We start from the raw sequence: 71911 nt of genomic DNA, 5'->3' as shown, positions 1-71911 counted from the left end.
AAGTGTGGAAAAACATAACACGGCGGCTTAAGATAAGAAAGACTTGACTCGGGTTTACTGCATCAATGTCATCCTACCCTAGCACTAAAAAAGACATAAGGTCCTATTTACTATATGTGACAACACTAACTTCACAAGAACAGCTCATCGGATTCCATCCGACTTCCAAACTCACCAGATATTCCATATCCAGCTACCAACTGATCGGTTACCACTACTCGACTACCAAAACCAACGATCCAAGATCCCCTACTAATCATAAAGAAGTCCAAGCGCGCTCTTGATCGTGAGCACGGTTGATATACCAATTTTACACTCTGCAGAGGTTGCACACTTTACCCACAAGTCAAAATTTCATCACCCGTATTACCAGGTGACAATCTCCATGTTGTTGTACCAGCCAAGCACTTGCAAACTTCCTATGGTGTGCCACTAGGAGATCACTGCAAGGCTGTTACAAAGCTCCCACCGACTTGTAAAGATCCAATAAGGTTTCATCACTGCAGAGGCCCCTTCTTGTCCACTCAACCATCCACTAGTGTCTATAGAACTGGAGAGGTGGCTAATTAATTAGACCGGCCGTACCATATAAGCCTCATAATTGTGTTGTTGTGTCGGGTTACTTTTCCATGAACCTTTCCTTAGGATCCTACATAGGTACAAACCACAACCTAACTTTGCATTCTCGTACCATCATCAAGTCAACCATCCTGTTAGGATCCCTAATTCTATGTTACTACAAAAATTACCATTCCCGATTCATGTGCATAGACATTAGTCATGTTTAAATTATAACCCCAACATGACAGCGACTAGCGTATCTACCCATTATTCTCAGGACTCATATAATGGTGACAAGGAAAATCATGAAAGAATCTAGTAGACCCTAGACATGGGTTTCATATTGACATGCATGCAATTAGAAGTAAAATACACACTTTTCTATAGTGGGATCAATGTGATCAAGGACACTTGCCTTCCTTAAAGTGCTGCTCAAAAGTCACCGAAGTCTTGATCTTGAATATCCTCGAACGGTTGTAGGACATGATCATCTACACGTGAAGAGAACAACACACTAAGAACAAGTGCAAAACAAAGATAACACAATAAACAAACGTTAAGATTGGCTAGGATATGAATTTAGAAAGATTTGGATGCAAGAGTTGTCTAAATCGGAGCTATAAGGTGGAAGCTATAGCTAAACAAATTTTTAAACAACTAAAAACCATGAAAGCTAATTTTCTAGAATTAAACTTAATTTTTAAAAGGCCTAAAACATTTATTTAAATTTTTTCCAGAATTATATTATAGCATAAAAATAATTAAACCAATTTAATAGAATTTATTTGCATTTTTCTTGAAATAAAGATATTTTTATATGCAACAAAACACATTAAAGACATTTATTTAACTAAAGAAAACACATTTTAAACATTATTAGAATTAATCTAGATTTTTAAAAACTATTTTCTAATTAAAAATGTTTATTTTTAACATTAAAACTATTTTCAGAATTAAAAATCTATTAAATCATTTATTTAAATCATAAACTAATTTCTAGAATTTTTCTATTAAAAAATCTATTTTCGGAATTATTCTATTTTTGAGATTTATTTTTCTAAAGGAAAATCAAATTGATGTGTAACGTTGATGTCATCTAGCTGCCGGGCATCTGACTCAGCTCTGATCTGCTGATCGAACTGCCACGTTAGACAAAATGATGACATGGTGGCTTGCGCGGCGCTGCCGTGGAGTACATAATCCGGTTGGGATTATGTGCACATGTGATGGCTTCCTATTGACTCGCGAAGGAATACAACTGGATCTAATCTGGACCGTCGGTTGAAAATCGGGTGGAGGAGAGGAGGTCTACATGGCCTCCGGTGATTTTGGGGCGGCGGCGACGAGCTCGGCCACGGCAGCGCACGGTCGGAGGACGGCGGTGACAGTGTTGCGATGCTCGGGAGACGACAACGAGCAACGGAGCATGACCAGGTGATGGTGGCGAATCCGTTTGACAGCTCGAATGGTGGCAGGGCAGACCGGAGAAGCTTGTCGACGGAGGGGCTTCAACGGCAGGCTTTGACGGCCTTTGGAGCTCCGTCCGATGACCGGAATTCAACAACGAACGATCGGGGACGACGAGATGCTGACAGCGAATGCCAGCGAAGGTTCAGACGGCATTAGGGCGGCACGAATTGACTCAGCAATGCCGGTAGCTTGCAGCGAATGTTCGGCGATGGCACACAAGCTCTCTGGTGGGGAAATCCGATGAAATTTGAGGACTTGGGCGCGGTGAGGCAGAGGAAGGCCTGCCGAGGGTTTGATTTGGGTTTTATAGACGATCGAGAGGCGGGCTGTTGAGGAGACGAGGAAATCGTGGTTACGGTTTTGGTAGAGTGGGAGCGGGAGTCATGGAGGCAGTTGGCATGGAGAGAACAGCCGTCACAATCGTTCTAAATATATATAAAACTATCTGTATTGGGACCAAACTTCTCCATATAAATACACCTAGTGTACTCGTCGCTTTCACCAAAATTGGCGTGTCATTTTTCCATCACCAGATCTTGATCATTCCCTGAACACCTGGCCTGTCCTATCTTCATACAACTACCCAAGATTTGGCGTCGTACTGGAGCTCCCTGGCTCTTTCATTGGATTCAGGTCACCGGCCGTTGCCGTTGCATCGCCTGCGCTAGCTTGCAATTGTCAAGCAAGAACTCGAAAGAATTAACAAACCGTGGAGCTTAATTTATGCGATGATCCAGTCACCCCGATGCATAAGGCCAACGTTAGTTGGTTCTATTTTTGTTCTTGCAAAGCTCGTCGGTTAACTTGATCGTGATTACGTTTACACAGCGGGTTTTGCTTGCTTGCGTACGTCCTTTGCCTCTGCATACATAGCATGCGCCCTGACGCTCCCGGGAGCTGCATTGCCCTCATGGATACATGCGTGAGACTTACATATAGGGATATGAGTATTTAATAGCTAGTTTTGAATTACTATTTAGTTTTTTTTTCTTATCTTAGTTAGGTGAGAGTAAATTTTTAGTTTATTATTTTAGTTTTTGTCAACTCAATGATTAAAAAAAACTTGCATTTTTAGACCATCTCTAACAGATATTCTAAAAATTCATCCCCTATAACACTATTATAATATCTCCTAACACTATTACAACATTTCCTATTTTTTTCATCTCAATCAGCTATCTTATTTCCTATTTTACATTACTCTCCTCCTTTCTTTGAACCTACAGTCATACTCCATACACAGTAATATGGACGCTCTTTCCATCCGCAGATTTGCTGTCTCTCTCCTCCCCGATTCTCTGCCGCATTCTTGTAGAGGTAGAAACGGAGTTCGCTGGAGTGCGTTGCGGGGCGAGCGGATCAGCAAAAACGTGGCTACAGGGATGCGGCCGGCATTTACCGCTACCGCTGGAGATGGCCTTACCCACGTGACCATGAACATGCAAGAACGATCAAAAGCTTCCGCTCTTACTATTCATAAGTTATCACTAATATTTAGTTCCAACTCGATCCTTTGCTCTCTTTTTCTCTCTCCGTAAATTACCTTTCAGCTGCGGACTAGACGGTCATCGTCTTGCACCGAAAGTTCGCATGTTTCTAGAGAACAGGACAAGACGATACCAACACTGCAAGTTCAACTTCAGTTAGTCAAGTTGGTAGCCAGCTACTTAAGAAGTTTGTCAAAGAGCGTGCCTTTTACCTCGGTGGAATTTTCATGACACTTCATGCATCTGGAGAATTTTGGTCCTCCAAAAGAGAATCTAGGACATCACATATCGAGATGTGTTTTGTGTTTTCTTGTCAGTCCATACCGGTCATCTTCGGAAAATTCGATGCGTTGTTAGATTTAGAAAAGTAAGATCAAAGGTTTGATCCAATCGCGAAGAATGATGTATAGCTGAAAAATCTTCGAAAACTTATGGGGAGATCATGACGCAGCCAAGCCATCCATTTCTCGATTAGTCAAGGGCTTTCGTTCTCCTGATGGAATTCTGGATGCGTATCCGCGACTCCACGTCAACGAAGTTTAGTTTACTCGATTGCTCGAGCTCTGGCGCGTGATGAACCGTGGGTGCTTGTTGCTACGTGTCTTAGCACTAGTGCGCACAGGGTGCAGCCAATGAGACGCGATGGAGCCAAGACATTTTCAGCCAGCTGCACCGGCACGTCCGCGTCAAGGCTGTCGTTCTATCGAGCCATTACTGTGGTGCTTGAAGCTCGAGAGATCCATAAATGTCGAGGCGCGCACCCTTGCCGACCGCCTCAACATCGACAAGCCAACCGCTACTGCTCCCCGACGCCACCATCAGAGGCGCGCACAGGAGGCATGCCGCTCACTGTACATGTTCCCGTGGTCCCGAAGGAGTGGGGGATCTTGGCCACCAATATCCCCTGCGGCTCTGTGCGGCCTCAAGGTTTCCACGCTGTCACATCTGATTTTAAAATAACAAATCAGACGAATTCCACATATATACTAAGATCAGATTTCATATATACAATGACTTACTTTATAAGTGATAACGTAATAGTATCATTACATAATGATAAAATTCATTACAAAAGATCTTATAGGTCTTAAAGAAAACACTAAGATAATTTACACGGTAGCAAGTCTTACATCTATTCACATGCGTTGTCCGAGGGAGCACTAGCATAGAACATGCTCTTCCGGTCGAAAACTTACTTCGCCTAGAACTCAGCTCCATCAGCTGGGATGTCCTTGAAGTCCTCATCTTTTGAGCAACATTAAGAGATCCGGAGAAGGCAAGCATGAGTACATGGAGTACTCAGCAAGTGTGAGAAAATATGACATGAAAGCTTAAGGAAAGAAAGGTTTAACTCAGATTTACTGCATCTATGTCATCGTAATTTAGGACTCAAAAATAACTTAGCAATCCTATTTACTATGTGTGACGACACCAACATTAAAGGGACAGCTCATCGGATTTCATCCGACTACCAGACTCATCAGATATCCTATATTCGGCTACCAACTCATCAGGGTACCACCATCCGACTACCCAAAACCAACCATCCAAAATCCCCACTAATCATGAAAAAGTCCAAACCCGCTCTTAACTGTGAGCATAGCTGATCAATCAGTTTTATACTCTGCAGAGTCTGCACACTTTACCCATCAGTCGTGATCAACTCTTTTGCCGGTACCCGTCGGTACCTTACACACTTTCGATGTGTGCCCCAAAAGATCACTACAAGCCCTTTACAAGGTGCCTCCAAATCCATAAACACCCACTAAAATTTCACCGCTAACAAGGATTCCATCCACTGCAGAGGCTCCCTCTTGTGCCATTCAACCGTCCACTGGTGCGTACATGATAAGTATGACATCCAATTAATCGGTTAGGCCGCACCATATAAGCCTCGTGGTTGCGCTGTTATGCCAGTTTACATGTCCATGAATCAGTCCTTAGGATCTAAAGCAGGTACTTGCACATCACCCAATGCGCACACAACAGCCATACCAACCAAACCAACCTACCTAGATCCCTATATTTCAAGGTGCTACAAAAGATTACCCAAACCGGTTCTTGTTGCATAGACCATTAATCAAATTAACATTTATCCCACCCGACTTAGTAGCACAACTAAGCATTTCTACCATTGACACCCAACTACAACACCGGTGATAAGGATAATCATGGAAAGTACTAATAAACCCTAAACACGAGATTCATATTGACAAAAGTATGCAATTAGAAAGTAAAAGACACACTTTCTTACAATTGAATCAATGTGATCAACGACACTTCCCTTCAACAGCGAGTTGCTCAAACTCTTCAAAGATCTGGTCCTGCAAGCTCACGTACTGCTCGTCTTCTATTGCAATCGTACACACCGGAATCATGCAAGCACAAACATCTAAGAATAGTACACTAAACAGAAGCAAGGTGATATGAAAAGCATACTAACGGATAGTACTCGCTGCTACGATCGCGTGAGTGCAAGAATCGCCTTAAACAAAGCTATAACAAAAAAGTTATGAAGGTTTAAAGCTATAGGGGCTAGTCTGAAAAAGAACAAGGACTAATTTGTATAAATATAAAGTTACATGGCTTATTTGTAAAATTTAGGGACCTATGTGCAATTAAATAAAACTACATGGTGCTAAAAGTAAAATTACAAGGGCTGAAAAGGGTCTTTTTGTGAAAATAGAAAAGTTTAGGGGCCTAAATGTAAAATTACCTAATTTCAGAGAATAAATGATTTATTTTTTAATTGACAATCCTTGCATCAGCAAGCTGACTGGGCTCGAGTCGGTAACGTGGCCGACACATGGAAGGCACGTGACGCTGACGTGGACCATGAGTGCTAACATGGCTTATGTGACACGTGACGCGATCTTACTGGTTTGCGAAGGGGTATGGGCTGGTTTAATCGTGGCTGCTCATCTACGATCGGACAACCGAGGGAGAAGGGGGGGGGGTTGGCAGCCGGTGGCAACAGGAAAACGGTAGCGTCGCCGCGGATTTCGTCGCAGCGTCACTGGTGACACGTGGGAAAGCGCTACGAGGCACTAGGACCTATGGTGAACGGCGGAAAACAAAGAGAGGCGCACAGGAATCCTTACCAAGGGCTCGCGACGGCCGGAGAAAGCTCGGGGATGGCTGGCGACGGAGAGCTGCAGCGGCGGAGATCAGAGCTCGACGGGATGACGGTCCTGACGGCGGAGAAACAAAATTGAAGGTCGGTGAAACTTCCTCGAGGTCCTGCGATGCCGAAGACGCGACGGCTGGAGAATGCTGGGAGGTGGCTGGCGACAGAGAGCTGCGGTGGCGGAGATTGGAGCTCGACAAGATGATGGTCCCGACGGCGGAGAAATGAAATTAAAGGTTGATGAAACTTCCTCGGGGTCATGCGATGTCGAAGAGGCGGTTAGTGGCCTTCGGGGCCCAACGGGAAAGGGCTAACGACGGAGAGGTGCCGACGGTGCTCACCGGAGCTCGGCGGGAAGGGTCATGCGGCGACGGAACGGTGTCGAGGGGCGGAGGAGAAGAGTCCTCGTGTTCCTGCGAAGCCGATGACGACCTCAGAAGTGACGGAAAGGGCTCGGCTGTGGCGGTCGATGCTCGGTGGAGCTCTGCGGCCGGCAATGGTGGCTTGGGGTGAATGGGTGGTGGGACTAAGGGAGAACAGGAGAATGGTGGGGTTGGGGCGGCATTTATAGGCGCGAGGGAGAGCGGGGCGGTTGTAGGATCGTGGGTGCGGGCGTGGAGACGAGGGCGGTGAAACCAGGTTGTGGTTGTGCGCGGCACAGGCGAAGCGGAGGAACAGGGATGATAAGCGAGCCCGAGCTACCAGAGAGAGAAAGAGCTGAGGAGTGAGCTGGGCTTCAGCGCACAAAGAGATGGGCCGGGCCGGCAAGAAAACGGGTGTCACACACGCCGCCACCAACATTATAGGCTGCCTAGCCAGGGCCTGCAGGGTACAGGGTTGCCACAAAGACCTCCACAGATGGTAGTTGTGGCCAGCAAATGTCTGGAGGGCCTACACCAATGCTAGCCTCTGCGGGTAAAGGACCAGCCAAGGAGCGCGCCCCAATGCTCTGGATGCTGGGGTTCCTGTGATGCTGAAGCCGATGGGGAAAAGCTTGGTTTGAGGTCGCAGACGTAGGACCTTCACTATGCACCTCCCATGTGCTGCCACCAACACTTGTGCCATCTCCGAAGAATACCACGATAGGTCATCGTGCTTCCCCGCTGCTAATTGATGCAATCCCAGTCTTGCCTCCTATGCAGGGCGAGACGTGTGCTTGCATGACGCCAACGGCCGCTCTGGCTGTGCAGGGTGCCATGATCGCCCGCCAAGAAGCCAACGCTGTGATGCCAGCACTGGTTGCTATTCAGCAAGCCTTCTCCTGGTTGAAACTAGACCTCAGTGTTCAGACCGCTCCTCCGGCCAAGGCACCGTTGGATCCAGAGACTCACCTCTTAACCAAGACGATCTCGCCGGCTCTAAAACAATGCCCTAGCCAAGCTGTGAAGCCACCGCTTAATCGTTGCAAAGGCCGAAACAGCAATGCCACCTCTGTGCGCCGGAGTGCACGCCTTGCAAGGAGGAAGTCCATGCCGACCATCATGCGCGCCTAGCTCAACCTTTGCAAGAAGCTGGGTCTCGCAGCTTCGGAGCTCACACCAACAAAGGAGGTACTGCGGGAGTTTGTCTCCCTCTTCCCGGGGCCACTGCCGTCAAAAATCATTGCGGTGCCCACGGTGATCTTCGAGCTCGACGACGAGGACGTTGAACGCAACAACTCAGCGTTGGTGCAAATTTTGGGAGAAGGAATCACTGGCATTCAGGGGGCAGAGTTTCCTGATCCGAAATGAAGACTACCATACAGTTCATTGTAGTAGGGTCGACCAGTCGAGTCATAGTACCAATCATGTCGTGTGAACATCTTTCTCTTCGTCCTTCGCAACCTGCGTGCTGCACTTGCTCATGTGCCTCCTGTAACTGTGTGAACTTCTATGTGCCCCGCTGTTATGTGTTGGCGGTCATTTCCACCAGATGCCCCACGACTTCTCTAGCTTCTCTAATGCCCAGCAGCCTCTTCGGAAGCCGTGCAGATCTTTATCTGACATGATAGGGCCTAACATCATCATCGTTTGCTGGAATGTAAGGGGCTTAAACTCTGTCGTGCGTTGTTCCGTGATCCATGAAACCCTCTCGTCCACTGTGTGCTACCTGGCTTGCATCCAGGAGTCAAAGCTGGAAAACATTGATGCAGCGACTGCGAGCTACCTGGGTGCGTACCGTCTCACAGGTTATGTCGCCAAGCATGCTATATGCACGAGAGGCGGCATTATCCTCCTCTGGAACGAAAATCTCCTTACACTACATGATTTTGAGTGCCATGCATTTTCTATCTCTGCCATCGTGACTATGAGCGAGTGTGGCACCTCCTTCCGCCTTACAACTTTGTACGGACCAACATAACATAGGCACAAGGCCACCTTCCTTCAGGAGATCACCTCTCAGAGGCCGAATCCTGACACCAAATGGCTATTGTTAGGTGATTTCAATCTAATCTACCATGCATGAGATAAGAACAACACTAAACTCAATCGACGTCTAATGCGCCAGTTCAGGGACACTCTTTATGAGTGTGAACTTAAGGAAATCCACCTACAAAATAGGAAATTCACGTGAAGCAACAAGCAAAAAAATTCAACCCTGGCTAGGCTTGACCGTGTCTTCTGCAATAAAAAAATGCTTGGGACACAGACTTCGAACACCATGTCCTGCATGCACTATCCACATCGCTCTCTGACCACTATCCTCTTCTCCTTGCAAACCAATGCGGCCCAAGGCGACCTCGGACCTTCAGATTTGAGAATTTCTGGGTTAAAATATCTAGCTTCTTTGAAGTGGTCCAGCAAGCATGGGCCGAGCCAACTTCTCATCAAGACCCATGTCACATCCTCTACCACCAACTCACGACCACAAAACATCGTCTTAGAATTTGGTGTCAAAGTATCTTCTCTGACGCAAAGTTGAAGCTACAGATGGAGTAGGAAGTGATTCGACTGTTAGATATTGCGCAAGAGAGCCATACCCTCACATCACAAGAATTTCAGCTTCGCCATAAAATTAAAAGAAGGATTTGGGGCCTAGCCATCACAGAAAGATGCCGAAAACAACAACAATCAAGGGTTACTAACATCCATGTGGGAGACGCAACCATGAGATACTTCCACTTAAAGGCGATCTCCAGGCGCCGGAAAAATCACATCACACGCCTCCAAACGGATCTATGCTGGGCGGTCACTCATGCAGAAAAGGAGCAAGAGATCTATAACAACTTCTCATCGGTCTTGGCCAGTCCACTGGGACGCCAGCATGACCTGAACTGGGACACGTTATAGCTATCGTCCCATGACCTACACCACCTATAAGACCCCTTAACTACCAATGAGATCCACCAGGCCATCAAGGAACTCCCATCGGAGAAGGCGTCGGGACCGAACAGTTTCACTGGGGCCTTCTTCAAGGCTTGCTGGGACATCATCAAGGATGACCAAAACGTGGTCATCAAGGCCTTCCATAGTCTACACTGCTCACCGATTGCCTTACTCAATACGTCCAACATCACTCTAATCCCAAAAAAAGAAAGCGTGGAGAGGGTTACGGACTTCAGGCCTATCAGCCTGATTCACACGGTGGCTAAAATCATGTCCAAGATTCTGGCTCTTCGACTGGCCCCACATATGGACTTCATCACCTCCCAAAGTCAAAGCGCGTTCATCAAGCTCCAAAGCATACATGACAACTACATGTACGTCAAACAAAAATCCCAATGTTACTCTTCAAGCTAGACATCGCCAAAGCCTTCGACTCGATCTGCTGGGACTACCTCCTCGACCTCATGCAGAAGAAAGGTTTCCCCCCAGGTGGTGTGACTGGGTTATGTTGCTTCTCTCAACCTCGACATCACGCGTTCTCACAAACGGCATCCCCTCTCTGCTGATACACCATGGTCGTGGTCTCAGGTAGAGCGACCCGCTTTGGTCCCTTCTTTTCATTTTAACAATTGACCCGCTAAATACTATCCTGGGCAAAGGGACGACAGCGGGCCTCCTAACTCCATTAGGAGGAAGATCTGCCAGACTGCGAACTTCACATTATGTTGATGATGTAGCGATCTTCATTTCGCCAAGTCAAGAGGATGTTGATTCCCTATCACGAATCTTACACTACTTCGGTGAGGCCACTAAACTACAGAAGAACCTCCAAAAAACAATAGTCACGCTGATAAGATGCGAGTGCGTCGATCTTGATCGGGCACTTGGAGGTCTACCTAGTGTGCGATCTCATTTCCCGATCAAATACCTTGGCATTCCGCTCTTAACCCGGCGCCTGCGCAAAGTTCACTTTTAGCCACTGATTGGCAAAGCAACTAGGAAAATGTCAACGTGAAGCGAAAAGAACCTAATGTCTGCAGGCCGCCTGACTTTGGTCAAGTTAGTCTATCCTCTCAGCCAATTTACTTCCTCACCGCCATACATGTGCCAAAGGGGACACTCCAGTTAATCGATAGAAAAGGAAACAATTCTTGTGGGCTGGTAACAAGGCCATCAGGGGGGGGGGGGAATGTAAGGTCAACTGGAAGCGGTGCACACGACCAATGACTTTAGGAGGCTTGGGAATCCTAGACCTGAAGGGGTTCGCGAGGGCCCTTTGGCTGCGATGGCTTTGGCAGGAATGGAAGGTGAACCATAAACCCTGGGTGGGCATGGAGATCCCGTGCGACCAAACTGATCGTCACCTCTTTGCGGCGGCAACTACCATCACACTCGAGAACCGATCCAAGACTTCTTTTTGGCAGGCGGCTTGGCTCCGAGGTCAAATGCCAAAGGACATCACACCGTATGTCTACAAAATCTCCAAGGCCAAGAACAAATCAGTGAAAGACGCCCTACTAGAGGAGTCCTGGTTACGTGATGTCCCATCACATCGTCTAAACCTTCAAGCCCTCCAGCAGTTAGTGCACTTATGGGTGCAGGTGAACGCCACTCAGTTGTGGCCAAACTGCCAAGATGACATTGCTTGGAAGCAAACGGGCAAAAGTGAGTATACGACAAGCTCTACCTATAAGGCACAGTTCATTGGATCCACAGAGACAAACCTCCACGTGCTAATCTGGTCAGTTTGGGCTCCCCCAAAATGTAAGCTCTTCGCTTGGCTCGCCCTTTAGAATCGCCTTTGGACCTCTGATAGACTAGCTAGACGATAGTGGGAGAACCATGTCTACTGCCCCCTGTGTTGGCACACTCTTGAGACGGCGCTACACATTTTCACAAAATGCAGATTCAGCAGACGAGTTTGGGACTCCGTTGCGCAATAGATCTCTTTGCCAAGTCTTGCCCCAGACTCTTGGATTCCCACTAAGACTGTGCATGTTTGGTGGACTGCTATCGCTGAGGGCACTGGCTCTCCCAAGAATGCCGTGAAATCCATTCTGATGCTAGTCACCTGGATCCTGTGGAATGAGCAAAACGTGCGCATATTTAGGCACAAGACTTCAACCTCGGCCACAATGTTAGCCAAAATTAAAGACGAGTTCAAACTATGGGCATTTGGTGGTGCGAAGCATCTTGCACAGATTGAGCCGATGTAACTCTCTATCTGTATGAATCATGGTCGGCCTCGACCTCTCCTTCATTCAATAAAATAGGCAGATCTCTTGCATGCTTGTTTCAAAAAATAAATGTCGAGATAGTGTCGTACTTGGGGCCAATGAAGCTACAAGTTAACCAGTTGATTGGTTGAGGAAGCAGAGGCACAAAGTTCCACTAGCTCGCTACCACAGTTTCAGCATGCCGAAGGATCCTCGATCCAACACAGCTAGAGCTTGCTTTGCACTGAGGTGTACGCGGTGATCGACATGGTCGCTCTCTTCCCTCTCCATGTATCTTGGAAGAAGAAGAAGCTGAAGAAAGACATGGAGAAACAAAGAGCCAATTCACCGGTCTCTATTAGCCGACCGTTCCCATCGCAGTCGTCATTGTCGAGAGCCATGCTCACAACCTCATGCATACGTACGGTTGGCCGCTCCCCTCCGAAACATAGATAGGAGCGCGGACGAAGTGACGGTTGAGACGGAGCTATGGAAACGTGGACAAGGTAACCTATGGAAAGAAAGGAATCGGAAAAACTTACGGTTATTTTAGGTTTAATCTTTGGCAAAGAAAAAACTAAGAGAGAATCTAAATATCATCTAGATGATCTATGCTGCTATTCTTGTTGGTGTATTTTTGGCTATTTTATATGATATCATATGTTATCTACTTACCTCTTATAATTCACTTATTCTAATTTTTTATAGTTGTTCATAGCTATATGCCTTTAGTTGTATGATATATCTATATAAAACTTCTTTTTTACTTCCATAAATGACAGAGCTCTTGCCCCTTTTCAAACAAAAAAGAAAAGAAGCGAATGGGCAGTTGGCGTTCGCTTGCCCTGCGAGTTGCCGAGCTCTTAGCTATCATCCCATGGTACGCATGTCTACCCTGCTCACCTGTAATGTATTTGATCACCACATGCTTCTCGTGGAGAAAAACCATTCGGGCTAGCAACTAGCAGAGCATGGGTGCATGGCCGCGTGCCCACGCGCGCGGGTTCGGCCGTCCAACGTGCCTCGTCGCACCATCCGGATCGACAACGCCGGTGACCAGTGACACGAGAGCATGTGATCACCCCCATTAAAATCATGTCTCGACTCTGCTACCTAGTACGACCTACTGGTGACTGTAGCTATAGCCGGAGAGCACACCAGTTATAGTATGATGAGACTTACTGTTCGATCATGAGTAAACCGGGCGGTACAACTATGTAAACCCAACCGCGCGTCGACGACGTCCATGCATATCGGCGTCACCGTCCAACGGCAGTGGTGGCGACGTGGCCAGCGCACATTCCCGGAATTAACTTGACGTTCGGCGCTGGCTCATGGCTCCGTGATCCAACGGATCCAATGGGGCAACTAGGCAGCTAGTCACCAGACGCGTAGCAAAACGGGTAAATGCAACTTCGAATCTCTTATTGTATATATGATCTATCTTGATCTAGAGATGGCTAAATGGGCTACTCGGATCGCTATGGTATGGGCCCAGTTTGGTACAGCCCGATAGGCCCGATTATTATAATGGGTCATACCGTGCCAACCTGTATGCCGCATCCTCGGCCCACGGCACAGCCCATCTTCCACCGTATCGTGCCAGGCTGGCTCACAGCACGATCGGCACGACAGGCCTGGCCGACACAACGTGCCCGGCCGGCACGACAGGCCCAGCCGACACGGTGGAGGCACGCTCGGCCCGGCAGCACTCCGAAAATAGAAAAAAAAAATCTAAAATAATAGGAATTTTTTTAAAAAAAAATCAAAAAAATTATAGAAAATAAATAAAAAAGAGATTTATTGATTGGCTGCCTCGTTAAAAACCTTTCTACTAGAAGAAAAAAAGAGTACAACCTATGACTATACTCCGAAAATTACATGATTTCATTAGAAATTCCAGAATTTTACTTGTAATATTTAATATGCTTCCTCAAGTGTCCCATTCCATTTGGAGATCTGGCACCTAATTCATTGCTGCATATATTACACTTAGCAAATCTTACCTGTTCCCCGTTAATTTCTCTAAAGACCTTTTCAAAATGTTGCCACACCCATGACCATGCACGCGAGTTCTCGACGTCTTGATCCATGAATTGAAATATGGAATTTATTTCTTGATGTGGGCAAGTGGCTACTGACTAGCAACTAGGAAAAGAGAGATGGGTGGCAGATGGGATCACAGGGAGTTTAAGATGGTATTTATAGGCCAAGACGAGAGGTGGGTGGGGCCGTGGGGTCATTTTAAAAAAGTAAAGAAAAATCATTAATAAAATAAAAAAATTAGAAATAATAGGGACACATAATTAATTCTAAGAATGAGATTTATTGATACGTTGTCTCATTAAAAACCTTTCTAGCAAAGGAAAAAAGAGTACAACCTAGCTCAGAAAATTAGAAGTTACATGTTCTCATCAACATCTACATATAAATTTTGGAATGATTCTTCAAGCTCAGTGTTCTCTGCAGTGTGTTGTATTCGTGCTTCAGCTTGTTCCCAATCTTTTACTATGGGCAGTATTTCAACCATCTTACTTGACAGATTTGTTCTTCTCTTTTCGATTATCCTTCTAATAAGACTGAAGGCGGCCTCAGAAAAAATTGTAGATACATGAATCGTTAACAAATCTCGCGCTAATAGTGGAAGTACTGGATAATTCGTCTTGTGCTCATGCCACCATTGTAGTATGTTGAAGTTTTCTTGTTCATGGCCGATAACATCACTGTCGATGAAAGTAGTTAGCTCCCCTCCGGATGTTGGAATTCCGACGCTCGTAGACGATCGTGACGAAGAGTTTGAACTTCTTGATGAAGAATCTGCAACAAATATTTTCCCCCATATTGTCGTCTTCTTACTTGTTGTGGGTGCTAGTGGAGGTCGTTGCAGGCGAACTCTGCCATACTTTGTTTCATATTTACTATAAACTTCGAATAACTTAGAACGAATATTAGTATAATAATTAGAATAATCGTGGCCAAGAGCATCACCTAGAATTGAGAGAACTCTACATAAAGCTACAATTTTAGCTCTAGAATCTGAAATAAAGGCAAATGCGTACAACAAAGGAATTTCTTTTCAATACTTTAAGAATTTAAATTTCATAGGAACTACACAATCTCTTAGAAGATTGTCATTTTTATAGTTGTTTAAATGAGCAGCAATCACAACAATATTATGCACTACTAAACAAGATGTTGGATAATAAACTCATGATAAACTCACAGTTGAATCATAAAAAAATCAAGAAACTCCAGTATCCTTTCGGCAACATACCAATGCACTTCCGTGAGTAAAGTTTGACCCCATGCTGATGATAATGTGTATAAATAAACACACCAAATATGCTCTTATATGTTACAATATTTTTTAGCATCAAGAAAGTAGAGTTCCATCTTACCGGTATGTCCACAGCAAACTTACGCTGACGCACACCCATTGCAACACAGTACTATTTATATGCTACAATTCGTTGGTTAGAGGAGTTCACAAAAGATATTGCAGTACAAAAATCGTTTAGGTATTACGACAACCTTTTCAAACCGGATTTTACTATAAGATTGATAATATGATAAGCACAACGTTGATATAACAAGAAAGATTCAGCATAGGTACTAAACAACGGAGTAAGAATATCTATTGCTCTAGAATTTGCACCGGTATTATCTAAAGTGATAGAAAATATTTTATTCGTGAGACAAAAGTCTTCAACTACTTGAGATATTTTTTCAGCAATATTTTCACCGCTATGCACGTTGTCAATCAACCGAAAACATATTATTCTCTTTTCTAATTTCCAATCATTATTAACAAAATGAGCAACCACACTAAGATAATCCTCTCTAGCACTACCTGCCCATATGTCTGAGGTCAAAGCAACTGAAAATGTATATATTTGCAACATTTCTTTAAGCTTGCTACGACACACATTGTAATATTTTACCATATCTCTACTAGTTGTCTGTCTAGAAACATGCGTGAACCTAGGATTACGAGCTTGCTTAATGTAATCTTCAAATGCAGTAGACTCACCGATATTGAGTGGTAGATCCGCTCTTGCAATGAAGCGACATAGCTTTTTTTGAGCATTGGCGGAGTCGTACTCCCAATGACGAACAGAGTCGTCGGGGTTATACTGCAACACCGTCTGCTTCATGGCTGCTCCACTCTTTCGCTTGCAACTTGTGGCATGCCTCTTCAAGTGCTCCATTCCACCCGAGGGCTTTGCAGATAATTCATATTTGCAAATATAACACCTAGCATACCTGACACTTACCCCATCTTCCTTTTTGTAGAACCTTTCAAAGTCTTGCCAAACTTCAGAAGTACCGGCTCTTGATCGGCGCTCGCTAATGTGTGCGCACTTGTAGAGCCTGACGATGGAGGTGCTGCTGCATCACCTGCATATGAACTAACCGGAGGTTTACCGTCAGGTCTATCATCATCTGCAGCACTGGTATCAAAGGGGCATGATCGATGGATAAGTCCTTAGAGGAAAAAATCACCAAGAAATAAAAAATCATGATCGATGGATGTATCATGATCACCGGTATCCATGATCAATATTGAATGGCACTAAACAATGCAAATATTCAGAGTTAGAAATAATCAAATAATAAAACTAATAATAAAATAAGATTGAACAACGATGAAAAAAAATCACCAAGATTTCTTCAACTTCAAGACAACAGGTCAGCAGGATGACGGTTTTGGAATTGCTCGGATTTTTTGCAACAATTCAAACTAATTTTGCCAAGTTATCGCTAATTCTCAAGAACTTTGAGACAAGAATGATAGGAGAAAACAAGAGAGAAAATGTTGTTGCTGGTGTGGAATGGAAGGGCATGGCGGTCCTCTATTTATAGGTGAAAAATGGTGATTTTTTTAAAAAAATTCGAATTTTTTGGAGTTCAAACAGTCACAAAACGGCTACAAATTTCAAAAATATCGGGTTAACGGGTTAAATGGGCTGGAAACAACCCATTTAACATGTTAACTCATGTGCCCTCGCGTACCGGCCGTGCCGCAACAGCTACTGTCGGCCTAGGCGTGCCCGCTGGGCTGTGCCGTCGCGCGCCCGCTAGGCCGTCACATGCCCAGGTCATACCGTGCCGGCCTAGACTGAGCCATACCCGTGCCGACCCAAAACATCCAGGCTGGGCCGTGCCGACCTGTCATGCCACGCGCTCGGCCCAGACACGACACGGATCTCATGCCATGCCGGCCCGACCCGGCCCATTTAGACTTGAGCCAGACTGTACTTGAATCGTACCAACAATATCGTGCCTCAGATGACTCATGTTGTACGATTTATTTGAACATCTTTATCTTGATGGTTCATTTCTTCTATTTAGTACTTCTACATTTTAATTTTCTTATTTATATTATAATTTTCTTTACCTGCTGTCGGCAGGTATCTCACACAAATAAAGCAACTTGATAAGATGTACTTCCTCAAGAGCTAATGGAATTTTGGTGTTCGAGCGGACCGTGCCTTTCGTGCTATAGGATTCCGTACATGACTCTCCAGTGAGTAGGTTGCAGGTGGAGCGGTGCATCTCTTGTCACAGCACAGTTGACGGACCGGGTCCGCTGCACTTGGTCAGTGGTACGAACAGAACAGTGCAGATTGCCGACAGATATAATCATACGAACTTCAATCGCCCTCTATTTCTGTTGTATCTCACCCAGTGGCGGACCTAGAGATTTCAGAGCCTGACTGGATACAGGCGGTGCCCGTGCAGGCTAGATTTTATCTAAAATTTGATCAGTCGAAGTCACGAATTTCTTTATAGCCTATATAGAGATATAGAGGTGGATCGAGACGGAGCCCGGGTGGGTGCCCAGGGTCACCGGGCCCTGGGTCCGCCACTGATCTCACCTCTGCTTTTGTAGCTTTTTGCCTGTACCTGATCCTAGCTGGGCTATCTCCCATTCTCCCTTCAATGGACTGTCCAAAATCTAGGCTATATGCGAGATCAAAATGCTCCACGGTGTCAGCGTAATTCTCTTCCCCCAGACAAAAAGTGAATCCAAGAGATTAGACTGTCCATGCATCTATCTTTTTTTCAGAGAGAGAAGTCTATGCATCTATCTACTTTAGTGTGCCTGTGTTCTATAAAAAATAGTGAGCCTAATATTTCGGACAGTATTCTTTCAGCCCTAATGGTTGTTGGGCTTGGCCCGGCCTACTCTATCGGGCCACTAACATTTTGATGACAAGCTTCTTCTCCTCTCAAAATGGCATGTACATGGATACGTGGACCGATAAGCCACTGGGCTGGAAGGAGAGTGGCAGTCTCCTGGTGGGAAGCACTACAAGATGAAATGCTAGCAAAACAGAAGGATCGAAGATTTCATAACAGAAAGACCAGAGCTTCCTCTTCCCCGACTCCTCTCTCCTTGGATCCTCTTCTACGTCCTTCCCAGACCCTTTGCTTCTTCTAGAACCTTCCAGCTTCTTCTAGAGTTGTATCTCGGATCGAGTAATCTCCTGTTGTGAACATTATTGTACCGGGTGTTAAGCTTGTGGATTGAACAGAGATGAAGGTTTGTAATAATTGGTTATCAGAGCTGTTAGGTCTAAACCTTAGCTAATCAGTATTATGGCCTAGCTCTAGATCAAACACCTCTTAATTGTGGAAGTATGAAGTCAAATCTGAGTTGGGTGATGCCATCTTGTCTTAATGGTGAGGTTGAAGAGCATGAACGTGTCGGTGTGGATGATCGTTGGCCTGACGGTGAGGTCAATGTAGTGGACGCCGACATGATGAAGTAGTTGGTCAACGTGGTCGCTATAGGTGCTGTGGGGGTGGCGGCCTTTACCTCAGTTCAACGCGTATGAGGGTCGGATCGATTAGAGATGAGGAGGAGTTTTGACCTAACGTGAATTGTCCAATAGGCGTTGGCTCCCCCTCACGTATTTATGTGGTACTGCCTAAGATGGGACCACAACCAAGAGTTGTTTGCGCTCCTAATCAGAGCGCATGGGGAGATCGGACTCCCTCTCTTTCTTGGTCTCTTTTTCTTATGGTATGTTAGAGTGCCGAGATCAATTTCAACATTCTCTTCCTTGATAGTAAGGCTAATATCATAAGCCCACTCTCAATAAAACAGTACACCAAGGCAAAGCGTTACAACGGATAATAAAATACCACTGAAACCTAAAAACCTATAATGTACCATTCCATCTCGAAATGAAAAATTGTTATTCCTAATAGGAGTTGGTTTGCATTATGGTCCTCTTATCCAGAATCATAGACTTTCTAGTAACCCCATACTAGCAACATGATCACAAAATATATGGGGGTGGTAAGTCTTTAATGAGCGGATCCACAAATATTGACTTAGTACTTATATGTTTGACACTTACTGTTTTGATTCTAGATTCTATTTTTCACAACATGATACTTAATGTCGATGTGTTTGGCAACAACACTTTGACTTGTTGTTACTTGTATAGAAAACTGTGGGTTAATTATCACGGTATAATGTCAGTGGATTTGAAATACTGTCAACCACTCTTAATTCCGGGATAAAATTCTTTAGTCATACAGCCTGTCTGGTAGTTTCATAACATGCTACAAACTCAGCTTGCATCGTTGATGATGCTGTAAGTGTCTATTTGGAGCTTTTTCACGAGAAAGCTCCTCTAGCGAGGATGAAGATAAAACCTGACGTGGATTTCTTAGTATCCACACACCATGCAAAGTCTACATCCGAATAACCAACAATTTCGAGCTTATCGGATTTTCTAAATATGAGCATATAGTTCTTAGTGCCTTGCAAATAACGAATGACTTTCTTAATGGCTTTCTAGTGGTCCGATCATGGATTTGACTAATATCTGTCAAGCATCCCAGTCACGAATGCTAAGTCAGGGTGTGTACATACTTGAGCATATACAATGCGTTCGCTAAAGTATAAGGAACCGACTCCATCTATTTAGCTTCATATTAGTTCCTTGGACATTGAAATATCCCAAACTCATCGCTCTTAACAATAGGTGTGGCAGAGCACTTATGCATATTGTATTTCTTTAGTACTCTGTCAATGTATGTCTTTTGAGATAAATCTAATACTTCTTTGGACCGGTCTCGGTGAATCTCAATGCCAAGAACGTAAGTAGCTTCACCGAGATCCATCATTAGAAATTAGATGATAGAAATTTCTTGGTCTCAAATAGAATATCCTTATCGCTGCTACCAATAATATATCATCCACATAAAAAAAACTAAGATGGTGAATTTTTCCCCTTTAAACTTTACGTAAATACAGTTATCAACTTCATTTTCTTTAAAACCAAATTTTCTAATGACTTTATCAAACCTGAGATACCACTGCTAGAAGCTTAATTTAGACCATAAATCAATTTCTTAAGGTGACATCCCAAATGTTCCTTGCCTTCCATGACAAAACCTTCCAGTTGAGCCATGTAAACATTTTCTTCCAAGTCACCACTAAGGAATGTCATCTTTACGTCCATTTGTTGCAGCTCTAAATCATAATGCGCTACAACGTCATAATTATTCTGAAGGAATCTTTACTTGATACAGGAGAGAAAGTTTCATTATAGTCAATCTATTCTCTTTACGAGAAGCCTTTAGCTACGAGCCTTGTTTTGAACCTTTCAATATTCACCTTAGAGTCATGCTTTATTTTGTAGACCCATTTACAGCCTACTGTTTTGGCTCTGTCAGAGATTTCTACTAGGTCTCATACATTATTATCGCTCATAGACTTTAATTCGCTCTTCATGGCATTAAGCCACTCAGGCAAATTGTCACTCATCATGGCCTCTTTATATGAGTTAGAATCTTCCGTCTTCCCTATGTCATTAACATCCTCATTCATGTAGACAATGTAATCATTCGAGATGGCAGGTCTCTTATCGCACTGTGATCTTTTGATCAGTTCGTTAGATATTGCAGGACTAGGACTATGTACTGCAGGGGACTGCTAAGGCTCATCATTAGGTGCAACGTTAGGATTTTCAGAGACCTCAATATGGGGTGCACTGACGTTAGTTTCTACTAAAGGTGCAATCATCTATGCACAGGGATGTAGGGCATTTGGATCAGTGGTGTAGAAACATAAACCTATTTTTCCTCGACATCAACTTCTCTGGGCTCCAGATCTCCATTCTCAAGAAATACAGCGTGTCTTGTTTCAACAAACTTAGTGATCCTATCTAGACAGTAAAAATAATACCCCTTCGATCTCTCGGGATACCCGATAAAGTGACAACTAACTGTCTTAGGATCTAATTTTTCAATATGTAGATTAAAAACTTTAGCTTCAGTTGTAGCCCCACACACGTAAATACTTCAAAGAGGACTTTCTTCCAGCCCATAATTCATAAGGTGGTTTTGGAACTAATTTACTGCGAACCTGATTAAGGATGTGCACGGCTGTCTTAAGTGCCTTTATCCACAGTCCAACTGGTAAACTACAATAGCTGATCATACTTTGCACCATGTCTATAAGCATACGGTTGCGTCTCTCAGCTACCCCGTTTTGCTGAGGTTCACCGGGTGTAGAATATTGGGCTACTATGCCATTTTTTTAAAATAATCTAGCAAAGTGACCAGAGATTTGCCCGTATGGAGCATGTCTCCCATAATACTCTCCCACGTGATCTGATCTCACTACTTTAATCTTTAGGTTGTGCTAATTTTCTATCTCAACCTTAAATATCTTGAATTTATCGAGAGACTCAGATTGATCTTTAATGGGATAGATATAGCCATAACAGGAGAAATCATCAGTGAAGGTAATCAATGAATCAAAATCATCCACCAATGTCACAAGAAAAGGATCGCAAATGTCTGTGTGAATTAATTTTAATAACCCTGTGCTCCGAGTAGCCTCCTTTTCTTTATTTGTTTAACGTATTTTTCTTTAATGCAATCTATGCAGTAGTCAGAGTCAGAGAAGTCTAAGGGTTTGAGAATCTCTTTCTTAATGAGACGTTTCATTCTCCCTCTCAAAATGTGGGCTAAACAACAATGTCACAGTTTCAAAGAAGTCTCATTAATTGTACTTCTTTTTCTCTTATAGCTTACATCACATACATTCATAGACACAGATGATTCATTAAGAGGAAGTATATAAAGTTTGTCTTATCAGATGGCAAGACCAATAACATATGAATCAAACTTAAGAATGCACTTATTGTCTCTAAAATTACAATCAAAACCATCATCATCTAACATAGAAACTGATATTAGATTCCTCCTCATGGTAGGAACATAAACTATATTATTAAGTCTAAAAGTGAAGCTACTATCAAAGACTAAGGGAAGTGATCCAACATGCTCAACTTCAGGTTCCATCCCGTTGGCCACTCTAAGACTTCGCTCCCCTTTCCTAACATTCTTGCAGCAAGGAATCCATATAAGGAGTTGGTAATATGCACAGTGGCACCTGTGTCAATCCACAGAAATTAAGGGAGAAATCAGCATAAAGTGATTCATCAAAAAATGTTATTAAATCATTACCCTTCTTTGCGATCCACTTCAGAAAACCTACACAGTCTTTCTGGTTGTGGTCCTTCTTGTGACAGAAGTGACATCCGCCATTCTTAGATTCTTGAGAGGCAGGAGCAGAAGGAGCAGATGCCTTGGGCGCCCTCTGTGCTGTCTTGTCGTGCTTAGCGACGAAATGCAATTTTTTCTTAGAGTTGAAATCTCCTTGGAATTTTCTTTTGTTTCAGGGGCTGCTAACTTTTATTAACAAAATCTTTCTTTTCAGCCCCCAGCCTCTCTTCCTCTTGGACACACATCGCGATCAAGTCGTTTATGATTGATTTCTCCTTCTAAGTATTGTAGTTAATATTAAAGGGAGAAAATTCAGGGGGGGGGGGGGGAGGTAATGATGAAATAGACAAGGAAATCGTCAGATATTTTCATTTCCATACTCTTAAGTTTGGCAGCCATGTCTGTCATCATCATGATGTGTTCTCTTATGTCGTCGAAGCTTCTGAATCAATGTACTGGCATAAACCTTGAAGGTGCCTTTGAATTGCTACTTCACGGATGTCAAGTACGTCTTAGCTTTTTTCTGAGGATGGGATTGCTCCCCTTATAACTTCTAAGATAGAGTTCCTCATAATCATTAGTGATATGTGGTTGGACCGCTCTCACTTCTCACAAAGTGCATCATATATTTTCTTTAGTTTATCATAATTCTCCACGCCAATAGCAGGAACAGTGAGAGCATCAACCTTGAGTGCATAGTCAAAGTCCAAAACTACAAGGACAATAGTCACCTTAGCTTTCCAAGCGAGAAAGTTATTCACCGTAAGTTGCTCTATGCTGTCAATTGTGGCGGCAACAGAGGAAACGTTAAGAGCTTGAGAAAAAAAATTAGACTAGATTAGAAATCTATCATAAAAATGATAATTTGCACGAAAATAACCCTACGTTGGTCTGATTAAAATAATGCAAAAATTAAAACTCTAATCCATATCACCGTTGGGCAGAAAACAGAAAAGAATTTGAATGAACACATAAAATGACGCATAATTATAGTCAACTTTGGTCAGAAAGTAATTATGAACCGACATAAAATGACTATAAAATTCTTCAAAAAAATCTTCCCGTTGGTTCCAATTCATCTAGAGAATTAATCGTAATTTTGTGTATTAATCATCATTAATTTTGGGCAATAATCTAGGGCACAAATGAATAAAAGCATTAGATAATCACTCGAAATTCTAAATAAATGGGAAAAAAAACCCTAAACCTAACCCACGTGACACGCGCGCGCGACATTTGAGAAAAAAACCTAAATGGCTCCAACCAACCTATTCAGCCAAACGGCCCACGTGACACGCACGCGCTAACCTAGCCCAGTAGCGCGGCGTCGGCCCAGCCACGAGCCTATGCGATCTCAGCCGTTCATCGCGATTCGACGGCTCTTCGATGATTTCGCCCGAACAAAAATGTCGCGCTGGCCAGAAAACCCTAAACCTAACCCTCTCACTCTCTCTGCTCCTTGCTCTAGCCCAAAAGAGAGAGACTACAGCGGCGACGGTAGAGCTGTCGGCAACTGAGGGCGAAAACATGAGGGGGTGGAGAGAGAGAGAGAGAGAGAGAGAGAGAGAGAGAGAGAGAGAAGAGGGCGACGCTATAGGCCCACACGTTGGAGCGCATGTGCGACCGAGGTCGCGTGCGCTTCCGTCGGTTGGAGCTATGGTGTCGCCCGTGTTGGTGGCACGCGCGGCAAGAGGAAGTACCCTCTTTGGAAATAAGGAAAAGGGCTTGGATTTGGGGAATTGTGGAATTTTCTTAGTTTTTTCATTAGGGTTCTTTCGGATTCCTCAAAATCCCCTCCTTCTATGTACTACCCGAGGCTTATACATGCCTAAAGTCCTTAATCCGAGCCAAAAAGCACACAAGAACACACATTGATGCTTGAAAAACACATGAACCAAACCTAAAACTCCTAATTCATGAGCATTTGTGTCCAATCCGATGCTAATTAGGGCTAATCCACATAAATTAAGCCTTACACAGAAGCAATTAGGGCCTAATCATGCTTAATTGAAAACAACAGTACTAAACCTTGATTAATTTGGGGCTTTTTGACGTGAGCCAAGCCTAATTCACGTCAATTAAACATAAAATTTATCATACATGACTAATTGATCATCAATATACTTAAACCGATCAAAAATAGGACTAAATGATCACTAATAGGCATCATCCGAACATGAACTTGGTCTAATTAGATCTAAAAGAGCTTGATTAGAGACTAGAGAGGCTCTAATACCAAATGTTAGGTCTAAACCTAGTTAATCAATATTGGCCTAGCTCTAGATCAAGCACCTCTTAATTACGGAAGTATGAAGTCAAACCTGAGTTCGGTGACGCCATCTTGTCTTGATGGTGAGGTTGAAGAGCATGAACTCGTCAGTGTGGATGATCACCGGCCTTACAGTGAGGCCGATGTAGTGGATGCTAGCGTGATGAAGTAGCTAGTCGATGTGGTCGTTGTAGGTGCTGCAGGGGCAGCGGCCTTTACCTCAATTCAACGCCTCGTGAGGGTTGGATCAATTAGAGATGTGGGGGAGTTTTGACCTAACGTGAATTATCCAGTAGTCCCCCTCACGTATTTATGTGACACTGCACGAGATAGGACCGCATACTAGAATTGGTTACGCCCCCATCAGAGCGTGTGGAGAGGTCAGACCTTCCTCTTTTTCGATCTCTTTCTGTTATAGTACGTTAGAGTGCTAAGATCAATTACAACAAGAGCCTCTCACCACCGCAACCACCGATGCTGCCACCACCACTACCGTTGGCGCCGTCACCGAGTTCACATGCTGGGAGGAGCAGTGGGCTGCCGTGTCCAATGAGGAGAAGGCGGAGTTCAGGATGATCAAACGATGCATCGAGTTGTTGGAGCGGATGGCCACCATGAGGCCGAACGAGCCGGCTCGGAGGACACACGCATGCCTACTGCACCTACGCCCACCACTGCAGCGACCACCACCACAAGGATAGAGGGCGGTCTCGTCTCCAACATGCCCACCACCTGTTCGATGACGGGCCTCGACGTCGACACCGATGCTGACCACGCTATGACCACGTACCTGCTCGTGTCGGGCATATCCAAGTGTTCCATCACGTGTGGAGTCCTCGCAGGCCTCCTCACCAACGTTGGCTGCTGACGTCGACCTCAGCACTGACGCACCCGTCGGGTGTTCAACGGTTTGTCTCAGCCACAACACCAACATGTCGATGCCCGCGAACACCCTCCCCGATGTTCCAACTTCAACGACCTCCGACACACCCGACATGATCACCAACAACCCAGGTCACGCCAATGCTTCTTCATCCATCCTCGGCAATGTCGCCATTGGTGTCACCAACACCATGGTCCTCAACTACAAATATGAGATGCCCCCAAGGCGTTTGACACTTGGTCCAAACCAAAGCTTCATCAAAGACAACAATGTCATTGACCTCAACTCCAACTCTTCTGATATTGTCGACCTCGCCACTGCTGCGGTGCTTCAATTCGAGCCTTGGTTTGGCATGACCATAATCATGCCGACTGATGGAACTCCTTTTGCCATGGAGCATGTCGCTGTCAAGCTGGCTACAATTCTGGAGTGGCCTTTCAGTCTGGACGCTACCTCCAAGGATGATGGCAAACCTGGGATCATAGTCCACAACTGTCTATTTGACGTGTGCATGGCCTGCAGCAATTTGCTTTATATTGGCAACAACAGGCATGGGCGAGGCTACAGGCAACCAAAGCCTCCATGGTTGTAATGAACCGAGGTGGCTGGATCATGGTTTGGGCAATCACAATTGATTGATGGGTTTCTACTTAAGACATTCCCATGATTCATTCTTTGATCTGGGTCATATCTTGTTTTGTACACAAAATACATTGAAAAACTGGGGCCTTATCATTCAAGTGCAGAGAATATCTTGTGCTATGCAGTTTGAAATCCCCTGGCCACCACCGGAATACAGGAGTGGATACTGGAGAGGTTTGAAAAATACATATGTTACAAGTATTAAGAGCATTCTATCAGACCATGGATCTTTCTCCTTTGTCTATCTACCAACTGATTCTGCTCACAAGCATTGGTCAGTGTGGAGTTGGTCTCACTTTCATCAATTTAAAGATTTTTGGTCATTGTGGTTGGTTATTGGAGTTTTTTGTGTGGGAAATCATCAATTCTATGGGACACAATTTTGAGCAAATGCAAGTGTCGTGATGATGTTATTGCAAGAGGTACAAATATTGTTGTAATGCAATTGATAGTGTTCAAACATCCTTGGGCAAAGACAAGACAGAAGTGGAGAAATCGACACAAGATATTAGCAATGATTAAAGGGGAAGAATTGATCAGGACCACATCACAAGCATTGGAGTAGAGAGGTGGTTGATGCCTTGGCCATCATTCTGGTAAGATCTAAATGGCCAGCACTTGATCCTCTTATTGCAACTATCTACTCAAGTTCCATGGCATCCAAGGAGTTTTTATCACATGAAGCCTTGTGGGAGTACATATGAATTGCAGCATAAGCACCGATTATGGACATTAGTCAGTCTTGTGAAGAGTTTTCTAGGTATGTTGGGTGCAACCAATGAAAAATTCTGCATTATTGGTGTGATTTCCACCCGCTGGCACTGATCTAATGTTGACTAGGGGTGAGTTTGAGTTTTTAAGCAGTGTCTACAATGCTATATCATGCACTTCTGTTCAGAAAAATGGTTATGGCACATTTGAGAAACATGTTGATAATGGCTTTGAGCTGAAAGAAATTCTAATTGCTCAATTTCACATGGTGACCATTCTGCTGGCTATATCACCACTGATTTCATTCTGCTTAAGGTGTCAGAGTGGGACACAAGCAATCTTTAATGGGATTCCCTACTTAATTTGTCTTACTGCATGCCCAAGTGACAAGATACTGTTCAAGCTGATGTCGCTGCTACCACATCCATCAGATCAAAGTGAGATTGCTATTGAGGTTACAGTGCCTTTAGTCCATATGTGCTATGCTGACCGAGATGTTCGTGACCAAATCTAATTGAATCATTGGGGCTGTATGCCGTGGAAGCATGCTCAACTGATGGCTTGCAGGGAAGAGTTACAGCATATGATGTGGGATTCTGGCGGAGTCAAACTCTGTGATGGCTCTGCTGGTCGGCTTGGGGGCAAGCCGATTTTCAAGAGGTGAGGAATGTCATGTACATGGATATGTGGACCGATGAGCCACTAGGCTTGGAGGAGAGTGGCAGTCATTGGGCGGGCTCTGGGCCAATGCATCTCCTGGTGGGAAGCACTACAAGAGGAAAGGTTAGCAACAGAGAAGGATCGAAGATTTCAGAACAGAAAGACCAGAGCTTCTTCTTCCCCAGCTCCTCTCTCCCTGGATCCTCTTCTACCTCCTTCCCGGACCCTTTGCTTCTTCTAGAACCTTCTAGCTTCTTCTAGAGTTATATCCCAGATCGAGTACTCTCCTTTTGTGAACATTATTGTACCGGGTGTTAAGCTTGTGGAGTAAATAGAGATGGAGGTTTGTAACACGAAAGTACAAAAAAGAACTTCTGTTCTGTCCATTCAAAACTTGCTCCTCCGTTACTCATTTCCTGCCTCAAAATTCTTCTGTTTTTTTAACCATGCCTGCCTCCAAATTCTTAAACCTTCTCAATGAACATGTATGCTTGATAATCTTAGTTCGCATTTTGGGAACAGTAGCGATAATTTTAAAATTCTACAGCAAACTGTTTGTCTTGTTTGCATGACGCCGCATTTCCAAACCATTTCATCTCCCCTCTGCCCAACTGGTACTGACGCGCTTCCCAAACCAAAGCAACTTTCCTTTGAGAAAATTGCACTTTAGACATGGGCTTCGCATTGGCCCCGATGTTTTGACACTGTCAACATTGGCCTCCACAAAATGATAGTGCTCAAAAGATAGAGAACTTTGATCCCCTAATATTCTACTTATTTTAATCCATTCTATTTTCTTTTCCCTGTTTTAAGTGTACAAAATGACAAATATGCCCTTGGCTCAACAACAACAGGACGCCCTCTGCGGTATTGTGTGCTGACATATCTCTGCTCCTCAACAATACATCGAGGAATGCTTGTCTGACTTAGGGCGTGTTTGGATGGGCGCAGCCGTGCGTGCATGCAGCCGCACGTGCAGCTACAGTCGTATACGACGAGGGAGCAGCACGTTTGGATGGGTGCAGCGACGGAGCGCGCTGCAGCCGCGGGTGCAGCGAATACGCGCGCGTGCTGCATGCCGGGAGCAGGCCGAATCGGCCGTAGGTGCCATCCTGGCCGGCGGGATGCAGCCTGGCCGACGCGGGGCCCACTTGTTAGCGACAACGAATCCCCACATGCAGTCTGAGATTCAACATACCAAACACAAACTCAAAATCTACCTGCATCCGCTCATCCAACCAACCAAACATACTTCTTTTCCAGAATACGGATCCCCTCAGCCTGCTTCCACTCATCCAGGATATACGATGCAGCTCTACAAAACCTCATGCGGACAACTAAACACACCCTTACTGACTAATTTCTTGTTACTAGTCTCACTGGTGAAGGCTGACTATTTTTTTATATGTCGGCCAGTAGGGCCCAGTGCCAACATCTGACTGTTGTAATGAGCTAACAGTTAAGCTAACTACATTCTTTCTTTTGTTATTTTATGTTACCTGTCCATTCTTTGAGAAAATCTACGATTTGTTATCGAATAAATTCTGTTTACTTCTATACCATCGAATAAATGTTTCAGTTCCTTATATGCCATCCGCTTCCGATACTGTCCTCCGTTATACTGTTCATGAACAGTACCCCGAGAATAAAAAAGTCCCCAAAAAAATTTCAATTTTTGTGCACGCTCTATAATTCATAATCAACCCATTTTAACTGTATTCACCTAAAAATACTGTGTAAAATTCAAACTAAAATTTCTCAAAATGAACTACTTTTGTAATACCGTGCATTACAAAGAACTAATTTTTTTCACCGCGGGAGATAATTTTAAAAATTATTACATCACATTAGAGGAATATTAGTAAATTTTCTCAGATTTTTTGTAAATTTTTATGAGGCTTAAAAATTGCAAGAAGTTACAAAAGTAGTACATTTTGAAGAATTTTAGTTTGAATTCTATACAGTATTTTTAGGTGAATACAGTTAAAACGGGTTGATTATGAATTATAGAGCGTGCACAAAAATCGACATATTTTTTGTGACTTTTTTATTTTCGGGTACTGTTCATACTGTTCATGAACAGTACAACGGAGGGTAGTAGAAGTAAATAGAATTTATTCAATGTTGATTGTAGAATCAGTAGTTATTCGATGGTAAATGATAGATTTGCCCCCATTCTTTCTAACACCGATGGCCAAGTACAGCCATGGCTTAAAAAAAGTGCAGCCTGGCACGAAGGTGGAAATTGTACAAACAGGCTGCTGTTGTTTGTGGGCTGTCCCTGCTGCTGTACAGAATGTTGTTGTTGAGCCAAGGCATACTTGCTCTTTCATGTACCAAAAACAGGAAAAAGAAAATAAATGAATTAAAATAGGTAGAACATTAGGAATCAAAATGATCCACCTTTTATGTGTCATTTTGATAAAACCAATGTTGAGTGTCAAAACTTTGAAGCCACACGTTTCGAATATAAAACAGCAATTTTCTCGTTTCGAATATAAAAGCGCCTTATCCTTGTAGCTGTAGGTAGCACGTCCTCCATGAACATGCCACACCCAATTGAATACACAAATGGCAGGCCAGAGAAACGACAGGACTTTTGGGGCTTCTAGAAGCAGCAGGTTCATGGTTTCAGAACCAGATGTCTCCCCTAACTTTTTTCCTCAACTAGCTTGGTCTGAATTCTGAAATGTTAGGAGACGGCAGTGGAAGTGTACAACGCCGAACGCCATTGGCCAGGGCGCTCTGCTCGGTGTTTCGTTCTGAAAAATTCTCTGGTGAAAACGAAGTTTCTCCGAATCGGTTTCAGTAGGTTGTTGGCACAGCATGGGCATTTTCTTGCAGCATGGGTTCTGTCTTCTGTGTGGCCACTGGCTTCTCTTCAGACATACATGTTTGAATTCTGGAAGGACACAGTAATCAGAAAGGAACTGGGCGTTGAACACGGCTCGTCCTGCGTCACATCGCAGGAGGCCGGACCGATTGAGCACGGCTGTTTCGTATTTACAGTATGTTCACTTGGGACAGGTGACAGTGATCACACAAGTAACGTATCTAAGTGTACACATAAGCACGAACAACTCAACCAAAAGTTGCCTCTCAACAAAATCTTCCTGACGCCTACATGTATGTTGATGTCACACCTCCTATTGGTAAGGATGAGATCAGTGTCAAACACTACATAGCTTCAGCCCTTTGGGTGCTTGATGACCTCCTTTTAGCCTGACCTGCATAGACAAATCAACTGATTGTTCAGTTAAGAGCTTCTTTTGTCTTCAATAATTCTTTTAGAACAGATACCCTTATCTAATCTAGCTGTATCTAACGAGCAGTGTCTAGTATGCATTAATCTTTTTGACTAAACTATTCAGCTACGCGTTAATGACTACGCGCGAGAATCTTATTCCTATTTCCTCTGTCTCACCGAAAGCCGAGACGATAGGGTGTCGATGAACCCAACATCATACCTGGATTATTCTTGGGAATCATAATGCCTTCTGTGGTGCTCATGGATGCAACTACGTGGGGGGGAAAAGGTCGGATTTTTCGTTTCGGTTGCGTTGCGCAGGCGTGAAGTGTTCGGGAAGAAGCAAGCGCGTGCGATTTGCAGAGTGGAAGGCAGAGAGAGGATTAGTTATGGTGGCTGGTACTCACCGCTTCGACGTCGATCCTGTAGACGAGCATGCGCCGGCGCTCGCGGCAACTGGTCCGGTACGCCGCGGCGAGGTGCGCGGCGGCGAGGGCCAGCGAGAGCAGGAGCATGGCCTCTGGGCCGGCGGCCACGGCCACGGCGCGCGCGTTCCCCGCCTCCTGCAGCACGGCGCGGCGCGGCAGCACGGCCGCGGACTTGGCCAGCGCGTAGGACACGGACCCCGCGGTGCACGCCACGACGACCCACAAGTACGGCGCGCCTCCCCCGCACACCAGGTACGCGCAGAGGACGAGCAGCGCGCGCGCAGCGGAGACGGCGGGCAGGTCAACGAGCGACGACCGGAAGTCGAACGCCCGCGCCTGGGCCAGCACCGCCGACGCGAACGAGCTGTAACCGTCGCCGGCGCGGAGGGTCGCGGAGAGGAGCGCCGGCGGGAGGGCGAGGTCGAGGAGCACGACGAGCAGCGGCGGCGCGCAGACGAGCAGGAGCGAGGCGAGCATCGCGGCGAGGAAGAAAGCCGTCTTGGCCCACCGCCACGGCCGCGCCCACAGCCGCTCGCCGCCGTGCACGTGCTTGTGCGCTAGTGGCAGCAGCTTCTTCTCCATCGCCGAGCCAATTCTATGGCCAGCGCAACTCTGACGACCAAGACGACAATGCTGCCGCCGTGCAAGGAGTGGGTTCAGTTTCCGAGTTGTGATCAGGCAGTGGGGTTCGGCGTCGGAATCTTTTAAGGGAAGCGGGTGCGGACGGAGGCAGCTAGCAGATCCTGATGGGGCAGTTTGCTTCGCCGCGTTGAGGCCGACGGACGGTTGAGGTGGACGTGGCGTTGAGTACTTGAGTGGGCGGGGGTGGAGTTGCGAGCTCGATTTGACTGCGTATAGGGTAGGTCGCGCGCGCTGAAGCTTCGGCCGGCTCGCTTAAGGCTTTTTTGAATAGACGGTGACTTTGGAGTTTTTGAATATATGAGTAAACGGTTGTGGCTATTAAATTTTAGTTGGTAATTTTTATAATAAATTTTTAATTTCTCAGCACACTAAAAAGACAAAAAAACTATTTAGAAAATGCTTCTTAGCTTTTATTTCATTTCAGCCATAACTACTTTCTCAGCCCATCAAAAATCACCAAAAGATAAGATAAAAACTAGTCGTTTAAATAGTTTCTGACTTTTTTTTTCAAAGGAAAGCTAAAAAAAGCTTATTCAAATATATGGTTATGGCATCATAGTGATTATTTCTAGCTACTATTTTTTATTTCTCTCAGTATATTTCTTAAAAATATTTATTTTCAATTCTCCATACCTCACGATGGTCAAAGTTATATCTTTTTTTTTTCTCTTTTAAAAACTAGCTCTTTAAAATTCTCCTCCACATCAATTCTATCTTCATCTTCACTCATTTCTCTTCTCTGTATGCTACAGTAATAAAACTAGATGTTATATATAAATACTGAAGTTGCCCGTACTGCAGGAGCCAAGGAGTGTAAATAGGTCGGGTGACTGTCTCGGAAAATACGCGTTTCTGAATTCTGAAAGGTTCACATCCCAGCATGTCGTAGGAACCGGAACATGGCGGCCACCGTCGAAAAAAAATCTATACAGTGATGACACAGACCTTCTAATACAGCACCGTTTGGATGTCTACTGCCTATTTCAAATATAAATCTCAAATTAGTGGATCTTGGTAAATTACCTTGCATTAGTTGACATATATGATTAGAATTGAGTGAGTCTCGTCCACTATTTTATGGTCTATGTTAAAAATAGATGGTGATCATTTAAGCGATATTACAACAAAAGGTGTTGCAATACCGCTACATAATTTTTTTTTCTCCCGGTAAGATTCAAGACGCACACGGGTAGCACCAATCACATGTAGCCATCACGTAAGTCGTAGTGTATGTGCATATTTGAATATGATATGGATTCGAAGTTTCTAACTAGCTGAGAAAGCGGTTGTGATTGTCGAATTTTAGTTATTGATTTTTTAATAAATTTTTAGCTTCTCAGTACAACCAAAAGCTAGAAAAATCAGCTAAAAACTATTTCTTAACTTTTAGTTCATTTCAGACACGGCCGCTTCTCCGGTCAGTCAAAATTCACTAAAAACCAAAACTATAAGCCAACTGTTTGAATATTTTTTTAGCTTTTTTCAAAGAAAAGCTAAAAAACCTATGCAAACAGAGGTGTGTATCTGCTCTCTTCTTCTGGAGCTAGGAATCGGTAGCCATCGGCCATGTGGAGGCGCCCCCGATAACCGCTAACCGCCCGCAGCCGATTAAATTATCCAGCCACTCAGTATTTGATACACGAACATGATTGATCAGGCTGCTGGCGACGGATTGACAAGAGGACACACCCAAAAAGAAAAAAAAGGGGAAGAACTAGCAAGTTTATTTTCTGCGTAACATATGAGTATCTGACAGCTAATCGAGACGTTTTTAATCCCGCGGTTCTAGCACATGACGATAGTTGGAGACGAACACGTCGCCTCGGATTATTGTGTACGTCGTGAAGATGCTCGTCTGCGTATTGTATTTGAGTTTCTTTTAAAAAAGAAGAGAGCAATAGGTGGACAGAGCTGGAGCACGGATGAAGCAATCGACGCTTCCATTTGCGTAGACGAGCATTTCCATCTTGTTTAACAGTACACTCCAGTGGTACGTATACACGGACGTGTACTTTGGACCCACAAGGTCACAGCCTGCAGACAACTTCGGTTCCGATATTAATTGCACCGGCTAGTCTGGCTGGACAAGAACAATACAATTTGCTTCCTCCGTTCAAGAATCAAAAGTGAACTTTAACAGTTAAGTTCTTTTATAATATGTTGTTAATTACCATAAAATTAATATTATATTAAAAATACTTTGAAATACAAATCTATTGAACAAAATTGTATGCTAAGTATACATATAATTTGATTAATTATCAGTAAAAATTTATAAAATTTGACTTTTTCAAAAAAAAATACATCTTACATCTTAAACGCAGGTAGTACTTTGACCACGCAACCTAGGCTGGATTTTGTTCCTTTCTGCACCAGTAAACGAAATGCCGGTGAGCCAGCCATCGCAAGTTGGATCTGCAAGTAACACGCTGGCCCAGTGGGCCACATCGTGAGCGTATCGCCCTTGACCGTCATCACAAGATGCACGCACTAACCTAGCGTAGCCAACTAGAGAAAGAACTCTCTTGACTCCTCTGTTCCCCTCGCCTTTGGCGTCCTCCCAGAATCGGAGTTGGAGGGAGGCCGGGCCTTGATGGTTTAGATCAGTTTAGTACTAGTATTTTTAGTTTAGTGAGGTTGTTAGTAGCTTTTAAGTTGGTTGTTTAGGTGGTTTGGTTAATATAGGTTTAGGTTTCGGAGAAGTCATCTCAGATGATTTCTGGCCGGGGTTGTGTTTCCTGCTAGCCATCGGTGAGCTCGTCGGCTTCCACATCAGCTTCGGCGGTGGCCATGGCAGGCATTTCTTGAGGTTTGTTATTTTTTGGTGCGAGTCTGTGATTTTAGATGTGGGTCTTGCTCCTTCGTCGGTGTGTTTGCCGACGATGGTTTTTGCTTCGGTGATGAAAATGGAGGCGCGAGTTCGATCCTTGACCGATGAGGCTTCGGCCGTTGGCCGGTTTGTGAAGCCCGAGCGTTCATCGGTGTCAAGATCTGTTTTTTACAGGTCATCATTTGTGGCAAAAAAAGTGATGTTTACTCACCGGTGGAGAGAATGATTTCCGTCGCCATCATTGGCGCGATTCTACGTCCAACTCCGACGAGGTGTTGCAATGTCCATTTCGATCGATCGGAGTATAAGCAAAAGAACAAGACCTCTCAGGGGCTGCATAGTAATTTTATTTTTCTTTAGGGTGTCTATGTAATCGATGTCTTGTAATGTTCTTGCTTTACAATGAAAAACAGACCTGTTTTTCTTTAAAAAAAACAGCCTAGCCTAGCACAATCAAATCTCCCGGCCATTTGTGGAAAACATATTAATAACCAATCGGTATCAAAGAGACAAATTCTCGAGGTCTGATGTGTACGCTCCTCCAATTTCCTTCGTGACTAAGCATGGCCACTGCCATTTGGCTGACTTGTGACTCGACGTCGGCTCGACTCAGGTTTTTCATATCTGACTCGTGATCGATTCGAGCTTTTTTTTTCTTCATGTGTTTATCAGTACATTTCTTGTAAGGTAGGAGGAAGAAAAGAGAACAGAAGGCAATGAAGTCACACGAGCTCGCCGTACGGTGCAGGCATCATACAGTCTTCTTACTACTGGACCTGATACCTATCTAGTATGAAATAAGTCTAGTTTTAGACATTGATATAGTTTTTAAAATATAATTTTAACTAGTATTTTTATAATATATTAATAAAATATAGTAAAAATATATTATTACGAGAGTACTTTTTGAGAAAAATCAATCCGTGTTATTTTAAGTTCCAAACTCAATACATAGAAAATAATTTATAGATAAAATTTAAAACAGTTAACTATAAGCACAAGATGCCGCTTATTGACCGGAGAGAATAAATATTAAGTAGATAGGATTCGTTTTCGTCTTTACATTAGGATTGTTTAAAATTCAAACAATAATATACTTTATATAAGCAGTTGATAAGCCAAGCATAAGATTAACACTATAATACAATGTAATACTTAACTATAGATGCTCCTCTCCGTATTTTATTTTCGTCGATGCGTTTACACAGTGGTACTTAATATTTATAATTAGGAATAAGTCTATTTTACTCCCTCGAACTATCACGTTTGTCCGAATAACACCTGAACTTTTAAACCGTACATTTTACTCCCCTAAACTATTAATACCATCTATTTTACCCATGTAGTTGTTTTTCTCGGTGGTTTTGATGACGTGGTGATTGTTTCACCACATGGTAGTACTAGTCAGCGTACTGACATCAGCGTTACGCAGTAATTCGATTTTTTTAGAAAAATAATTCATGAAAATAGATTACTCTGAAAAATAGGTTTTATGTTTAGAAAAAAATACAAAAAAATACAATGATTTAGATAAATGTTTCAATATGTTTTTAGCTCTATTTTTATTTCTGTAAATAATATTTAATGTTTTTCTAGTGTAAAAATTATTCCAAAAATGTTAGAATAAATGTTTTAATTTAGAAAATAGTTTTAGAAAATATAGATTAATTCTGATAAAGTTTAAAAATATTTTCTTTGATAAAATAAATAGTTTTAATATGTTTTGTTGTATATAAAATTAGTTTAAATTCTAGAAAAATTAGGTTTAATTCCAGAAAAATAGTTTCGTCATTTTTAGCCGTAGTTTTCGCGTCGTTTCTAGCCGTTCAAAATTAGTTTAGCTGTACTTTTTAACATATCTTGGACACATTTGAGCACATTTTGAACATATTTTGGCATATTTGGACACATTTGCCTATATTTTAGCCACATTGGGCACACTTGGGGCACATTTTGCCACATTTTAACATATTTTGGTCACATTTGGGTACATTTTAGGCACATATAGGCCCATTTTAAACATATTTTGAGCACATTTGGACCCATTTTAAACACATTTTGAGTATGTTTTAGGTATATTTGGACAAAATATGGCTAAATGTACCCAAATATACCAAAATATACCCAAATGTGCTCAAATATGTCCAAAATATGGTCAAATGTGTCCAAAATGTACCCAAATATGACCAAATGTGCCAAAATATGACCAAAATATGTTCAAATGTGCTAAAAATGTACCCAAATATAACCAAAATGTGCCCAAATATGACCAAATATGATCAAAATGTGCCCAAATAGGACCAAAATGTGATAAATATACCCAAAATATGCTCAAATATGCCCAAAATGTACCAAAAATATGCTCAAATATGCTCACAATATGCACAAAAGTATAGCTAAATGAATTTTGAACGGCTAGAAACGACGCGAAACTACGACTAAAAACGACGAAAACTTTTTTTCTGAATTTAAACCTAATTTTTCTAGAATTAAAACTAATTTTATATGCAACAAAACATATTGAAAGCATTTATTTTATCAAAGAAAATATTTTCAAACTTTATCAGAATTAATCTATACTTTCTAAAACTATTTTCCAAATTAAAACATTTATTCTAACTTTTTAGAATAATTTTTACACTAGAAAACATTAAATATTATTTACAGAAATAAAAATAGAGCTAAAAACATATTAAAACATTTATCTAAATCATTTTATATTTTTTGGATTTTTTTAAACATAAAACCTATTTTTCGGAATAATCTATTTTCATATATTATTTTTTTAAATAAAAATCGAATTACTGCACAATGCTGATGTCAGCACGCTAACTGGACACGCTTACTAGGACTGCCACGTGGCGAAACTGCCACCACGTCATCAAAACTACTGAGAAACCACTCCAAGGTATAAAATGGACGGTATTTATAGTTTAGTGGAGTAAAATAAACAGTTTAAAAGTTCAGAGTTATCCAGACAAACCTGATAGTTCGAGAGAGTAAAATGTGCTTATTCCTTATAATTATAGAAAATAAAAATCCAATTACAATTTAAATTTATTTATAATTGATATGAATATATATTCGACACATATTACAACAACCTCGCTCAACACAAATTATACGTTGCATTCATCCTTCCTTCACAATTTCGTGGCGGCTCCAGGACGCGCGTTTGCACCGACTTTTCCTGCAAAATTCTGCGTTCCAAGCAACCTTTCAAACTTTCGTGGCTGCCCCCACTCCAGCCCGTTCAATTCGTCGCCTTCGTCTGGTCGTCGCCTTGGACCGATCGAAACTTCCATGACCCGCCGTCCCGGGGCGTAACCGAAGAGGAAACGCGCCCCATAAAGCAACCGATGGTGCTCTAGGCCTGCTCGAGCTAGCTCTTTCCGCTTGTTCGCCGGGTGCAGTGATTGCCGATCCGGCCGGCCGGCGCGTGGCGAGATGTCGGGGTCGGAGGCGATGATGGAGAAGATGCAGCTGCGGCAGAGCTACCGCAACGTCTGGCACACCGACCTCACCAACGCCGTCACGGCGGACCTGCCATGTGCGTATCGGTATCCTGAGAATCACCCTCCATGTTTTCGAAAGCTTGTTAGCTTGATGGATTTCTCTCTTTCCTGCAGGGTGCTGCCTGTCGCTGTGGTGGTGAGTGGGCGCTCTTCTTCTGATTTATCAACTTCCGATCCTTCTTTTTTTCGCCAAATCTGAACTTCTGTTTAGTTTCTTAGTAATAAAATAAAACATATTCCAACCGCTATATCCGAAGATGTACAAAACCGTTTATTGTTATATAGTTTTTGTTATGATGTAGACTGTATCTATCATATAGCCATAATTCATCAACTAAGCAAATAAAATTTAACAGATAGATAATGTTCATCTTAAAAATCTATTCTATTGCTAAATCTCCATTTATGTATGGTAAAAATATCTATAATCATTGTCTCCAAAAAGCGGGGCATTGTGCTCCTCTCCTCGTACTTCTATAGCAAGGTTCAGAATTGGATTCAATATGTAGCTCTAAAAATTAACTGTATAGAAGACTGATTAGTTTGTACTAAAAATTAGTCAATATAGCATCTGATTTTCCTTGTTGTTCAGCGCCCCGTGTGTGTCGTATATGCTGCGCAGGCGTGCTCTCTACAATGACATGTCAAGGTACAAAAATTGCTTTCTCTCTCTCTCTCTCTCTCTCTCTCTCTCGTCTTCTCATTTTTGTGGTTAATTTGCAGTGCAGTTGCTAGTTCTTCAGTCTCCTGAACGGTGCTAACGCTCTCCATGTTCCTCTGTGTTTCAGATACGTGTGCTGCGCTGGGTACATGCCGTGCAGTGGCAAGTGCGGTGAGAGCCAGTGCCCAGAGCTATGCCTTGCAACAGAGGTGACGCAGATAGCTTATCTCCAGTTCATTTCTTCTACTTAGTTGATGGGCTTTCATCTGTACCATCTTCTCATCATCCCATGCAGTGGTATATTGAAGCTGGACAAAATCAACTGATCTGATCATACTATCTTCTCAGGTGTTCTGCTGCTTCGGCAATTCAGTCGCTTCGACCCGGTTCTTGCTGCAGGACGAGTTCAACATCCAGACAACTCAGTGCGACAACTGCATCATCGTAAAACCACTTCTCCACCCGTTAATTTACCCAGTTTTAGTATAGGGGTTTCAGACTCTGAGGAGTAAACATTATTATCCCTCTCCAAATTACCGCAGAGCTTCATGTTGCTCCTGCAACAACTCGCCTGCATCTGCTCGCTAGTCGCGTGCATCGTCGGCAACAGCGAGCTTTCAGAGGCCGCGAATATAATCTCCTGCATGTCTAACATGGTCTACTGGACGTAAGGCTCTGTCCCAAGTGCTAACTCTAGTTCGTCCTCGTCGCTCTGAACGCAACTTCTCCTGCTAATTTTGTGCCGTTTCGACGTTTTGCTGTGCAGGGTTTGCTCTTGTATGCAGGTAATTGCGCATGCACTTTCATGTCGACTCAGGTACCTCCATTCTTTAGCACTTGCAGTCATCTAACGGCATTGCAATGCCACTTCAGACGCAGCACAAGGTGGAGATGGACAAGAGGGACGGCAAGTTCGGCCCTATGTCAGTTCCTCCGATGCAGCAAATGTCGCGCTTCGATCAGCCGTTCCCGCCTCAAGTTGGATATGGATACAGGTAGCCTTATGGAGGCTATGAACCATCTGTTTGCTGTCGCTGAACGAGGACTGATCTTTTGAAAAAAACGAGGATAGACTAGCTGCATAGATTTTAAGTGTGATACCATGGCGAGAATGTAACATGTCTCCTGTTTATTTTGGTGATTTTCATTCTGTTCGTGAGTTCCGAGATGTGATTTCTGTGAGGGAAGATTGATCCTCGTCGCTTTGCTTCTGAGACATACTTCATGGGAATAAAATGAGGCAATGAGAGTGCATCTGTAGTTCTCCAAAATAAAATTGCTTGTTTGTTTATGTGTCGTAGTTTCAGCGTTGCTGCAAATGTAAAATGCAGGTGCGTTGCCTTTTTATTTTCAGCTGATGCTAAAGTACTGAGATCAAATGCATCTTGCTGTCAGTCTGTCACGTCGATGTTGCAACTGAATTGGACAACAAATGCAAACTTGTGAGAGAACAAAACTCCAATAGTATCTGACCATCTGAGGTCAGATGATCACAACCGTTCATGTACAGGGATGATGGAAATGTTGCATCTTCTCTGAAATGAAGCCGACACAAGGACATACGTTGACTATTTATCAGCACTGAATAATTCAACTACTTGTACAAAATCAAATCTTTTCCAGACATTATCGGCCGGCATGTCCACTATATTGTAACGCCCTGCAGCAAAAAGTATGCCCCATTATCCTCAATCTAAAAGGACGCGGCGTATAAAAATATTTCAGATCAGAAGATACAATCCCAATATCTAATCCGCCGTACCTGCAATAACGGGTAGAATAACAGAGTACAACTCGGTTTCTTGCCCCTTGCCCGCACGTATGCCGAATGTACCGTACCAATCTCCACGATCGCCAGCGTGCGCGCACGTCGCCGCGCGAGGTCGTGAACAATGATCTTCATCTCCAATCATCACCGGCAGCCTCTCTGATTGATCCGATGCACGCTATAAATACACTTGCCGATGCATTGCTCTGCAGAGGCAAAGCAAGAACACCGCAAACAAAGCCGTACCAGAGCAATGGCTTCTCCATCCGCCGCCGTCTTGGCCCTCCTCGTCTCTCTGGCGAGCATGGCCGCCCCCGCGAACGCGAGGTTCAAGGCGATGCAGTGGACTCCGGCGCACGCCACGTTCTACGGCGACGAGACCGCGGCGGAGACCATGGGTACGTTGCTTGTTTCGTCGCGGCACACGTGCATTGGCACTGCCACGGTCGTTTAATTGCCTCCAGGCACTTGGCATTTGCTTACGGGTGCTGGAACGTTTTCTGCAGGCGGCGCGTGCGGGTATGGCAACCTGTACACGACCGGGTACGGCACGGACACGGCGGCGTTGAGCACGACGCTGTTCCAGGACGGGTACGGGTGCGGGACGTGCTACCAGATGCGGTGCACAGGCTCACCGTCGTGCTACCGGGGCTCGCCGGTGATCACGGTGACGGCGACCAACCTGTGCCCACCCAACTGGGCGCAGGACTCCAACAACGGCGGCTGGTGCAACCCGCCCCGCACCCACTTCGACCTCTCCAAGCCGGCCTTCATGAAGATGGCCGAGTGGCGCGCCGGCATCGTCCCCGTCATGTACCGCAGGGTGCCGTGCGTGAGGAGAGGCGGGCTGCGGTTCGCGCTCCAGGGGAACTCGTACTGGCTGCTGGCGTACGTGATGAACGTGGCCGGCGCCGGCGACGTCGGGGAGATGTGGGTGAAGGGCGGCAGCAGCACGGGGTGGATACGCATGAGCCACAACTGGGGCGCCGCGTACCAGGCGTTCGCGCCGCTCGGTGGTCAGGCGCTCAGCTTCAAGCTCACCTCCTACACCACCCGGCGGACCATCATCGCCACCAACGTCGCGCCGGCGGACTGGTGCCTCGGGCTCACGTACGAGGCCCTCGTGAACTTCTCTTGAGAGGCGAAGGGAGTACGCCATTTTACAGCAGAAGAAGTTGCAGGACCCTGTGGTACTCAGAATGCTCTGTTCTGCTGGTTGTTGTTTTTGTCTTTTTTTTTCATTGTTTTCATAGTTTCATTTCAGTCTAAAATTCAGGACGTGTTGCGTGTTGCCCCCGGTCCATGAGGAGCAGTGGGTTTGACGCGCGCATTGTTCGTGTAAATTGTGCTTTACTTTCAAACGCGAGACGAAAATTTACAGTCAAATCTCCCTAAAAACATCAAAATACTTTCATGGATGGACACGAATGATAACTGCATAAATTTTTCTAGAGTCGAGTCATTGACCGCGCAGTGCGAGATCTCTAGAGGCAAGTAGTGCAATAAAAAAAATGAACATGGACAGTCAGAACTCATAAACCAAAGCATTATTACTGTTGATGAATCCGTCGATTCGACCCGTTTAGGAAGCTAGAATCGTGCCTCGACAAAGATCACACTGAGAGAAACAATGCTATCTGATTGAAGTCCCACAGAACCCTAGTTATATCGACATTCTTCAACTACAACTGTGAAGTTCGATGCAGTCAGAGACAACTGCAGCCATTTTATACAAGAACATGGCACAAAGATTGGCAGGATGAATCCTGGAAGGTGCCCGGTGTAGGTCACCTGTGTCACTACACAAATACATTCGGAAATGGCAGAGGCCAAAAAGCAGAGCCAATATGTAACTCCCAGGCATATACATTTTTTTAATAACACAAAAGCAGTTATCATGGAAAAAATTAAGTTCAATGTCATCAAAATATCACTCCAACACTTACAGAAGTTACAGAACTGGTTTTTGTTAAGCCAATGCCGGACCCACACATCACAAAAGGTTCAAGTTTACACTGGGCAGTTCTCCAAAGATCTTATATCTTGTCAAATTCATATTCAGATGCATAATTTAAGATGTCGCAACTACTAAACGGATGTGCAGGATGGATCATTTATCTCTAGTATACACAACATCGTTAGACCAGAGCAGGATACTGCTTGGCCTGCAGACGAATACGTCTCTTGTATTCCGTCGGATCCTGCACTTTTTTTAAAGACGATGAATGGCGCGAAGAAAATAAATAATACAAGGATATTGTTCATTTGTTTTCAAACCTGGATGAAAAGGTAGTAACCATCAGTCTGTGCAGGATCAGCTGGATTAGGCTGATCAAGCAAGTCCTGTATTCCAACTAGAATCTGCTTAACAGTGATAGCAGGTCTCCAACCCTGAAATTGTACAACGAGAACTGAAAATTCTGAATCAATCTTAGGGCTAAACAAAACCTACGAAATGGCTTGAATGCTTACGCTATCCTCGTTGAGAATTGAAAGGCAAACTGTTCCTGAAGGATAGACATTTGGGTGGAAAAAACCTTGTGGGAACTTGCACTTGGGAGGTTTGCTAGGGTAGTCCTCACTGAAATGAAGGGTAAGAGGGTAGTACCCACCTTCCCAATCAGTCTGCATAAAAGAAGGGGAGTAGTTAAAATCACGCCCAAAACAGTACTGGAGACAATTTCATTACAGAATCTGGTTGCCCGCGCGGGGAGGGGGGGGGGGGGCTAAAACAATAAACGCAATCGAAGGTTATAATGCACCATCATAGATCAACCGAAATATTGAACTTGAATAAATTCTAGAATGTTGGAAAGTAATCGTCAAAAGATAAGGTGTTTAACAAAGGATAGTAACTGTAGATCAATGTTTCAAGCTTGTTTGCAAACAGTAAGGAGATATACAGGCTACAGATAGAAAACAAGCATTTCACCAGGAGCACGATATGCAAAGATTCTTACAGAGCTAGACAATGGTACGGAACAGCATGCTAATATGACGGCATACTGTTGATGGTGCCATAATCCTAATTCCTAAAACATACCGGCCCAGCCATTGCTGTAAATCACCAGGAAAAATATATTATTTATGCCTTCCTTCCTCAGTCCCCATGGTTTTCTCACATTTTAACATGGATGAAGCATCTGAGCAGCTCGGCTAAATGTCTAGTCATGGTGAAACAATTTTGAAGTAGCGTTAAGGGCAATTATTGTTAGAGAAATCGCCTATCCTTATGTGCAAAGTCTGGTGAAAGCATACCTCTCAAGTTCAAGTAACTCTCCTAGATTGTTTAGCTTTAGCAGGATGCTGATATTAGAACGCCTAGAGGCAACTCATGTGTGAAAAGCCACCTATACTTATGTGCCAGGTATGGTGAAAGCATATCTCTAGTCCTGGCAACTCTCCTAGATTGTGGTCAATCAAAAAGAAGTGGAACACATGGTTCATACTATCCAAATGCGAAGCGAATCGATTGACAGTACGATCGATCAATAGTAAAATACCATAGACCATGTGTTCGCAAACATAAAATGAAGTAAAGTAAAATTTATCATAGAAGAAAACTGCAAAAGGGCACACGCATCGCGGCACCACTCCAGCGTACATAGTAATTTAGCACACAGCAGAGGCACAAACCTAAATTGCCCTACACGCATGATGGGATTAAGCAGTACTACCAAAAATACACCATCTTTGCCCTACGAATCGAAACGGATCGAATCGGATAGAACGGGTGTTTCCGGTGCTTACCCCCTGCTTGCCGGGGATAGTGCAGTTCCAGACCATGAGGTTCGCCGACCCGTCGGCCAGCGCCTTCGGCCTCGCCACGAACCCCTGCAAAAATGACGAAACAACGAGAAGACGATCAAATCGAGACCCGAATCGGGCGGCGGCACGAAAACAACAACAGAAAAGGGGAGGTGGCCGAAAGGCAGGCACGGACGTGGGGGTGGTTCTTGCGCCAGGCCTTGCGCTCCTCGGCGAGGCGGCCGCGCGCGATCCCTCCCGACATGGCGGCTGCGGCGGGGAATTCTTGCTGCTCTCCTCGCTCCGGTTTGGGTTTGGTAAAAGACTTCGAAGACGAGCTGCTTTTTATTTACTTTTCCCTTTTATTTAATTCATTTTTAGTTAACTTATCCTTTTATATAGTAGTTAATTGTTGACGCTTGACTAGCGGCAATTGAGTCTTGGAGATGGGATCGGTGGGACCCACATGTCAGTGGCTGGGTGCGGCACATATGTTACTATGTGGTCGGAAGGCTCAGGACCAGGTGCAAAGTGCACGAGCTAAAAAGGTTGCAAAATGGCATTAGATTCGGTTGCATTCTTTTCTTCTTCCCTTTTCGGCTGCTGCGCGCCTTGAAGAAATTAAAAAAATCAGAGTAAATACTAGCATTATTCTTACCGGAATGGAGAAAAATAGTGATTCTCCATCAATTTTGTTTCTCCCGTCAACGGTCTCATCTACAATTTTTTATATAAGAATCAGGTTCTCAAGCAGCAAGGAATGTGATCGGAGTTGAGATATTTGTGTGACTTAGACACATTGGAGTCTTCCCAGTGCAAGGATGAACACGATCCTACCGTGGATTTGATAGGTCATGGAAAAACTGCTATTACGATGTTAATATGATTCATGAGTCAGATAGTTCAACCCGTCCTAAAAGTTCTGTAAAATCCTGAAGTTTGGATTGCAATACGTACTAACATAGCAGAGTCCATACTAAAAGTTTTGCACAATACTAAGATAAATTTTGTTATTACAACACCGTTGATCAGATTTAAAGCTGAAATAAATACCATAACTTATGAATCCCTGAAGCATTCGTGCAATATTTTCAAGACAACTACATAAAGCTTAAAGTACAATAATAAGGATGAGGTATTTAATTATTTATGTATCCCTGAAGTATTTGTGCAATATTTTCAAAACATCTACATAAAGATACAGTAATACGAGGCTGAGGTATTTAGTTATTTATTCTTAAGAAATCAGTGTACCTAATTTAGATATAGACTATTGAGAAATTGCACCAAACTAGCGTGATACCACTTCTCCCGTGATCCTATACCTACACTACACCGGAAATACCAATATGCTACACCAACTACCCTAAGATGTTTATCCTCTCCTTCTCGGCAATACCAGCCAATAAGGTGCACAACCGACCCATACCCTTCCTCATAATACGACCACAAGCTGTCAACCTCCATAGGCAGCACAAGCAGCTTTCCTTCCTCTGGCGAGAACTTGTACGCGAACAGCTTAACGCACCAGAGAAAGTAGACCATGCCATCGCCGACTTTGAAATGCACCGCCTTGCCAGAGATAGGGATGTATTCAGAGAATTTGTCAACAATGGTGACAGTGGTCAAGATGACAGCATTGCAGTTGAAGCAAAAGAAAGTAAAGTCAATGAAGGATAGTAGGATGAATCTATCGCCAATCACAACATAGCCCTGGAGATGGTGACCACTCAAATGGGAGTTCACTAGAGGTTGGTATCAGATGTCGACCTTGGTAGCCTCGGCCCAAGTAGCCTCAGCCTAGGGGTAGTCCTACTGGTGCATGACAATGCGTATGCGATTCCCGTTGGGGCTTCTCTCCACCTCGATGGACGATGCCTAAAGCTTACCCTGCATCGAGACAGTTATATATGCCACGTGCAAGAATGGAAGAGGGGGTAGAGAGGACATGCTCTTGGTGGCAAGGTCCATAGCGAATGTTTTGTGTGGAAACTACAACGCAGTGTGAGTGGGGGGAATCCATAGCTGATGGCCTCATCCACTCCAGGTGAGTGCGTGCAGAAGCCGTGCAGCCGGTAGCCATTGCACGCCAAAACAAGTGTGGCGTTAGAGATGTACGCATTCTCATCATCATCTGGGGACATGGTGAGTAAGGGCTCAAGCATGTTGTTGATGTGGCCGATGACTCGGTCGGAGGCGGTGATGCAAAAGCGGTGTAGGTGGAGTTGTGGAACATAACTATAATGGAGATGCAACATACGAGGACTGACCACATGTGTTAGTTGTCAGCGTTGATCAGAAGGTAGATGTACTCCTAGCTGGGGTCAACTCGTGGGATGTCGGGTGAGCAGTTCTTGCACTAGGAATAGAAGAATCAGAACAGTTTGCAATCCTTCGAAGCTGGGGGACAATCTGGATAGGCGGTCGCTACCATGGATTTGACTATTGAGATAAACGATGATAGAAATCTACAAGGTTTTCGCAAGCAAGACTTATGTGTCAGATTAATTCATTGATCACAATATATAGGCCATGCCACCAGGGTATGCATATGAGTAAAAAATTAAGGACTAGCTCGGAAAAGTAGGCAATAATCATATACACGGAACAATGTATATGGAAGGAAGTCACTTTAATATAATATTCTAGATGCAAATTGGAGAATTGAGACTAAATTTCATTTAGATTTTTTTCTATATTTTTATCGCCGATATAGGGGTGGATCTTCTAGCGAGGGGGTCTACTCTACCGACGCACCGGCAGAGCCCCCCAAGACCCACTTGAGCAGGTCCGCTGTCGGCGGGAGCTCAGTCGATGGGTGTGGGGTGCCCATATGCTAGAAGGTGGAAGAAGACAAGGAGTCATGGGCTGCACTAGAGTCATAAGCTGGTGATTTTGGTATGGACCAGAGTCATGGGCCAAAGGTCCAATCGGCTTGGCTGGCTGAGCCAATACCACTGACTCATTGATTCCTGACCGGCTTGACCCAGACACCTAGACCATCCCAATCCCTAATCGCGACTCAGCCCTCAGCAACTAGGTGGGTCACCGACAAGCAGTAACCAACAAGCTGATTTGGTAGCTCCTAGCTCTAGATTCACTGTTTTAAACGCCTAAAATGCCTAGTTTAGTTGTTAGAATGAAAATACATCCCATTTTCAACCAGCGTTATGTCTCTTCATGAAGATTTAGAAAAGAAGAAAAATGATAGCAAGCCTCAATAGTAGTCCCAAGTTACTGATGAAAACTTATTGAATAGCCATGTTTGATTAGACACATTAACATACATGTTGCATCATTTTTTGAACAAGCAGAATACCTACTGGTTTAGTGCACTAGAAAGGAAGTCAATATTAGATTCTTCAAGTTAATTGTTTGTGAATTTTCAAAATCTAATGGTGACTTAGCAAAAACATGTCTTGAAGAAAGTAGAACAAGAATCCAAGCTGATGGAATAGAAAAGTAGGTCACACAAACCATGATAGTTGTAATCCCCCCACCAAGCAATATTAAGCAGCTAATGTACTCTCGTACACCAAGAGTTCAAAATTGTGTAGTTAGTCTTTCAGTTTCTATATAGGTCAGCACTCAATATCTATATGTAGTTGCTAGTTTTTTATTTTTCTTGTAGCACTTGGTTCAATATATTTACTTAATTTAGTTTAATCATGTGCAGGGATTGTATGTTGCATCTCAACATGAGCAAAAGAACAGTGCTCACATATTTTCAAACAATTCCAATACTAGTATCACTCCCACTCCAAACACTAGTCAAAGCACAAATCAACCAACGAAGTCCTAGGTGAAATTTAGATTTTCGGATATCATTGGGGATTCAGGGGATCACAAACCAAGTGATGAGTATCCATTTGAAACTAGAGATCAAGTAAAAAGGGTATATGTTTTGAAAGGTCCAACTCAACAAAAGGGTCAAGCATTTCCTTCCAAATGGCAACAAGGTGAATAGAGATCCTTCCAACAACAATAGTTCAAGAAATATGATTGGTTAGAGTATAGTGCTTCAAAGAATATAGCCTTTTTATTTGTATTGTTATGTTTTCTTTGAGGCGGGAAAGCCTAAATTTTTTGAAAATGATGTCTTTGCGAAGACTGGCTATGAGAAATGGAAGAAGGCTTCGGAAAAATTTGAGAAACATGGTGCTTTGCGTGCTCACAATATTGCAAGGATGAAGAGCAAGTACTTTATGAATCGAAATACAAGTATCTCTCAAAAACTTGCTAATTACAGTAAGGAAGATCAGATTCTATATAAGATCCGCTTGACCTCTTCTTTAGATATTGCAAGATTTCTTATTGAGCAAAGTGATCCTTTCAGTAGACATGATGAGTCAAGCAATTCTCTCAACAAGGGTAGATTTAGAGAGATAGTTGACTGGTACAGAGATAAGAAAATAAAGGTGAAGAATGCATATGAGAAAGGTTCTATGCGGTGTCAAATAATATCTCATACTATTCAGAAGGACCTTACAAAAGCTTGTGCAGAAGAAGTCATGATAGTGATTATAGATGAGATTGGAGATACTTCTCGGTGCTTATTCATGAGACTCGAGATGCAAATGGATGTGATTTTGAGGTTAGTAGTCGGTACACTGTAGTTTGTATTGTGCTTCCATAATTTAAGATCTTATGTAGTGTTGACTTAGATTTAATTGTGGTTTGTCGATGATCAAGGAAAGATTATGGAGCGGTTTCTTGGAATTCAACATGTCAAAAAGTGTACAGTTGTTGCATTGAAAGAATCTTTGACCGGTATGCTTTCTAATCATAAGTTAAACATCTCTAAGATTCGTGGGCAGAGTTATGACAGAGCATCAAATATGATAGGTCAATTTAATGGTGTTGCATAAACTAATTTGGGATGAAAATCCTTATGTTTTCTATGTGTATTATTTTGCCCATCAATTACAGTTAGCAGTTGTTACTGTTGCTACTTCTAGTCCAACAATTATAGACTTCTTTAAATATGTTTATTTAATAGTGAACATTGTAAGTACATCATATATATGGAATGATGTGTTGTTTGCAAAGCATCAAGATATCTTGTTAGAAAAGATTGAGAAATGTGAGATAAGCACCAGAAGAGTACTGAACCAATAAAGTATCCTAGCTAGGCAAGAGAACTAGATGAGGCTTACATTTTAAAATATTGCTTCGTATATACCGAATGTGGGAGGTGATCATTGAGGTGTTTGAGATTATACGTACATATTATGTTAAATCAACATGTAATGGTAGGGCATTTGGTTTGATTCTTAAAATAAAAACCTTTGATTTTGTATTCATCATGCATTTGATGATACACTTATTGAGTATTATAGATGATTTATCACACGCTTTGCAAAAGAAGGATCAAGACATTGTTGAAGCAATAAGTTTGATCATAGATGTCAAAGATCGCCTTCGGGATAGGAGGGACAATGGATGAGATTCATTATTAAGAAGAGTAAAATCCTTTTTGTGATGCAAATGAGATTAAAATATTAAACATGGAAAATAAAGTACAAGCTAGAGAGATGTTTGCACGTTGAAAGCAAAAGGTAATAAATATGCATTTCTACAATATTGAGATTTATATTCCTATCATTGATGTCATTATATCAAAGATGAATCATCGGTTCAATGAAGTCAGTTCAGAGTCATTAGTATGTATGGATTCTATTAATCCAAGACACTCTTTCTCTAATTTTGATGTGGATAAGCTTGTGAGACTCGCTAAAGATTTCACAATATCTGATTATTTACTAATAAGACAATAACTTCAAACCTTCATTCTGAACATTAGGAGAAGTGAAGAATTTTATGAACTCTGTGATCTTGAAAAGGTTGCTAAAAAGATGGCAAAGATTGGAAAGAATGGAACTTTTCTACTAATTTATCGTCTCATTGAGCTAACTTTGATTATTCTCGTGGCAACGACATCAGTTGAGAGGATCTTTTCGACGATGCCAATTATCAAGATAGATTTACGCAACAAAATAGGTGACGAATAGCTCAATGACTTGATGATATGCTACACTGAGAAGGAGATATTTAGAAGTATTAGCAATGACATAATCATAAAACGATTTGAAGATATGAAAAAACGTCAGATGTTAATGTATCAAACTAAATTAGTAGTACACTCTATCCACTTATCTCTTCTAATATTCATCATTATTTGAAACTAGAAAGAAATTCTTAAATTGCTATTTTATCGTGTTTCTGTACAGATCTGTCATCATAAAGGTTGAAGAATATTGAGCTATTGTTGCGATTGAAGAATATTGGACTCAATTAGTAGTACACTCTTTTCTCAATATGTTTTGCATTTTTACCACTATGTTTGTAGAACATTGCTTCGAAGTTGAACTAGACGATTGCTTGTTTAGTTTGTTAAGTCCAGCTCCCATAAAATTCTATGCTGGACCCGCCTCTGCACCGATGGGATCATTGACTGAGTTTGTTCAAATTTGCTAGTAAACGGGAACAAATTTGTCTATCGTGTTTGCATGAATTTAACTGTAAATTGAAGAAAATTTACTCTCTAAATTTATAAGTGAAGTAGAAATGTTGCTACGTTGAAGGCGTCAAAAGCGGAAGATGGTGGAAGTCCTCTGAACCCATGCGATCTTAGGTGCGCTGCGCGCCCGCCTCACCAACAAAATCGGAAATTTAGGAATTATGTCGCGGTGGTCTTTCGTTCGGATCGTTGAAGCCCGGGTTCGAGTCCTAGCAGGGCCGTGAGTGGCAGCGCCCCGATCCGCTCCGGGTGCGAGTTTTAAGAAACTCGGGTGCGCACGAGTTTAGATGTTACGGTGTGCGTGTGCGCGCACGTGTTTGTACTAAAAAAAAGTCCCGGTGTGCATGCTGAGGGCTTAACGGATACATGTGCAGATCACGCAGCCCCTCGCTCCCACCTCCTCCGCTTAACTCCTTTCCTTCCGCACCCCAATCCTCTCGCCTCCTCCTCGCGCACGGCCGCACTCCAAGACCCCTCCCAACGCACGCCCCTTGGTGTATCCGCCTCCTCTCGTGCTGCCACTCGCCGGCCTCCTGCCCTTGTCGTTCCGCGCCTCCAGCCTCCTCCGGCGTCGCCACGTGAGGGCCCCATCGCCTCGCTGCGCCGCGCCCCTGCCACCTGCCGCTCAACTACGCGCCGCCGCCTCCCCACGGCCTGTCGTGCCGGTCGCTTGCTGTGCAGCCGTGCGCCGCCCCCTTCGGTGAGACAAGCAAGCAACGAAGCAGCAGGGACTATGTTCATCAGGCGAGCGCACACATTTGGGAGGCAAGAAAAGGCTCTGGACGTTGGCCATCAGCGAGAGCTCAAAAAACACCGGATCGATCAGGTGTGGATCTCGTACGAATGTTGGGTAGCTAGATGGTGCTCTGCTTGAGTTGTGTTAGCTGGACAGAGCCATGGTTCTGTGATTTTTCGTTTTTTCTTTGTGAGTTTGTCCTGCTCTGTTGCTCACCTCTAACTCTCTAATGCTTGCAGGGACAAGGCGGATTGTTGTTGGCCAAGATTTGATTTTCTCTTGGGAATTTAACGCACTAGTTCCTTCATCCATGTGCTACTAAAAATTGTTTAGTTTATCCCAAGATACTACGTATGTCACTTGAATCACGTTCGTAACTAGATCTTTTTGTTTTTATGGCAAGAATGACCCATAGTTATTAGCACTGTTTCATCACTTGTACAGCGGGCTCTTCAGGTCCGTCCGCATGGGCTACATGCAGCCGGCCGCCGCACACCCATCGGCCATCTCCCACTTCCGCTAGGAGGCCCACCATATAAAATTGTGCGGCCCACATACGTAAGATGCAAGTTTAAAACTTTTTGTCTGAATCGACCCAAAACTTAAAATATAAACTAAAAATTCACTCACACTTAATTAAGCTAAAAAAATAAAATAAATGATGATCCAGAACTACCCATTTAATATCCACTTATATCGCTACACAAATATTCATTTGGGCCCAGCTCAAGATAACACCCACCGTCCCATCACCACTCGCCATCGCCGCACACCTCCATTACGCACCCCGCCCACTTCCCTACCACTGATCCATATAATGCCGGTGAGCCCTTGACCCCAAAAATGAAATGTTTTGGCATTTAATCGAAATGTTGCATTCACAATCGAATGTTCGGATGACAAAAACCATTTGTTTGAACCATTGAAATAGAATGTTAAAGAGGCATGAATTGTGTCACAATCGAATGTACTGTACTGCAGCCGGTAGCGGGAGGAGCGACAGGCAGGAGGAGGGAGAGGGCGATAGGAACAACAAGGTGGGAATGAGGAGCAAACCCTTACCTTGTTCACCAAAGACAAAAGCCTTGTCCAAAATCTGAGGTTTTTCCACTGAAACCTTAGAAAATAGCAGTGGAAATCTATTACATATATTAAAGAGCCAAGAACTAGAGCAATTCTAAGGGCAAATTTACTGTAGCTAGAGCAATTCTAAGGATAAATTTACTGTAGCTAGTGTTCATATAGGTCCCACGTATGTGTGTATATATACAAATACATATATATATCCACACATGGGTACTCATAATTTTTTTGCAAAATTCTAGAAAAATAGCGAAAAGAATAATAGTTATATTGATAAATCAGCTAAAATAATTTAAAATACATAGGAAAATATCTAAAACTAAAAAAATATTAAATAAATTTAGTTAGATTCGTATTACTTCGTCTACATGTTAAAAATTATGTGTATGCATGAAAGTACCACTGTTTTTTCTATAATTAAATGAATGTGTTAAATATTGATAAATTTATAAATAAATATTAAAATATTCAAAAATAATGAATCTAATTTTTTATTTTTTTTAATTATATTCTGTGAAAAAACGGACGCAACGTAAACACATCAATCAGGCTAGTGTTATTTGTCGCGTACGGGACTGGGATGCGAGCTGGGCCGTTCGGGAGGTTTGATGGCCAGACAATCTCGTTTTCGTGGGTCACGCTAGAGGGAGGGCGAGGCGATGGGGTGTGCGAACATCTTTCCCTCGTTTCTGCAAACGCGCGACGCCCGCGGACTACGGCTCGGCGCCGCGCGCCTCCGGTTTGCTCAACGCGCCGCGCTCACGGGCGGAAAACCGAGGGCTCGCCGCGGATCGAGCATGCGGCCGTACGTGCGGCACGCCGTGGCTCTACTGCCGCTGTTGGGCAAGGGTACTAGGGTATGCTAATTCCAAGCTCACCACCCCCCCCCCCCTCCGGGCCGGTGTCCATGTCTGTTGCTGTGGGTGCTTTATTCGGCGTCCAAGCTGAGAAGACGGAGACAAGAATTCGACGGATTACTGAAGATGGCGACAGCAGGAGTAAGACTAATTTGCCTGACAGGTTCGTTCGTTTTCTGAGGTGGGTCTGCTCGGCCGTGGAGACTTGTCTACCTGTGGCTTCTAAGGTGAATGAATATCGGAACGAGACCTAAAAACCACAGTTTGACATGATCAGCTAGCAGCCAAGTTTTCTTACAAACATGTACAATGACAATGATGCTGCGAGGACTCAATTGAATCTCTTACGCTGTGGCAAGCTGTTGATAAACAAACCAAAACCTGAAATGTTAAAGGCTTACACAGTCATACTAGTTGACAGCTTGACATATTAGGCTATTCACTCACAGAAAAATGGTTATGGGTAGGCTCTTCGTCATCATTACTGCTGCAGGTACTGACTGTACTACTATTGTTTGTCCCTCAAAATGCAGAGGTTCCAGCGTTCAAACCCAAGTGTCAGCTCACCAGTCACCACCCTCCTCTGTACAGTGATCAATCAATGCTCACGTACATTGTCTGCAACCGGAACAGGGCTTGAAAAGGCACGAGCTACCTCGTCAGACACTTAGTGGAGAACGAGACTTGCCATAGTTGCATGGACCACAAAAACACTTACTGCTATTCTAAGCTGCCTCGTACAAATCTCAAAAGGAGGGATGAGGATCAGGTGCGATCAGGTGCGATCAGGTGCAGTTGCTATTGCATGCTGTTTTGTCCATTGGTTTTTCAATTGTACAGAGTAAGATTTTATTTGGTAAGATTCTGACTCTAACTCTATTTTATAGATAGAGTTTACATATTAAAATAAAATAGTTTACGTATCTATTTTTGTCTAAACTAAAAATTGGATGACTCACTCAAACACTCACTATATACTCATATTTTTAACTTCACAAATTTTTATAGCTAGAGGTACTCAACTTAAGAATTCTTATATCTGCCAAACAAGATATAAATCCTCTGCTACAGTCATTGCAATGCAAAAAAAAAAAAACGACGCTTATTGGTGACCGGAATGAGTATTACAGATACTGTAGCACAGCAGCTTATGTGCTGTTGGCTGGAGATTAAGGTTTGGAAACCGGTCGGATTGGTTCTTTTTTAAGGGCGCGTGTTACTTTGCTCACGTCGCTTTTTTTTGGTAGGCCTATTTTTATTTTTTTATTTTTTTCCAAAAACTTTTTAAATAATTTTTTCTGAGTAAATTTTTTCTTAAAACTTTTCTTGTTAACGTTTTTGAAAAACTTATTCCGAAAACTTATCTTGATAATTTTTTTAGAAAATTTTTCAAAAAAGAAAATTGCTGAGGGATTTTTTTTTTTTACAGTTGCGAGTTAATGTACCAATGCACGCTTGTGAAATAACACATTCCGCTGATAAGGCGGGGGGCATATAAATGGAGCATGTGATTCATGTTGTACCGTCCAAGTATTGTGTCTGAAGAAGCAGGACGTACGGTAGTATTCTACCATTTGGGTCGCATGTTACTGTGTCTGAAGGAGCAGGACGTACAATATTATGCCATTCCGTGAGTACGCTGGCACATCGTCCGTTTGTCCCGTTTAATTTTTTGGAGCCTTAACACTGAAGTCTCGGTCGAAGACCGTTATGGAAGACCTGATCCAATCAGGAATAAGCATCCGTAACATGCATCCGTCAGCCATTCCAGTAAAAGATGCGTAGTTAGGGATATCTGTTTTTCCCTAACGGGAAATCATGAGGGATGTCTTTCTGTGATGATGTTTCCTGACGGTTCTTACTATCACAGATAGTTTTCAGCAATCCTTAATAGTTTTTAGCTATTATAGTTGGTTTTTGGTGATCACTGACAGTTGCTTGCTATCACAGTTGGTTTTCAACAATCCCTGATGGTTCCAAGCGGTCACAGTTGTTGCATGTTTTTCTGACTATGTATGTACCATCAGGGTTAGTTCAATTCTGCTGACTGGGCAGCTATCATCATAATTCTGCTTTTCCTAACCGGTGCAGCACAGAAACCATGAACTATACATAGCACTCACCGATCAAGCACTTATAGTCACCATTCACATCATGCAACACACAAATTTCGAGAGAGAGAGAGAGATATATCAATTCATATCGTAGTTGCAGTCTACATAAGTCAAACATCTCAACAAGTGTGCTAAGTCTAAACAAGTAGTAACAGCCTGCTGAATATAAGTATAAAAGATGTCATCATCTACTTTAAAACTACCACACACATATGGTTAACAAAAGCTAGCTATCATATTCTATCAGCTATTGTCAAAAGGATATGCAACACACACTTATTTTTCACTAATTGACTTCATCATAGTTTATGTTGTGGTCAGATGGTTCAAGGTCAGCATGAGAAGATCCGGTACCGGTCTACATAAGATAACACAAAAGTACATGATTAGAATCCATTCAACATTGTGCAAGATTAAAAAAGTAAGAGTCTTGGATTGCATAGCTAGTACAAGAAATGAAACTATAGTGAAAGAGTAAGTTATTTTTGTACTACCAAAATCTACAAGGAGAATTAGTTATAATTGTTTAAGTTCACAATACTAGCTCACGTCGTATAGCAGCAGCTGTTGGATCAAACCAATGACACCAAAACAACACTAGCTCAACCTAAATCCTGCCCTCCCAACAAATTTTGATAATATCTTCAATAACACCATAATACTCTAACGTGTTAGAGTTTTTATCAACACAGGACACACATACACCGCTGTTGCAAGTAGTTAATCCTGATCTTGATCTCTCATATCTCTCGTAACAAAATTTATAGCCATTAACATCATAACAACCATAAGAACTAACTCTTGGGAAAAAAACCATAAGACATTTGGTGCAATGCACTATGGATGCTTGGGCTTTCTTGGAGCTGCATTATTGTAAAGTTAGTTATTTTGTGCTGATTTCAAAAATAAATTATTAGACACATGAATAATGGTTTAGAGGTATTACTAGATTTTTGAACCAATCAAAGAAGTTAAGGCCATGTCTATTGGCCTACCCATATTTCCAGCCATTCAATCTTAAGTCATGTATTTGCTTTTATGTTGGTCCAATTATGCTCTTCCATTGTTCTTCCTTTGGTTTTGTTCTGGTATTCATTTGGTTAGTCGTTGTGCGCTTTTTATTGTTAATCTGCGTAGGTTTGAAGTCAAAGCTCTAAGTAAGAACGCGAGGAAGGAATTGAAGACGAGACCGATGATGAAGAACCCGGGATGCTCGAATGACAAGATCAATCATGAATTGTCCTTCGTTGAGGCAAGTCCTATTTCTATGATCATATTGAACCTATGTTTTTAAAATAATCTACATAATCAACTTAAAACTGAACTTATATCGCATGTGCTATGTATTGCGCTTTTACAAACTGCTTGTAGTAGTTAATCCTATTAAATATTTGTCATACCATAAATGTTATCATTCAAAACATATATCACCCTAGGATTACATATTGTTATCTATATTAATGACATACAACATCTTGATGTCTAGCATGTTTAGTATTGAATACGTCTCCTCGGAGACGTCGCCTTTAGAACACCTCTCCTTGGAGATAAGATTTACTGTTATCAATGATAACTTATATACTATGAATCCTTGATGGTTGTGAAATCTTTGATGTCATGTGAGATATGGTGGGAGATGTGTAAAAGTTAATGAAAACTACTTTGACAGGGGCAGGTAGAGTAGCACTCTGGGCGAGGATGCTCTTGGAGGCTTGAGTTACCTTTATTATATTCATTGTTGGAAGATACTTGCCCTGACCGTTTAAGAACTGAGACATTTCGCAACCATGCCTTAGCAACCCTGTGCAACCATGCGTCCTTAATAGGCAGGACTTGTCTTCTCCTTCACTGGATTGAGTTGGGTATCATACTAGGAGGCTGAGAGCAACGAGCAGTATAGTGACCATCTATCCCTCTGTTTGGAGGTTGCTAGTACTGGCCTAGGCTTAAAAAGGGACTGATCTTCAGTACATGGACTCTAGCGCTGGGGGGTAAATCTCGTAGAAAAGCCCAGTAGGGAAGGTGTTTGGAGAGTCTCGGCTTGCAACAGTTGGCTGAGCATATCGCGTGGGTAAAGCCGTATAACCTTTGCAGAGTGTAAATCTATTCGAATAGCCGTGTCTACGGTCATGGATATGCGAAGGTAGAATCTTTTTTACTAGACTCTGGATGCATGTGTCTTGAACATCGTGGTGGTCGAGGTGGTTGAGGTAGAGCTCTCTTCTCTCCTCCGACTTGGGGCTTGCTCCGGTGAAGAGGAAGCTGGGGATGAGCTCGGGGATGACGTGGGGGACTCGTGGACGATCTTATCCTTCGATCTTCGGCCTCCGTTAAGCTTAGGTGGAGGATCTCCTCTCCCTCCTCCTCTCTCTCCCTTCTTTCTCCTTTCCGTATCTCCCTTCTCTCTCACTCGGATGGTGGAGAATGACCGAGTGGGTGGTTGAGCGGATAAGAGTTTGGTCGATGGCTTAAGTGGTGGTTCTGGATTATGGCGGTCAAACCGCAAGCTCGGGCGGTCAGAACATCCCAGGACAGAGGCCAAAGTGGCTTTGCTCGCCTCTGGCGGTCAGACTGATGGTGGCGCGGTTGAAGCGCCAGGGAGGTCTTTTCTCAATTACTTCCTAAAGGGTTTTGGATTGGTTAGGAAGACCTAACACATATGGTGGAACGCGTATAAGCTAAAGACATACATTTTCAAATATTTTAAACACTTAAAACATGATTTTAAAGCATCATGATGCTTATACATGCTTAATTATGCAATTAGCATTTTAGATGCAACAACTAACAATAATTTTTAAAATATTAAGTTAAAGTGAAAATAATATTGTTAGATTTTTAATAAAATATACTTTAAAAATATTATATACTTCTAAGTATATGCATATGTATTGGTTTAAAATTGATGATTAAAGTTGGAACTTGAAAGCCAAATGTGGCAGGTATTTTGAAAGAGGGGTAGTATTTGCTTTTAAGTTACTTCGTACTTCACAATCCACAAATAGATTAAAATTAACAAAAAAATTAAAAATCGACATTGAAGACCTAGCTAGAAGTCAATATCATCAAATAAAAAATAATCGAGTGGGCCGTAGATACCAAAATTCATATGGCCCTCAAACAGAGCTATCAGGCATAGGCCTATCAGTATGACAATGTTATGTCCTAGGTTGAATAGTTCACAACGGTATACAACAATGCACTAGCTAACGGAAATGTCCGCTGCCGTTAGATGTGGATTGGCGCGTCTGTCTATGCCGCGTCAAATTTTTTTTTATAGAATATGACAAAATAAGTCAAAAAAATTATGTTCAGTATTTTTGGGCATCTCAATATTTATTTATAAATTTATTAATATTTAAGACATTCATTTAATTATGAAAAAAATAATATTATTTTTATGCATGAACATAATTTTAATAGGTAGACGGCAGTAATACATACATAAAAAAATTTGTTTCATATTTTTTTTGAGTTTTAGATATTTTTATGTGCATTTTAGATTATTTCAATTGATTTATCAATATAACTATTATACCTTTCGCTATTTTTTTGAAATTTCCAAAAAATTATATTATACCTATAAGTATATATGTACGTGTATACATACGTACACGTATATGTATACCTATAAGTATATATGTACATGTATACATATGTACACATATATGTACACATATATACATATATGTATATATATACATATCGGTATCTGTACATATACATATATATACATATGTAGTACCCATATAAACAGTAGCTACAGTACCTAGACTCTACTTGGAGCTTCAATTTGTACTATTATGTGATACGGCATACGAATAAGTGTACAGTAGTATAGAAACTTCATTCGCTATTGGTCGGCTAGTAAACCCCTTAACTACCGATTTTTAGCTAACAGTGAGAAACAAACAATGATAGTCCCCGACTATCACTGCCGGCTCGAGATGCCAACAGTGAAAGTGTTTATCACTGTTAGCTTAAGACTTGAACCGAGAATGATATTTATAAAATCATTGCCGACTGAAGGTTTAAATTAGCGATGCTTTGTCCCTCTCTCTCCTCTCTCCGTCTCTCTCAATCCCTCTCAAATCTCAATACATGCGTACAATTAGAATATAATAAAAATAATTAGAAGATAATGATAATATATTTATATAGTTTATTTACAAACAATATAAATTCAAGGAGGAAACGAAATCAACTTACGACATATTTAGTATTAATGTTTAGATATATTTCGTACTCATTCCGTAGCCACCGCTCCTTATGTGACTTGTGGGGACGGTTTGCAATTTTTCTTTGGAACTCTGATCACACCGTTGGTTGTGCGGTTGTGCCTATCAGCAAGCATATGGTTATCTGAATTTGTTGGCAACAGAATCATGTTCTTGCCTAGCCTAGACTCATAAGAAAACGTGCGCGGCTCCTGCATGCTGGTAGGCACGGACTGACGGACGGGCTCTTCCATGCTTTTGTGCTTTTGCTTCGCGAAGGGAGCCAAGGACCAGTCGAGTCTTGTCAGTTGGAAACAAAAAGATACGAGTAGATAACCATACACAGACGACTGACGACCCTGCATCTGCAAGTCAATAAACTGGGAGCCTGGGAGGCTGGGACACGTACGCATGGCATGTAAACTGGTAGACGAAGCTAGGCGCGTAGGGAAAACAAGAACTGCACTGCTGAAAAAGAGCCGTCGCGACAGTCGATCAGGTCTCAACCAGTGGCATCTGCAGTTAGCGCACGAGGATTTGCCGATTCGCTCGCTCTCTCTCTCTCTCTCTCTCTCTCTCTCTCTCTCTCTCTCTCTCTACTGGAAACTGCACATGCTTCCCTTGCTTTGGCAACCCCACGCTCGTCCGCGGACGGCGGCTGCGCGCCTCCGGTCGCTCGACGTCTCAGCGTGCCGGCGCGCGCGCACGGGCGGGAAGGCGAGAGAACACGCCGTGGCTGGACGCCGACGGAACCGTGGTCTGGCTGTACATGCGGCACGGCGCGGCTCTACTGTCGCTGTTGGCCAGAGTGCTAGGCTGTGTTAATCCCAACTTCACTTGTTTTTTCTCCGGTGTCCATGTCTGTCGCTGTTGTAGCTTTATTCCGCGTCCAAGTTGAGAAGACGGACAGGATCTCAAACGGATTGCCGAAGATAGAAACAGTTGGAAAGTAGAGCTAATTTGCCACACAGATTCGTTCCTTTTCTGAGGTGGGTGTGCTCATTCGTGGATACTTTACCTGTCGCTTCTTAGATGAATAAATATCGGAACGAGACGGGTATTTGCAGGTGTTCTTCTGAAGAACCACAGTTTGACAACAGCGGCCAATAAGTTTTCTTACAAACATGTATGATAACAACGCAAGTGCTGCTATGACTCAACTGAATCTGTGGCTGTGCCAATCTGTTGATAAATCTGAAATGTTACACGCTTATATAACTATAGTCTCTTTTATAACGCAGGAATTTTATAGAGGAATCGTACATAAATTTCATACAAGCCAGTTCAATTTTATAAAAAAAACGTACGTAGGATTCAGAAGGAAAAAATCTAGGTTCCCACCAATTTTCTTTTTAGAAACGAACGGACAGGTGTCCCATTATATTAATGAAGTAGAAGAAATTAAAAGGAAAAATAAAACGGGTACAGTCCCTGGCTCCAGCCTCAGCGACTCATCGATACAACCTTTGCCCTAGTTGACAACTTGACATATTGTGCTATTCGTTCACAAAAAAATGGTTATGCAGTCGGTATCCACTAAATGTCATCCATGCTCTCCATCATCACTACTGTACTGCTATTGCATGTCCCATCTGATTACCATTTCGCATACGGAATACGGCCGGATGCCATTTTGCTTGGATTCATTATTCACCCGAGATAGGCTTTATCTCTGCACTAAGCCGGTCGCGATCGGTCAGTCACCTCAAAAAATGCAGCAGTTTCAGCGCTCAAACCAAAGTGGGAGCTCACCACGTACCCTCGGCTGTAGAAAGACCAACCACTTGCCCACGTAGTACATTTTAGCAACCGGAACAGGGCTTCAAAAGGCACGAGCTGCCTTGTCAGGTACTAGGAAAAAACCTTTAATTAGTAGGATAGAGAACGAAACTTACTATAATTGCATGGACCACAAAACCACTCACTGCTATTCTAAGCTGCCTGGTACAAATCTCAAAAGGAGGCATCCTCAGAGGTTTTTGATCGTAATTTCATTACTGTATTGTTTCACTGACAAGTAGTTTTGAATCATCGTGGACTCGAGGGGTCAGTGACACAATTATTATTTAATTATTGTGTAATTTTTTGGACCGAGGAATTGAGTGGGGCGAACGATGCGCAATCTGGCAAATGGTTATACTTTTTACTCAGAAGACTATATTGTTCATCATTTGACAACTATCAGGGAGACATACACTAGTGTAAGACACATGCGACTGGATGTTAACTATTATTATTATAACTTAAGATAAAACTTACAATAACTATTATTTTAATTTAAGATAAAACTTACAATAGACGCGTTTGTACATTTTTATGTATCTGAATCTCAAGAAATCTATTTTAAGTTAAGATAAAACTTATAATAGACACGTTTGTACATTTTTATGCATCTAAATCTCAAAAGATCATACTAATTGCAGGACACAAGTGCTACAATATGCATAATGGGGGAGAAAGTCTACTAAATAAACTAGTACATTATTTTTGAAGCTATGCATAATGAGTGACAATTAAGTTGGCCCAACAACAAAGTGAATATATACTTTACCTTCTTTATAGTTGTTATGAACAACATGTCCTAGTAATTGAACAATCTGAATAGGATAATAGAAAACCCCATAGTACAGAGAAAGAGTAGCAAAATGACTCACCATCACAAGGCACTAGACAGAGGCAAAGGTATAGGGAATATTACCAGTCGGGTGTCGAGGAATCCAACCCGTGCATTAAGGAGAGCTCATAAATTTGACTGAAATTTAGTTGTGACTTTTATATATAAAAGTTGTACTGTTGACAAGTAGGACCAAATAAATATAGGTTTGCTTGTAAGTGACACAATTAATTTGTAACCATCGCCTGATGACGTACCAAAACCCATATACATGTGATGATTGATGCATAATCTCGTGAATGATTGCATTTTGTACTAGAAGGGATTGTGACGTTTGACAGCCATTCTAGCGTAAAACACTTTAATGATTTATCATTATAACTCTAGATAATTTTATAAGTGTCGCATTCATACCTATTACATTCAATATGCAACAAGTATAATCAGATCTACGACAGTAAAGAAAGATTCACTAACCTAATAAATTATGTTTTGAAGCTAGTCATAGTGGCAAGTAAGTTGGCACAACCCACCTAATCATGCTTTAAGCTGTTGTTAGCAAGATTTTGATGCTATACACAGTTGTTGATCCGTAGATGCCAAGAAGATAACAATTTGAATAGGACAATGAAAAAAACCCATGGCACCTAAGAGAAAGAGTAGCAATGGCTTATCATCACAAGACATTAGACAGGGCAAAAGTAAGAGGGACATGATCACATGACCGGCCGGGGGGCCCGAGAGAAGTTGCTTTGGCTTCCTTTATTCAAGGATTAGCATCTGCTTTGTACTAGCTAGTGTGGCATCTTTTATGCTTGTATCGCTAAGACATTTGCCAAATTCGAGTGCTTTCTTCGCTCACAAACTATTGCCATATGAGCCAAAAGTAGCCCATTCCAGAATCAGACAGATTGCCCAAACCAAAAAGTAGGGACGTCAAATAGAATTTCCAAGGCTACTTTGCGTAATATATTGGCGACGAGTCAAGACTTAGGTGGCCTTTAATTTTCAGTAGTTGTAGGCAGCTTGGTATTTGGTTGCAACTTGCTTGGAACCAAAGGAGTTCAGATACAGGTACACATGATCTCACGCTGTAAGTAGTGCAATGCTACAGCCCAGCGTCTTTCTGTGGGGAAATGCGTTGTGCCAAGTTGTGTTGTACGTACGTTGCACAATGTCAGGACCCTGAACCCGGGTTCCCCTGTGCCTCCTGTATCAGTCTCTGGATCAAGTAGCTAATACGCACATAATTCAACAGAATGATATCAAATACATACTTCGAATACAAATAAGTAAATTAAATACCTAAAAAGAGAAAAGATGGTCTGGTGGACAAGAATCCACAGCAGACCAGCCAGGGAGAAGAGCCTACAGCGCAGCGGAGCGAAACGACGATGCAACCCAATGCCACAGGCAACTCGGGTGTGGACGCGACCTTAGACTTCTTCTCTTCGACTTCATCTGGGTTGAGGTTGATCTCCAACTCAACAATCTGAAAGCAACAAGACTGAGTACGGAAGGTACTCAACAAGTCCTATACTACTTCAAGGGGGTTGATAGATGCATAATGGATATTTGAAGGATAAGGCTTTACGGCATAGTTTTAAGCGTAAAGCAGGTTTTATGCAGGTGTCTAGTTATATTCTCCACTGTTAACCTTTTGAAATAAATGTAACAAAGCTTTTAAAAACAAAGGCAGGTATCTTCTGTTGGTACTGAGTATCACCTCAAGTCCCCAACGTATTAGAAGGTGACCTGATAGCAAAGCTGTCGAAATAGTTTTAAAACCAAAACCAAGGTAACAAGTTGTATCTGGGGGTTTTCAGTCCTGGGAGGGGTTATACCTCACTCCGCAGTCCCTTTTATCACATCTGGTGTACCTCTAGTACTTCATAGCTTCTGGTGGATCGAGCCAGGAACTCATCACACGGACATCTAGTCTACACACTCATTCGTCAAGACGCACGCACCCGGAGTCTATTCAAGCGTGACCATGCCTTCGCATGTCCATGACCGTGGACACGGCTATTCGAATAGATTTACACTCTGCAGAGGTTGTACAGCTTTACCCATACGATATGCTCAGCCTCCAACCGTTGCAAGCGGAGGAGCGAATCATACCGAGACTCTCCAAACACCTTTCCTGCCGGGCTTTTCCATGAGACACGCCAAGTTCCAGAGCTGCATGTTCCGAAGGCCAGCCTCCATTTTTAAGCCTAAGCCGGTCCCTGAACCTCCAAACAGCGGGACAGATAGACCCCTGGCTGCTCGTTGCTCTCAGCCTCCTGGTATGATACCCAACTCAGTCTAGTGAAGGAAAAATCAAGTCCTGCCCATACAGGACGCATGGTTGCACGGGGTGGCTAAGCATGACGGCACAAGACTCGGTCCTTAAGCGGTCGGGCTAGGCATCTTCACGGGCAATGAATACTATCATGTAACTCAAGCCCCCATGAGCATCCTCCCCGGAGGACTACTCTACCTGCCCGCGTCAAAACAGTTTTCACCCATTTTTACACATCACCTTCCATGTCCCACACGACATCAAGGATTTCACCACAATCACGGAATTCACAACCATCAAGGAATCATGGTATATGAGTTATCATTGATAATAGCAAATTGATCTCCGAAGAGAAGTGTTTTAAAAGCAATATCTCCGAGGAGACGAATTTTAAAAGCGATATCTCCGAGGAGATATATTCAATCCTAAGCATGCTAGATATCAAGGTGTCGTCTATTGTTAATATATGTAACAACAGGTATTCCTAGGGTGATATGTATTCTGGATGATGACATGTATGGCATGGCAGTGTTGATAGGGTTAACTACTACAAGTAGTTTGAAAGAAATGCAATATATAGCACATGCGATAATAAGTTCGGTTTTAGTTGATCATGTATATTATTTGAAAATATAGGTTCAATATGATCAATGAAATAGGACTTGCCTTCTTGAAGGGTCAATTCACGATTGGTCTTGTCGTTTGAGTTTCCCGGGGTTCTTCTTCATCGTTAGACCTTGCCTTCAGTTCCTTCCTCGCGTTCTTACTTAGAACCTTGACTTTGAGTCTTCTTCTGAGTCTTCTTCAAAATCTTGGTTGTAATCAGGATCTTCTTCGCTCCTGATGCTCCCCGCGCAGCACTCACAGAATTCTGGCAGTTCGAGCGCAGGAATGACGACGGGCGGGGCGGCGGCCGGCGATTCGTCGGAGAGGTGGCGGCAGCGCAGCTCGGCTATTGGCGCGGACGAGCTTCAGTCGAGCTTCCGGTGAACAGGCAGCGGCACAGAGATGGCGGTAGTGGTGGTACGGTGGTGCGGCGAAGTGGAGAAAGGGAGGGAGAGAGAAACACGGGTTGCTCTATTTATAGACGGGAGGGGGGAGCACGGGGAGGTGGTTCACGTGCTGACGTTACAGGGACGGCGGCGGCGAGGTGGCGCCCGGCGCCCACCATTTTCCCCGGAGCATGGGCGCTCTGCGCCGGCCACGCGCGTGGGCCGCGAAAGTCACGGCGCAGAGGCATGGGTAGCAGGAGAGAGAGAGAGAGAGAGAGAGAGAGAGAGAGAGAGAGAGAGAGAGAGAGAGAGAGAGAGAGAGAGAGAGAGAGAGAGAGAGAGAGCGGAGAGTGAGCGGGGATCGCGGAGGCTGGTCGGGCGTGCGCGAGATATTTCCCGGAGAGACGGCGACCGGCGATTTCGTCGTCGCGCTGGAGGGGAGAAGGAAGGAGAGGGAGAGTGAGCGGGTCGGTGGATTGGCGACATGTGGCCCGGCGAGCAGGCCGTCACAGCACGGTGAGTTGGGCCGGGCTTGGCGCGCGGGAGAGAGGAAGTCAGGCTGGCTGGCTGGCTGGGCCGAGAAAGAGAGAGGGAAGGAAAAGAAATCTGGCCCGGGTAAAAGAGAAAGAAAAGAGAGAGAGGGAAGGGATTTTGGGAATAATTCAAAATGGAATATTTTGAATTTGAATTTGGATAAGATCTTTGGGGCAGGATCTGAAACAAAGGATTCAACTCAATTTGGGTTGGAGCTGAATAGAATCTAAGAGTAGATTTGAAATTGAGAGATATTCAATTTCAAACCTCTACACTAAGAACCAAGGAATCTCAAACTAATCCATATGAACCCACCTAATGCAGAGACTATTCTGGAATTGACTCTAATGCACCTTGAATTACCCATTTAACTTAGTACAACTCATAAATACGAATGTATACATATATATTAGCATATGTACATCCACATACATATTATCTTAACCCGCAGCTAACTTAATTAATCTTAAAAAGTTTTAATTTAGAGCTAAACTTGTAATTAACTAGTATGCTTAACTCAGGATGTTACACACAAGCATCTAGTCACAAAACGTACGAGCCTTACACATGCTAATAAGTGGTTTACATGCTGAATTACGATGCAAGTGGTCACCCATGTAGTCTGGTTAGTAGTAGCAGTGAGACACTGATCTATCTTCCCTGTTGAAATAAAAAATATATAGGTTTGGTGTTTTGTAACAGTAAGAAATCTAGCTTGCTTTGCTACGCAAACTAAGTCGCTTGAGTCGTAAGGAAATCAATGCTAGCCCTGAAGAGCCAAATCGTCTCTCGCGCACAAGCAAGGTTCATCATCAACCGCTATACTTTGGCGCGGTTGGACGATGAAAGAAACGAGCTTACGCGCCACCAAATCAAGCTCACGCGCCAACTTGACCTCTAAGTGGCTACCGAGCTCAACCTCTGCTTTGTTGCTCCCATCAAAGGCTACCGAGCATGGGAACCGAATGAGCAAAACTACCTTGCCATGTTTCGACGAGGTAGGTTGACCTCTCCATGCCTAGGGAAGGCAAGCTAAGCAACGGATCCAAAAAGCCCACTTTTTCTTATTGAGTGGCATGCCATTATATATGTAACGCATCCCTAATACATAACTGACAGTACAGAAGTCTAAAGCCAATAACTAGTATTTGGAGAAAGTTGAGACATTGTTGAGGACTTTGAGATTGAATATGTAAGCGCTGACACTATCTCAGAAATTCATATTAATGACGTATGATAACCCTCATTAGTGACAAGTAAAATCTTCATCACTCCGAACGAGTCACTAATGTAGACTCATGAGTGACGGATCTAGATCTATCACTAATAACACACATCTATCAGACTCATCACAAATGAGTAATTAAAAAACAAAAAAAAAATATAAAACGTTTTAGCATCAAGAATTGTTCTCATACATACTCTCATACATAGCATCAAGAATTGCTCATATATACCATACAGTAGCCAGCAAGTTATAACACAATACATGCATCCATACATACACAAAAGAAAGACAGGCTGAACCATGTCTTCGCGGCATCAAAGCAAGCACACATGTGTATCACCGCACCAACATCACCAAGCAGCCATATCTAAAGACATAATAACATTGCGCCATCATCATTCAAATGCAAAACAGATGCATTAGCACATCATATTACTGCTAGACTCCATTGACAGCGATCCAGTTTAGCACATATGATTAAAACAAAGAGCATGGTATGCTTCACCTTGTCAAAAATATTACATACAAATTAAGCTAATTAAACTAACAGGATGTTAAGAAATCACAGATAATTAAGTAGCTCCTTCGTATCAAACAAAAGAATATGGTTCCAATTACAATAATATTTGTGCTCTCCATCACAAGTAGATGATACCTTGTAAGTAGATAGTTAAAATCATAATGAGATTGATGTTATCTGAGCCCTTGGAGATTGCTGGACAACCTTCTTTGACTTTTAGCTCCTGCTGCTTGACCTGACAATTCAGATATGATGGTATCTATACATCACAGAACAAAATCTCCCAGGACATCTGGAGATCTCTGACTGATCCAATCACTCGTTATCTTGATAACTGGCTCAGGAACATGGCACAACAGAATCCACACGATACACCGATTAGTTAGATGCATACCAAAAATACTTAGAAACAAGAAGCAAAAGGCAATATCTTGCTTATATATCTCAATATAAGGTAAAATACAATCATGTTCATCCGAGTAAAAATGAAAATATTAGCTACCAGCAGTATAACGAAACATTAATCGCATGTATAGCTACAATTATTTTAGGAAGGAAACACATATAATTCAATTAATCCCATTGACGCAAGACTATAACCTAATATGAAGCATATGGTAAAACATAATAGTAATTAAATGACCTTATCCGTTTGTATTAGGACATCCAGTGATACAATTGATTATGTGATTATGCATCCCTAACACATAAAATTAGCATAATCAAGCTAATATTCTTGATCCAAAACTCCGTAGGATCTAACATGGAATGAAAATATGACATCAGCAAGAGTATTCTTGCTATAACATTTTGAAATGTGTGAAACTCCATTACATCATAAATGGTGCCACTCGAACAGTGCAAACAAAATTACAATTTCGTGTATTGCGATATCACTATAGCATCGAACTAATTATTGCAATTACAAGATTTGTTTCTCTGCTCCACCCAGCCTTTACCATTCATCTATTATGCAATGCAGGGCTAAAATAAAATCATTAAACTAAATGGCAAGTGGCAAAACCGGATGTCCATATGAAAGATACTTAATATCCATGATCTATAAATGTAGAGAATAAATCAACCCAAAGAATAATAGACATGAGCTAATGAATGAGGTGCATGAACTACACATGATGTGCACCTTGTTCTCCTCCTCCAGCAACAGTTGCAGCGCGGCCTCTGCATCCTTCTCTAAAAAGTCGATCTCGCCGATCAGCGTCTCCAGCACCTAGCGTCACCACCACAACAACAAACAAAACTATCACCAAATGAGACAGAGCGAGAGATTATGGAGGCAAGAGGGCTTGCACGCGCGCACACCTTGTTGGGTGGTAGCGGCGGTGGGGAAAACCCTAGAAGAAGGCAACATCGTCACCCTTTTCGTTGATTCACCCGCCACTGCCGTAGAACTGGCCACCCCTGCCATGGATCTGCCCTCACCTGTCATGGATATGGCCGCCACCACCATGGATTTGGTCGTGGTCACCGTGGAGAATGTCATTGTAGTCGCAAGGTCTAGCCACAACCTCGATCCATCTGCCACAACCTAGATAGATCCTATCGCCGCTGCCTAGATCCCATTGCCACAGTTTGTTGTCTGTGAGCTCCTTGATCTCCACTCATCGCCGTCACAAAGAGAGAGAAGGTAGTGAGGGAACTAGCCATGAGGAGGGTGGTGAGGACGACGATCGTGAGCTTGGGAGGAGGGATGGGAGGTGGGCGGCGCTCAGGATGGGAGGTGAGTGACGTAGTGCTCGCAGGAGAAGAGGAGAGGAGAGAATAAGATAGAAGAGAGAGAGAGAGCATGGGGTGTCCAGGATAAAGTGAGCAGACCTGAGCGACATGAGAAGAAAGTGAAGTGATGAATGAAAATTACAGGTCCTTGGTCCCATATTCATATTAGTGATGGGTATTTTTATAGCTCGTTACTAATAATTTTGATATTAATGACGGGTGTTGTTATCACTCGTCACTAATAACTATCATTAATGACGAGTTATGAAGTGATCTGTCACTGCTATCATTAATGACAGATCTAAGACCAGTCTTGCCCGAGGTCACATTAGTGACACATCCTTGAGTGACCCATCACTAATAAAATATTAATTACGTATAATAAACAACCGTCACTAATTATATATCATTTTTATTAACTTCTTACGTAGTGTAACTGATGCAAAAAAGAAAAAAACAATGCGTGAATATAACCTACAAATCCGACACTAGTTAAAAGAGACACACATATTGTATGTGCACATTCTGCAAATAGCAAACTTAAGGACGATAGCCAATCTCCAACAATGTGCCCAATACGCATCCTTCGTGGACCATATCCCTCCAAAAACATGCTTTCGCATTGCACTTAACATTGCCGCAATGTGAGCCTCTCTCCTTGCTACTCCATCATGTAGACATCCAGATTTCCATTGGCTCTTTGGAGAATAACTTTTCATTGGCACAAACAAATAAAAAAGCAAACACCAAGTATGAAAAATCCCCGGCCGATAAGGCCACTCTCAATACTAATTTTTTAGACATTAATTATGTATTCATCTAAATAAAAAGATAACGTGACAAGTAATTTAAAGATGAGAAAATGAGCTTAATTCTTATGAAAAAAACTAGTTCTTTCAGCAATTCTAAATGACTGTGAGATAATAATTTTTTAAAAGACTTTAGGAAAGTAGTAAGACACATTCATCTATTAAAAACTTATTTCTGAACATAAATTTCATAGGTCACTCCTAATGTTAGTTTTCTTAGACATTAACTAGGTATCCATCTAAATAAAAAGATGATGTAGTAAGTAATTTAAAGATAAAAGAGAATAAGATTGTTTTTATAGAAGAAACTAGCTTATTGAACAATACTATATAATTATAAGACAGTAAATTATTTTGAGAGACTAAAAAACTAGTAAGACATATCCATCTATTAAACACCTATTTCTTAATATCAATTTCTTATTTTATCTTTTCTTAGGCATCATCTAAGAAATAAAATATTAAAAATAACATTACTATCTGTACCATAAAAGACAAAGTATTATTATCTCTCTTCTTTTGGTATCATAAAAAGCAAACGGATGTAGTATAAGTAATCAACCAATTATAGCAATTCCTTATTGGCGAGGTGTCTGTCACTTCCTCTTTCGTACCGAGCGGGCACGTGAAGGGGCTCCCCGCGCAGCGCGGTCCCCACACCCAGGCAGCCAGCGAGCGCCGCGGCACATGGGGAGGCGCGCCCTCCCCCGCTACGTGTCGCCATCGGAGCGGCACCGTCCGTACGGGCTCCCCACCCTCGTACACGCCCGCGGGCCCCGCGCTTCCCGGGATTGGCACCGTGGTCCACAGCTGACAGCCCGATGCCACCCAACTTCCGGGGGCCCCACAGCGGCGTAGGGGACCTGCTGGATGGAAGCACGCTTTCGGGTCACGTGTTTAATGACATGTGGTCCCAACCTGAGGCGGGCCCGTCTTGCCGCTAGGACGAGCCTCGGGTCGC

General features: G+C 42.9%; 5 protein-coding genes across 5 annotated transcripts; 3 read left to right on the top strand and 2 right to left on the bottom strand.

Annotated features, from left to right (window-relative positions):
* Nucleotides 1-30249: 30249 nt before the first annotated feature.
* Nucleotides 30250-32350, bottom strand: LOC133907999 (uncharacterized). Its single transcript, XM_062350136.1, has 2 exons — nucleotides 31522-32350; nucleotides 30250-31094 (listed from the first exon to the last, which is right to left on the bottom strand). The coding sequence occupies exons 1-2, from the start codon at nucleotides 32122-32124 to the stop codon at nucleotides 31038-31040; spliced, it is 660 nt and encodes a 219-aa protein (XP_062206120.1). The 5' UTR covers nucleotides 32125-32350; the 3' UTR covers nucleotides 30250-31037.
* A 5940-nt stretch (nucleotides 32351-38290) lies between these two features.
* LOC133907858 (uncharacterized) lies at nucleotides 38291-40481 on the top strand. Its single transcript, XM_062349953.1, has 8 exons — nucleotides 38291-38564; nucleotides 38644-38665; nucleotides 39122-39178; nucleotides 39318-39399; nucleotides 39539-39634; nucleotides 39733-39857; nucleotides 39957-39975; nucleotides 40064-40481. Exons 1-8 carry the CDS (start codon nucleotides 38462-38464, stop codon nucleotides 40187-40189), a joined length of 630 nt encoding a protein of 209 aa, XP_062205937.1. The 5' UTR covers nucleotides 38291-38461; the 3' UTR covers nucleotides 40190-40481.
* Nucleotides 40482-40613: 132 nt separating this feature from the next.
* Nucleotides 40614-42353, top strand: LOC133907857 (putative expansin-A30). Its single transcript, XM_062349952.1, has 2 exons — nucleotides 40614-41356; nucleotides 41465-42353. The coding sequence occupies exons 1-2, from the start codon at nucleotides 41155-41157 to the stop codon at nucleotides 42094-42096; spliced, it is 834 nt and encodes a 277-aa protein (XP_062205936.1). The 5' UTR covers nucleotides 40614-41154; the 3' UTR covers nucleotides 42097-42353.
* A 451-nt stretch (nucleotides 42354-42804) lies between these two features.
* On the bottom strand, nucleotides 42805-45081 carry LOC133908081 (SUMO-conjugating enzyme SCE1-like). Its single transcript, XM_062350208.1, has 5 exons — nucleotides 44902-45081; nucleotides 44709-44792; nucleotides 43431-43583; nucleotides 43236-43349; nucleotides 42805-43159 (listed from the first exon to the last, which is right to left on the bottom strand). The coding sequence occupies exons 1-5, from the start codon at nucleotides 44968-44970 to the stop codon at nucleotides 43097-43099; spliced, it is 483 nt and encodes a 160-aa protein (XP_062206192.1). The 5' UTR covers nucleotides 44971-45081; the 3' UTR covers nucleotides 42805-43096.
* A 995-nt stretch (nucleotides 45082-46076) lies between these two features.
* Nucleotides 46077-52318, top strand: LOC133907998 (uncharacterized). Its single transcript, XM_062350135.1, has 3 exons — nucleotides 46077-46365; nucleotides 51600-52051; nucleotides 52201-52318. The coding sequence occupies exons 1-3, from the start codon at nucleotides 46077-46079 to the stop codon at nucleotides 52231-52233; spliced, it is 774 nt and encodes a 257-aa protein (XP_062206119.1). The 3' UTR covers nucleotides 52234-52318.
* The last annotated feature ends 19593 nt before the right edge of the window (nucleotides 52319-71911 follow it).

This window comes from Phragmites australis, chromosome 24 (genome assembly GCF_958298935.1).
Source record: "Phragmites australis chromosome 24, lpPhrAust1.1, whole genome shotgun sequence".
NCBI classification, from domain to species: domain Eukaryota; kingdom Viridiplantae; phylum Streptophyta; class Magnoliopsida; order Poales; family Poaceae; genus Phragmites; species Phragmites australis.
The sequence above is the reverse complement of the archived record's forward strand: the minus strand, read 5'-3'. Positions and strand labels throughout refer to the sequence as shown.

Bases quoted from the DNA above. Each gene is read 5' to 3' on its own strand.
- LOC133907999 (XM_062350136.1), bottom strand. From the start codon at position 32,124: ATGGAGAAGAAGCTGCTGCCACTAGCGCACAAGCACGTGCACGGCGGC. The intron at 31,095-31,521 runs GTGAGTACCAGC...TTGTCTATGCAG, and splicing joins ACAGGATCGACGTCGAAGCG to GTCAGGCTAAAAGGAGGTCA.
- LOC133907858 (XM_062349953.1), top strand. From the start codon at position 38,462: ATGTCGGGGTCGGAGGCGATGATGGAGAAGATGCAGCTGCGGCAGAGC. The intron at 38,565-38,643 runs GTGCGTATCGGT...TCTTTCCTGCAG, and splicing joins CGTCACGGCGGACCTGCCAT to GGTGCTGCCTGTCGCTGTGG. The intron at 39,179-39,317 runs GTACAAAAATTG...TCTGTGTTTCAG, and splicing joins CTCTACAATGACATGTCAAG to ATACGTGTGCTGCGCTGGGT.
- LOC133907857 (XM_062349952.1), top strand. From the start codon at position 41,155: ATGCATTGCTCTGCAGAGGCAAAGCAAGAACACCGCAAACAAAGCCGT. The intron at 41,357-41,464 runs GTACGTTGCTTG...CGTTTTCTGCAG, and splicing joins GACCGCGGCGGAGACCATGG to GCGGCGCGTGCGGGTATGGC.
- LOC133908081 (XM_062350208.1), bottom strand. From the start codon at position 44,970: ATGTCGGGAGGGATCGCGCGCGGCCGCCTCGCCGAGGAGCGCAAGGCC. The intron at 44,793-44,901 runs GTCCGTGCCTGC...TCATTTTTGCAG, and splicing joins GGCGCAAGAACCACCCCCAC to GGGTTCGTGGCGAGGCCGAA. The intron at 43,584-44,708 runs GTAAGCACCGGA...TCTTTTATGCAG, and splicing joins CTATCCCCGGCAAGCAGGGG to ACTGATTGGGAAGGTGGGTA.
- LOC133907998 (XM_062350135.1), top strand. From the start codon at position 46,077: ATGTTTATCCTCTCCTTCTCGGCAATACCAGCCAATAAGGTGCACAAC. The intron at 46,366-51,599 runs GTAAAGTCAATG...ATACATGTGCAG, and splicing joins TGCAGTTGAAGCAAAAGAAA to ATCACGCAGCCCCTCGCTCC. The intron at 52,052-52,200 runs GTGTGGATCTCG...TAATGCTTGCAG, and splicing joins AAAAACACCGGATCGATCAG to GGACAAGGCGGATTGTTGTT.